Source organism: Saccopteryx bilineata, chromosome 1 (assembly GCF_036850765.1).
Source record: "Saccopteryx bilineata isolate mSacBil1 chromosome 1, mSacBil1_pri_phased_curated, whole genome shotgun sequence".
NCBI lineage: Eukaryota > Metazoa > Chordata > Mammalia > Chiroptera > Emballonuridae > Saccopteryx > Saccopteryx bilineata.
Window position 1 is genome coordinate 241,654,601 of NC_089490.1, and position 71,744 is coordinate 241,726,344.

General features: G+C 41.5%; 2 protein-coding genes across 7 annotated transcripts; one reads left to right on the forward strand and one right to left on the reverse strand.

Annotated features, from left to right (window-relative positions):
- The first annotated feature begins 1,601 nt into the window (after positions 1-1,601).
- IL7R (interleukin 7 receptor) lies at positions 1,602-37,211 on the forward strand. Of its 4 annotated transcripts, none has more exons than XM_066239776.1 (8): positions 1,602-1,741; positions 5,848-6,008; positions 25,563-25,720; positions 31,196-31,353; positions 32,249-32,417; positions 33,777-33,870; positions 35,182-35,257; positions 35,679-37,211. In XM_066239776.1, the coding sequence occupies exons 1-8, from the start codon at positions 1,706-1,708 to the stop codon at positions 36,177-36,179; spliced, it is 1,353 nt and encodes a 450-aa protein (XP_066095873.1). In that variant the 5' UTR covers positions 1,602-1,705; the 3' UTR covers positions 36,180-37,211. The 4 variants fall into 4 exon arrangements, with proteins under 4 accessions (XP_066095873.1, XP_066095854.1, XP_066095862.1 ...); XM_066239757.1 differs by having other exon boundaries at positions 1,608-1,741; positions 5,870-6,008; XM_066239765.1 differs by having other exon boundaries at positions 1,608-1,741; positions 5,870-6,008; positions 33,780-33,870.
- An 8,319-nt stretch (positions 37,212-45,530) lies between these two features.
- On the reverse strand, positions 45,531-60,092 carry CAPSL (calcyphosine like). Of its 3 annotated transcripts, XM_066253540.1 has the most exons (5): positions 59,926-60,092; positions 58,172-58,349; positions 57,668-57,877; positions 53,392-53,414; positions 52,751-52,990 (listed from the first exon to the last, which is right to left on the reverse strand). In XM_066253540.1, exons 1-5 carry the CDS (start codon positions 60,060-60,062, stop codon positions 52,987-52,989), a joined length of 552 nt encoding a protein of 183 aa, XP_066109637.1. In that variant the 5' UTR covers positions 60,063-60,092; the 3' UTR covers positions 52,751-52,986. The 3 variants fall into 3 exon arrangements, with proteins under 3 accessions (XP_066109636.1, XP_066109637.1, XP_066109635.1); XM_066253539.1 differs by lacking the exons at positions 52,751-52,990; positions 53,392-53,414 and adding an exon at positions 45,531-45,860; XM_066253538.1 differs by lacking the exon at positions 53,392-53,414.
- Positions 60,093-71,744: the final 11,652 nt, after the last annotated feature.

Here is a 71,744-nt window from a genome sequence, read left to right on the forward strand (position 1 = left end):
AAGGCTATGTCCTTCAGAAAATGTCTCCATATCTTTATTTTTATTTTTATTTTTTTACAGAGACATAGAGAGTCAGAGAGAGGGATAGATAGGGACAGACAGGAACAGAGAGAGATGAGAAGCATCAATCATCAGTTTTTCGTTGCGACACCTTATTTGTTCGTTGATTGCTTTCTCATATGTGCCTTGACCGTGGGCCTTCAGCAGACCAAGTAATCCCTTGCTTGAGCCAGCGACCTTGGGTCCAACCTGGTGAGCTTTGCTCAAACCAGATGAGCCTGCTCTCAAGCTGGTGATCTCAGGGTCTCGAACCTGGGTCCTCCGCATCCCAGTCCGACGCCCCATCCACTGTGTCACCGCCTGGTCAGGCTCTTCGTCTCGTAATGACAGGATTGCTCTCAGCCTGTGTCTTTGAATGCTGATAATGGCTTAAAAAAATCCAGCAATTACCAAGAGGTCAGCCAGGCTTCACAAATACCACCATGTTATCCATGAGGCTGTGGTGGGAACAATTCTGATTGGCAGACAAGTGTAGAGAGAGTCTGAATCATCCCTGTCAATGTCTCTCGGGCTTCTGCCCTGCATATGTAGATACTAGTGAGGACTGAATGTTCCTGAAAAGTTGTGCAGCAGTCAGATTTCCAGAAAGAGAATCCTGTTTTAAATTCACAGGGAAAATAACTATTTTATCCAATAAACAAAGGGTCATACTTCTTCTATGAAGGGCCAAATGGTAAAAATTTTATACTTTGTGTGCCATATTTTTTGTCTCAGCTACTCAGTGCTGTTGCAGCATAAAACCATTCACGTTTCAATAAAACTTTATTTAAAGAAACAGATGGTAGGGCAAATTTGGCCCCCCAGTCATAGTTTGTCAACTCCTAAGTTAAACAAATAACTCTAGAATGCCTACTGTGATGGGTGAGGTATAAGTAACTATCAGAGCTTCCTAGAGAACAAAACAGAAAAACTGCTCTTCCTGTAAAACTCTGTGGGTTCAGAGATTTGAAGGTAAACCTTTTAACATATACCTACAATAAATTACTTCATTAAGTGCAGAATTTTTTTTTATAAATTTTTATTAATTTTAATGGGGTGACATTAATAAATCAGGGTACATATGTTCAAAGAAAACATGTTCAGGTTATCTTGTCATTCAATTATGTTGCATACCCATCACCCAAAGTCAGATTGTCCTCCGTCACCTTCTATCTAGTTTTCTTTGCAGAATCTTTCTTTACATCAAGACTCAACCCAACAATCAATCAATTAGCTTTATAAATTTAGTCCCATAATTCTTTTAACATGTACCCTCTTCACACTCTAGTCTGAAATAGTTTGAGTTTACATTTGAATCCACCACAATACTTTCAAATAAGCACAGTAATTTAGGGGCTTCCAGGAATGCCAGAGAAATACATTAATTTCAAATGCTCTGTCTCCTCATTTCCTTTACTTCTGCTTAGAGCAGCAATACTTTTACTCTGACTTCCTGTTTCTGGCACATGCCTTCTCTGTGCTGTGTTTATACTCCCCCCTGTCTGTGGGTAAGTGAGTATAAAGCCCTCAAGTCTCTGGCTCACTCCCGCGCGCGCTGTCTCATTCATTCCTGCATGTAGGCTCACATGCCGGCTCTCCTCTTTCTCTCTCTCTCTCAGAATGACAATTCTAGGTACAGCTTTTGGTATTATTTTCTATTTACTTCATGTCGTTTCTGGAGAAAGTGGCTATGCACAGAATGGTGAGTCATTTCTAACTTTTCTTTAGGATTCCAGATTATTTTGCGAATAAGCTTTAGGTTGCTCAGACCCCTAACAGACCTGAGCCAGGCACTGGGTTGAAATGGAGAACTTACCACGTATTCAGTCACTATGTATGTTCTAACCAGTAGGACAGAGGGTTGGGGGACAATCCTGAGGGCGGTTTACAAAGTCTTAGAATTGTTGAGAGAAATGCATTTGACTCTCCAGATGTGGATTTTAATGTTGGTCAATGCCTCTTCCCTTACAAAAAGACCACCCATATAGATGCCACAGTGGAGTTTGTTGGCTCTACCTCATTAAGAAGTTAACCTAAATTTGTTTCGCTTAGCTTTTTAAAAGGTTCCAAGAACAAATCTTTCATGATAAAATAATGTCTGGAAACAGCAGCTTTGTCTGCACTTACCATTGTGCACCCCCAGCACCTAAATGAGTGCAGGGGACATAGTAGGCATTTAATACATATTTGAAATTTTCTTCAAAATACTTAAGTTTTGATAGATTGATAACAAGAGAGATATATCTGAGGGAGTTGTCTCACTGAAATATATTAATTGTCTCTACATTGACAAACTTATTGTCCTATAATAAGTTCTCTTTGGGATTCTTGAAGTACTTAGTTCCTAGAAGCAGATGTTGTCTATTTAGTAAATACATTGTAATTACAACAAAACTGTAAACAAAAGTAAAGCAGGAGCAGCAGGGCTACCTGGGAATTTGGACCAATAACTTATTCCTGAAAATTAAACTCTTTCACTTCAAGAGCTAAAGACTATTTTTCTATCAAAGATATCAAACACATCAGCCTACTGACTCAGCTTAGATATTTCAAGTCACGTAACTACTAAGGATGGAAATTCCTAGAATATTTTCCAGAGAGTTGACATTTTTCAGTGTGACCTTGTGTGACTCACTTTGTGGGGGCTGATTATTATTCCATGGTAAACGTTGCCTTGTGTTTGGCACAGAAACGCTTGGCAAGTGACACAGAAATCTTCCTTTTTGGACTATAATGTACTTCCTCGATCTCTCCATGATGATCATACTATTTTTAAAAGAAATAAGAAGTCTAATTGAAAGCTGACTCTTTAACTTTTTATATTTCAGACATTTTTAGGAGATCTGTAACTACCCATTCACATGATCACATCAGAATACTTCCCTGTTTGATGTGTAAATTAATCAGCTGCTGTTTGCTGAGAGATAAGTTAGTTTTCTGATAACTGTAAGGATGATCAAGAAAAGAAATGACTACTTAAAAAAAACCAAACTGTTTACCCTTTGAATCAACTAATCTTTTTCAGTAGGAAGACTTCTAAAGCATACTACCTTATCTATAATATACATTCCAAAAAAAAAAAAAAAGAAATGTTCTTGAAAAAATATGCTTAGATAATGAGCATTTAAAAAAGAATAGGTTAACTCACTGTTGTTCAAAAGCTCTCTGCAATTTCAAAGCCATAGTAATAACACCTTTGACATAGAATTCTTTTTCAAAGAAGCCCCAAAGTTTCATGTTTATGTTCTCAGAACTAGAATTCTCATTTTACCTTTTTAGTATTTATTTCTCAAAAAAATATATGATGATCATCATAGCTAACCCTTCCTGAGTGCTCACTGTGTTCTAAGCTGTCTTTGTACTTGTTCCTTTGATAACATGAATTTACACATCAGAACGCTGACAGGTTGAGAAGCCTGTCAGAGGAGCACAATGACAGAGCAGAAGAGCCAGGATTTAAACCAGCACATGTCCAGCTTTGGTGCTGAGGACCTTACTCACTGTGTACATTGCTCTTACGCTAGAATTTTCCAGCTTAGGTCAGGTATAATATTCTCTCTGTAAAATGACATGCAATCTTGCAAGTCATCGAGGGGGATTTTTCTTGGTGACAAGGCAACTTTGTCCAGTAATATCTGACCAAGGGCCAATGAGCAACATCTCAAAATCTAGTCACTTTAATAGTATGACCAATGCTCTGTATATTGTATGAGAATATACAGCAAACTCACTTTTCCAGACTGTGTGGCTGAAGGTAGTGGGAGTGCTTTGTTCTGCCAATGCACAGCATCTCTTTGACGTTCTCTTCCTGGCTTGCTTTGTATGTTGAAGTATGTTGGCGACTAAGCTGATCCATGGATGTCTGAACCCAAATAGTAATGAAGGTTCTGTTGTATAGGATAGGTGGAAAGTGCAAAGAAGAGAACATGTCAAGACAGTGTGAAGACTGCCATGTAATAAGGGCAGGCTAAAACTACACAGAGTCTTTCTGTTGAGAAAGATATCCGCTCTTAGGAATCAAGCTCTAAGTCTTTAAGTTTAGGGATGAACATGCTTTCTTTGTGAGCCCTAAATGGTGGGCTGCCCCTGGTTATTTAAAACTGTGGTCAGGAGGAGGGTCATACCCTGCTGATATTATATAGAGAGCCTTTGTTGGGAGCAGATTTATGAGCTCAATAAATTCTAGCAATGTTCAGAGAGAACATTGCCCACAGCTTTTGTCTAGATGTGGCTTTTCTCGATTTGATGCTTTGGCTGAATCAACCAGTCATTCAATTGATTGGTCCACTCACAACCGGCTTTACTAACTTCCCCACATAACTACTGAGTTATTTAAATAAAGAAGGTGCTGTCTGTACATCTCATAGCCTTTGGGACACTCAAGTAAGGTTTAATTTTAGTATATTTAAATCTGATTTAAAGCCATAGAAGCATTTAATCTCTAGTATGTATGGACCTACAAGCAATCATAAGCTCACATTCGAGCACTCTGAATGGCTTTGGTTTCTCTGAATTTTCTCATGTTCTGTCCTAAGTATATTTGCTGACATATTTTCTCTATTAAATATTGTGAAATATACATACAAAATGTGTATTTAAACTTAGGGACTTCAACCCAACTTAAATTAAATACTACCTGTGACAGATTATACTTTCCAAAGTAACTGCAAAAAGTTTCTGTTCTCGCCCTGGCTAGTGATGCAGTAGGTAGAGCATCGCTCTGGAGCTCCAAGGTCGTCAGTTCCATCCCAGGGTCACTAATTCAATCCCGAGGATACTGGCTTGACCTTGAGGATGCCAGTTCAAACCCTGATCATGGCTCAATCCTAAAAAGCACTGGCTCAATCCAGTGGCTCCTAGTCAGGTCACAAGAGGCAATCAATGGGTGCACAACAAAGTGGAACAAGTTGATGCTTCTCTTTGTGTGTCTTTCTCTCTTTCTTTCTTTCTTTCTTTCTTTCTTTCTTTCTTTCTTTCTTCTTTTCTCTTTCAAAAAAAAATTCTGGTTCCGCACTTATTTCCAGAATATGCTCATATCTATGAGATATACTATGTATAGGAGATCGATAAGCACAGAGGCAGTATCTATAACATTTATGGGAAGGTCCATGAGACCTATGTCCTGTTAGATCTAATTTTTTTCTAATCATGTGTGCCTTAGTAGCTTAAGACAAATTACCATAAATAAATATCCATACGATATAGATAATCAGTGGTACTTTCCGTCAGAATGCCTACTGAGGCAAGGAATTGCTACCACTTACACAAATGTACTTCTGACTGTAAGACTTCTACCATCTTCTTCATTCAAAAAAGTACTTGAGACAAAATAAATGAAGATTTGTAATAAAGTCAAGAAGTCAAGGCTAGATTAGGTAGCATGAAAATAACGGAGATAAAGTTTCTCTTACTTACAATGTACCAGTTAACAGAAGAAATCGCCTTTTAAATAAAAGAAAGACTGTGTGTAGTGCTTCATTCTAGATTTTTAAAGCACTAACCCATTGGCAGAAATATTTAGAAATATTTGGAGGTTATTTCTTAATTGTGGTGACTTTTTTTTTTTTCTATTAGAAAAACCTGTGCTTGTTAGGTTTTGTTTGGGTTTGGGTTTTTGGTGTGTGCGTGTGTTTTTGTTTGTTTGGTTGGTTCGTGGTTTTGGTTTTGAAAACTGTTTCTCTTCTTTGCCTTTGGGCTTTTCTTCTTTAGATAAACTGAAATCTCTTCTTTATGTCTGCCCACCAAGGCTGCCGTTTTATTGATGTCACTGTAGATGTTAAAGCACACACTTATTTGCCTCATTCACAGCTGCAGGTTTGTTCCTCCCCAGGAGACTTGGAAGACGCAGAACCAGATGACTACTCATTCTCCTGCTATAGTCAGTTGGAAGCGATTGGAAGCCCGCACTTGCTAAACTGTACCTTTGATGACCCAGAGGTCAATAGCACCAATCTGGAATTTGAAATATGGTGAGAAATGGTGGCCTCGTTAGGTGCTTAAAAATCTTTCTTTCTTTTCATATGCTGTGCAGCAACAGTGACAAAGAAAAGAGTATGAGGACTAATTATCAAATATCACAGTTGAATGAATTCCAAAAGCTTTCTCTTTCTGGAACTCCTTGTCCTCTACCAGAAAACTCATGCAAAGAAACTCATGAATTTATCATTCACATCTGGCTGCTACAGCCAAATGATGGTGTAGGTCTTGAAGATCCCATATCCTTCCTGACTTCACAGCTGAATTTAAATTCTGGTTTGTCTAGGACATTCCTAAAAAATCTCTTGACCTGACATGAGAAACCCTCATGCCTACAAGTTGCAGTCTGGTGCCTGGTTTCTAATCCTAACATTGGCACTTAGCAAGAGTTATGGTAGTTATGTAACTTATCTATGCCTATTTCCTCACCTGTTAAACGAACTCTACTACCTCACAGGGAGATTGTGATGACCAAATAATTAATGCTTTAGTAATTTGATTAGAAGACACGTCCAGTAGGTAATAAGTCACAAAAAAGAGGAATTAAGTTAAAAAATCTATGAAAATGGACTGAATATCCACCTTCTTGATACAGTTAACTTTTGATAATACTCTCAATATCAATTTTCAAAAAACCCACAGGAATAAATTGGCTCTGGTTTCATGAGGCCTCAGAGAAAAGGCCAAGAAAATGAGACTGCCTCTGTTTTGAAAGTTTGGTAAAGAGCTCAGAGAGCTTTATCTAATTCCTCCTCCACAAATCAGCTCATGCTGTGAAATGTTACTTTCTCTGGTGACTTAAAAAAAATACTCTAACATGAAATTCTGGCTAGTGGCTATCTCAAAATTCCTATTAGATCACCTAGTTGTAGTTAGTTTCCTCGTAAAGAAAGTGGGTCAACGTCTGCCAGTAGTAACAGCGTGCTTCTCAAATTCCATCGACATTCAGCCAGCCCCCATGATTGACTTTCAGGAGCAGTGATCCCTGCTGCAGGCACTGGATAGTCATGGCCTTGGACTTGAACTCCATAGCGTGTTCTCCAACTACCTGTCAGTTTACTTCTGTAACACACTTTCCAGGAATAAAATATGTAGAGAGGACAGGAACCTACGATATCCAGTGTCTACGCTGCAACTAGACCACACAAAAACAACTGAACAACTCATTCAAACATTGCTCTCATTTTTATAGGCAAAACATCCTCCAACATAGAGGTTTGACTTTGGGTTCTCAAACCCACTAGTTGGTGGACTTCAGTGATCACTGTGGTTTCTCTTAGAAAGTCTGAGGCTGACCTTCTTGTTCACTTTCACTCACACGGCACCTGACCGCTTCCTTGCCCACTTGAACAAACTTGCATGCTTCCTTTAAGAAGCCTCTTCATATTTCCTGCCATATTTTAACCTATCCATAGCCTCCATTTGGGTTTTTCAATTGGATTCAGATATTTCCATTCCGAAGGAATTACCTTAAGACATGTTTCAGTGCAAAACAATGCGTATGAACTCCTTAGTAGGTCATGGTGCTAATTTCATAAAGGAATCTACACCTTGAGAGGTGATTGGTGGAACCCCTAGGTTCAGAGCAGGCAATGTTTCTCAAATTAAACTCACTTAAACGAAGTGCTGCATTCACTGCTTAAGTTGGAGTTTTTTCCCACACTGAAACTAGCTTTATGGAACTTTTTTTTTTGTATTTTTCTAAAGTGAGAAAGGGGAGGCACAGAGACAGACTCCTGCATGCCCCCGACCAGGATCCACCCAGAAAGCCCACTAGGGGGTGATGCTCTGCCCATCTGGGCTATTGCTCTGTAACAACCGGAGCCATTCTAGCACCTGAGGCAGAGGCCATGGAGTCATCCTCAGTGCCTGGGCAAACTTTGCTCCAATGGAGCCTTGGCTGCGGGAGGTGAAGAGAAAGATAAAGAGAAAGGAAAGGGTAAGGGTAGAGAAGCAGATAGGCGCTTCTCCTGTGTACCCTGGCAGGGAATCGAATCCAGGACTTCCACATACTGAGCCGACACTCCACCGCTGAGCCTACCGGCCAGGGCTTGGAGCTTTTTTATCCCTGTTAATATAAATATATAAAGAAGAACCCAGAAATCACTGGAAACTGTGCTTTCTGCTAAAGTCATTACACAGGTGGGATAGTTGCTGGAAACCAGGTGCTGTTTCCCAGAAGGCATTTTTCTAGGTAAATTTACCATCTGCCTGATCTGGCTGTCAGTCTCTTAGGTTTAGAAACCTAGTTGCTTAGTGTTCAACATGCAGATCCATCTCTCAGGGATGAACTTGAATTAACCGAAATCACAGAACTGTATTACCAGCATATCAAAAGATTACTTCACACTGACAGATACGACTAACATTGAGAGCCAGATAAGTCAGGCTCAGGATGGTGTTTGGGGGAGGAAGGACAGAGAGGCCAGTAGGTTGCATATCAGTACAAAGGAAAGACCTGAAAATATTTCATTTACCAGAACTCTAACCAGCTGTCAGGTACCTGGAGTGGCAAAGCAGAGGTGCGAGGAAGAGGCACCTTGGCTGGAATTCAAAACTAGCTCTGTGAGTCCAGGAGTTCTTGCAGCTCTCTGATCCCTAACACCTGTCTGACACTGGGCTAGAAACATTAGTGTCTGATACATGATCAGTGCCTGAAAATGGTTCTTAGTTCTCTCAGTCTGATTTTCATTTAAAATTGGATCAAAAGGTTGTTCAGGAAATATAGAAGCAAACAAAGGAAATTTGTATGTTGATTTTAAGACTGAAGTATTTTGGTTCAGATCTCAAAGTGGCCAAATTTTTAAAACAAGTTGCTAGCATTTAAATATCTAGGTAATCTCTTTTAAAATCAGGTTTCTTGATACTGGTAACGTACAGCAAAAAATAGACGAACAGTGTTCTAGCTACTTCTCTAGGTGGGGGTTTAATTCTCAGCCCTGAAGTGAGGTCCACTTTTTTCATTATTATTACCTGCATAGGAACTTGAATAGGGGACCCTGCAGTTTAGATGTTTACGTAATTTTTATAGTCAGCTCTCGGAAGGCAATCGTATTTCCTTTATGTCCACATTCTGGGGGGCGCCACAGTCACTCCCATGCACCGCCTACAGATACCACTTCAAATAGGTCACTTTTTGTTTTCCTCAATTACCGCCTGTGTGACAGGCTATACCCTGACAAGCCTACCTCACCCTCGACACACTTCACTAGTAATATCTGTCAAGTGTCTTTAGTGTAGTCCTTTCTACAGCAAACTACACTAACTTGCAAAGTTGTTCTATATTTTTGAGATAGCTTTTGTTTTTCAGGGCCAAAGAAAGAATAAAAACTATAGTTTTCTTTAATTTTTAATATTTCCATGTAAATATCACTGTCACACCAAACTATCTACGATTGCAGGAAATAGGACTGTGAAGGTGGGGTAAAGAAACAGATGCTGTGGTCCCCAACCATCTCTCCCTATTTTCATAGCAGGGGGATTTGTGTGAGTGTCTTAGGGTGGATATCCCCAGGGAAGGTCCTACAGGGCCAAATTTGTTAATCTGTAGTCCCACTCAGATACCTTTTTAAAAATACCCTGGAATGGTTTTATCCAAAAGAAATACAATGCAATTCACAAATGTGTGAGCCAGAAAATGAAATTTAAAATTTTCCAGCAGCCACATTACAAAAAAGAAGAAAAAAAAAAGCCTGACCTGACGGTAGGTGCAGTGGATACTACTGCATCAATCTGGGATGCAAAGGACCCAGATCTGAAACCCTGAGGTCATCAGCTTGAGCATGGGGTTGCTGGCTTGAGCCCAAAGGCTGCTGGCTTGAGCCTAAGGTCGCCGCCTTGAGCCCAAGGTCACTGGCTGGGCTGGAGCCCCCCCCCCCTCCGTCAAGGCACATATGAGAAAGCAATCAGTAAACAACTAAGGTGCTGCAACTATGATTTGATACTTCTCATCTTTCTGCCTTTCTGTCTATCTGTCCCTGTCTGTGCCTCTATCTCTCTCTAAAAAAAAGAAGTGGGGGAAATTAATAATATATTTTATTTAACCTAATATACCCCAAATGTTGTCAACATGTAATCAATATGAACAAAAAATGTTAGTGAGGTAGTTTACATTCTTTTTTGCATACTAAACCTTCAAAATCTGATGTGTATTTCATATTAAGAGCATTTCTTGATTTGGACTAGCCGTATTTCAAGTATTCAATAAGCGTGTGGGAGAGTGGCTATTGGGTTAGACTGTGTAGTTCCAGAACATTCCTAACCTTAGCAATGCTTAATTAGCAACCAAGTGAATTGTTTTAATTTAATTAAGTAAATTGAAATGAATTAAATTGAATTTGAGTTGAACCACTCATGGGAGTACATTAAGTTTTCTCCCATCAGCCGAAACCAAAGTCAGCGGCATGACGCAAGGCCATCTGCTCCATGCCACAGTTTTCCTTAGTCTCTTGGCCACCTCCATTCCCTTCCCATAAAGCAGCTCCTGGAACTCAGAGCCCTCCAAAGGATGTCCAAGCTCACAAGACAACCATATGATGATCTTCATTTTTTTGTTGTTGCTCATTAATCTCATTTTCCCCAAAAGTGGGAATGAACTGAGAATACCATTTTAGATTCTTCTTAAACTTCCAACAGTACCAGGAATATGCTACATGTTATGGATCTATGGCTGACTATTCCACACATTTAATACTTACCAGTATATTCTATACTCAAGGATTGAACTAAATGCCAATATCCTTCTAATTTCTCCACATCACGTGCTTACATACAATCCAGAAATGGGATTCTGTCCCAATTTACTCCTTCTATCCTTATTCATGAAATCATGACAATGTTGCCATTTTCAAAACTTTCTAACGCTCTTCTTAAGGAGTATTCTCTGAAATCCATAGAGCTTACCTTAAATACTGGCTTTTTACTTCCTCTCTATTTCAAGTGGGAAAACCCATCTTGCCCAAAATAGAACACACCCTTAAGAAACTCTGACACACACACACACACACACACACACACACACACACACACTCTCTCTCTCTCTCTCTCTCTCTCTCTCTCAACCAGAACAACTGCATACCCTTAAAAGATAAGTTAACTAAATAACTACATTTAGGAGAAAAGATAATTTTAAGGAATGTCCCGCAAAGAGTAAATATAGTTAGCCAATTAATAAACTTAAAAGGAGCTTATCCACTCACTCAAAGATCACAGCAGCCCAAAGGTGATTCTGCACCTGAAGTTAAGTTAAGGGGTTCTCCTTAGGTTTTAACCCCATGCCCAACTCACCTCAAGCCACATAGCGTCCAGGAATGAATGTGTAAAGGACTCACTTAAGCACATGCAGAGAAAAGTGTACACACATCTAATTCATTGAAGAAAACCAACATGTATTCAGACTGAATGTAGTAAAGGACTTTGTAGAACCTGTTCCCCATGATCAAAAATATATATATATGATTAATGGGAAGGATTTCTTTTATGTAAACAAACTTATACATAGATAGATACTTCTTTCTTCTACAATCCCCATTTCCTGTGTGACCCAGTTATACCTCTTTTTAGTGCTATTTGGCTGGGTTTAAAGAGCATGTAGGAAATCAAACTGGTAACCATGGTTATCACAAGAGAGGGAAATGAAGGGTTGAGGAAGGAAAAGAAATGAATAATTTCACTTTTTTGTTTGTTTGTTTGTTTGTTTGTTTGTTTACAGAGACAGAGTCAGAGAGAGGGATAGACAGGGACAAACAGACAGGAACGGAGAGAGATGAGAAGCATCAATCATTAGTTTTTCATTGCTCATTGCAACACCTTAGTTGTTCATTGATTGCTTTCTCATACATGCCTTGACCGCGGGCATTCAGCAGACTAATAATCCCTTGCTGGGGCCAGCGACCTTGGGTCCAAGCCGGTGAGCTCTGCTCAAACCAGATGAGCCCACGCTCAAGCCGGCAACGTCTGGGTCTCGAACCTGGGTCCTCGGCATCCCAGTTCGACGCTCTGTCCACTGCGCCACCACCTGGTCAGGCATAATTTCACTTTTCTCTGCATTGTTTAATTTCTTTTGCAGTGAGAATCTATACTTTGCATTGTTTTTTTAATGTTTATGTGCTTCATTAATTTATGTGGTTTACTTTCTTTTTTGCTGGTAATTCATTTTGGGAGTAACAATTACCTACCATGAAGTGTACGGATCTTAAGTGAGTTCTGAGAAACAAGTCTGATATGTAGCCAGTGCCTCGGTCAAGATACAGAAAAGTTGGTTCAACCCAGAAGGGCACTCAGGTCTTCGTTCACCCCCCATGATCACAATTCTGATTTCTATACTGTTTCCTCTTTTCTTTCTCTCTCCTTTCACACAATACAGTGTTTTTGAGATTTATCCATGAGGACTCATGTCTCCTAACTCATCTTTTCAATTGCTTGGGTATTAATTCCACTGTATGAATAGATCACAAATCTTCATCCTTTCTCCTCTTTATGGACATTGTGAGTTTTTGCAAGTTTGAGACTATTATTTTTGTAACTTGTTAACATTTTTGTACCAATCAGTTTGTCAATACACATTTTTGTTTCTCTGTGATGGAAACCTCAGTGGAATTGCTATATCATGGAGTAGGTGCGTAGTTCACTCATAAGAAACTGTGAAACTGCCCAACAGGTTTCCAAATTGGTTGTACCATTCTACCTCCTACCAATAATGTATGAGCTACAGTCATTTCTAACATGTGGTCTTGAAATAATATCTAGCGCCGACCTGTGGTGGCGCAGTGGATAAAGCATGGACCTGGAACGCTGAGGTCGCCGGTTCGAAACCCTGCACTTGTCTGGTTAAGGCACATGTGAGAGTTGATGCTTCCTGCTCCTCTCTCTCTCTCTCTCTCACTCTCTCTCCTCTCTAAAATGAATAAATAGGCCTGACCTGTGGTGGTGCAGTGGATAAAGCGTCGACCTGGAATGCTGAGGTCGCTGGTTCAAAACCCTGGGCTTGCCTGGTCAAGGCACATATGGGAGTTGATGCTTCCAGCTCCTCCCCCTTTCTCTCTCTCTCTCTACCTCCCTCTCTCTCTCTCTCCCCCCTCTCTCTCTAATAAAAGTAAATAAATAAAATCTTAAAAAAAAGTAAATAAATAAAATGAATAAATAAAATATTTTAAAAAAAGAAATAATATCTAGCAATTTTTATTTACATTTCTCAAATAACAAATCATGTTGACAACCTTTTGGTGTACTTGTTGGCCTTTTATATGTCTCTTTTTTTTGGCAAATCTTTTGTCTTTTTATTGAGTTATTTGTCCTTTTATTATTGATAGGATAAATTCTTTATATGTTCTAGGTACAATTTGTATGTCCGATACGTGCGTTACAATAATTTTCTTTCCATCTGTAGCTTGCCATTTTATTCTACTAATGAAATATTTTAATATGCTGAAGGTTTTCATTTTGATGAAGTCCAATATAATCTATTTTTTCTCTTTTATGTTTCTTTTTTTTCATCATTATTATGTCTAGTGTTAAAGTTAGGAAGATATTTTCCTGTTTCCTTCTAAATATCTTACAGTTTTAGCCTTTTTCTTTAAGTCCATACTCCTTATCTAATTAATTTTGTGTAGGATTGAAACTTACATTTCCTATACATTTGTTCATTTGTTCTAGGAAAGGTTTTCTATTTCCCATTGAATTGTTTGCATGACTGTATTTAAAATAAATTGACCTTATATGTATGAGTCTATTTCCAAACTCTCTGTACTTTCTATTAATCAATTTATCTATCCTTACTCCAGAGCTAAATTGTCCTGATTATCATGGCTCTATAATATGCTTGAAATCAAGCACTCTGAATCATATTGTTCTACTCTATCAATGTTTTTTTGGCTACTCTTTGAATTTCCACATAAATTTTAGAATCAGCTTGTCAACTTATTTTAAATCTTGCTGAGATTTTAATTAATGTTATATATGTTAATCTGAGAATTTTCCATCTCTTTATTACTGTCTTTGCTAATCCATGAATGTAGCTCTCCATTTATTTAGATTCTCTTTAATAGCTCTCAGAAATGTTTTGTAATTTTCATTGCAAGGGCTTTAAACATCTTTTATTAAGTTTATTTCTATGCATTTTATGTTTCTATTGCATAAATTCAGCTGCTATTTTTAAAATTATTTCTCTAATTGTTTGATACTATCCTATAGAAATTTAACTGACTTTTTGTATGATGACCTTGATGAATTCACTTTATTAGGTCCTGTAACTGTATTGGAGAATATGACTTTCCATGTAAACAAAAATGTTGCCTGCAGATAAAAAAAAAGTCTTTTCTTTCTTCCTTTGCAATCTGGGTGCTTTTTATTTGTTTCTGTTCCCTAGCACTGGCTAGAGCCTCCAGCACACTGTTAAATATAAGTGGTGAGATATTCCTGTCTTGTCCTTATCTTTGGGAAAATATTCACAATTTCACCATTAAGTATATTAACTAGACCTTTTAAAATGCCCTTTATCAGGTTAAGGAAATGTCTTTTTATCAAGTATCTTCTGAGAATGATCATAAGTGGATGCTGAATTTTTCAAATGCTTCATCTGCATCATTTGAGATGACCAGATTGCTTATATCTTTATTCTGTTAGTGTGAAACATATTGATCGATCTTTGCTGAACCTATCTTGATATTCTGGGATACATCCTACATTTTAATTAAGTACTAACATCAATGTGTTAATCTATTTACAAGGAATTTTACATATACATTCTTAAGGAATGTTTATCTATCAGTTTCTTTTCTGTAATATTCTTTGCCAGCTTTTGGTACCAGGGTTGAGCTAACTTAATAAACTAAGTTGAGGATGGTCTATTTTTTCTGTTTTCTGGAATAATTTGTGAAGGTTTGGCAGTTTTTCTTATATATTTGGCAGAATTTACAAGCACATAACTATGTGTGGGAGAGTGTTCTTTGTAGGAAAGTTTCTTAATAATAAATTGAACTTCTTTGAAAGAAATGGAACTATTGAGATATTAAATTTCTTCCTCTATTTCACTTTTGGGCAATATCTCTTTTTAGTAATTGATCTAAGTATTGCACTCTTCAACCAATCTTATCAGTATTTATTTAGAATTAATATTGTACTATTTCATTAAAATATAAAAAATTCTCAACAATATAGTTTCACTTATGATACCCTATCCTTTGCACTGCTTTTTTTAATTTTAATTTTTTGTATTTTTTCTTTATGATTTTAATTTGTTTACATAGATTCAAGTGTCCCACTGAATATATCTCCCACCGCCCCCTTATTCGCTCTCAGCCCCCCCCCCCATGCCCTCTTCTCCCAATGCCTTCCCCTCTTCCCTCCAGGATTTGCTGTCCAGTTCTCTATAATGCTGTGTTATGTATATATAATTTCATTAATCTCTTTCCCTTCTCTGATCCCATCTTCTCTTCTACTTTCCCTCTGACCGCTTTCCCTCTGGTCCCTTTGATCCCGCCTCTGCCTCTGTTCCGTTGCTCAGTTCACATTGTTTATTGGATTCTTCAAATGAGTGAGGTCATATGGTATTTTTCTTTCTCTGCCTGGCTTATTTCACTTAGCATAATAGTTCCCAGGTCCCTCCATGTTGTTGCAAAAGGTAAGATTTCCTTCTTCCTCATGGCCATGTAGTATTCCATTGTGTATATGTACCACAGCTTTTTAATCCACTCTTCTACTGACAGACACTTGGGCTGTTTCCAGATCTTGGCTATTGTAAACAATGCTGCAATAAACATGAGGATGCATTTCTTCTTTTGAATCAGTGATTTGATATTCATAGGATATATTCCTAAAAGTGGGATAGCTGAGTCAAAGGACAGTTCCATTTTTAATTTTTTTAGGAACCTCTGTACTGTTTTCCACAGTGGCTGTACCAGTCTGCATTTCCACCAGCAGTGCAGGAGGGTTCCCTTTCCTCTGCACCCTATCCAGCACTTATTATGTGTTGTTTTGTTAATAACCGCCTTTCTGATAGGTGTGAGGTGGTATCTCATTGTGGTTTTAATTTGCATTTCTCTAATGATTAGTGATGTTGAACATTTTTTCATATGCCCATTGGCCAGCTGTATGTCCTCTTTGGAGAAATGTCTATTCATTTCTTTTGCCCATTTTTTGATTGGATTGTTTATCTTCCTGGTGTTGAGATTTACAAGTTCTTTATAAATTTTGGTTATTAACCCCTTATCAGATGTATTGGTGAATATATTCTCCCATTGTGTGGGTAGTCTTTTTATTTTGCCACAGCAAAATAAAAATGGTGTCTTTTGCTGTGCAAAAGCTTTTCAATTTGATATAGTCCCATTTGTTCATCCTGTCCTTTATTTCATTTGCCTGTGAAATAAGATAAATAAGCAAAAATATTGCTACAAGAGATAACGGAGAGTTTACTTACTATGTTTTCTTCAAAGATGTTTATAATTTCATGACTTACCTTTAAGTCTTTTATCCATTTTGAGTTTTATTTTTGTGAATGGTGTAAGTTGGTGATCTAGTTTCATTTTTTTTTCAAGTACCTGTTCAATTTTCCCAACACTATTTCTTAAAGATACTGTCTCTACTCCATTGTATGCTCTTACCTCTTTTGTCAAATATCAATTGTCAATATAGGTTTGGGTTTATTTTTGGGTTCTCTGTTCTGTTCCGTTGATCTGTATGCCTGTTCTTATGCTAGTACCAGGCTGTTTTGAGTTGAATGGCCTTGTGGTATAACTTGATATCAGGAAGTGTGATACTTCCCACTTTATTCTTCTTTTTCAGGATTGCTGAGGCTATTCGTGTTCTTTTTTGGTTCCATATAAAATTTTGGAATATTTGTTCTATATCTTTAAAATATGTCATTGGTATTTTAATAGGAATTGCATTGAATTTATAGATTGTTTTGGGTAATATGGACATTCTAATGATGTTTATTCTTCCTATCCATGAACATGGTATATGCTTCCACTTGTTTGTATCTTTCTTGATTTCCTTTAACAATGTTTTATACTTCTCCAAGTACAAGTCTTTAACCTCTTTGGTTAAATTTACTCCTAGGTACTTTATTTTTTGTTGTTGTTGTTGCAACAGTAAAGGGGATTGTTTTCTTAATTTCTATTTTAGACAGTTCATTGTTTGTGTATAAAAATGCCACTGATTTCTGAATATTTATATTATATCCTGCCACCTTGCTGAATTCATTTTTTAGGTCCAGTAGTTTTTTTGACTGAGACTTTAGGGTTTTCTATATATAATATCATATCATCAGCAAATAATGATAGTTTTACTTCTTTTCTAGTTTGGATGCCTTTTATCCCTTCTTCTGGTCTGATTGCTGTGGCTAGGACTTCCAGAACTATGTTGAATAAGAGTGGTGAAAGGGGGCACCCCTGCCTTGTTCCTGATCTTAAGGGGGTTTCTTTTAATTTTTGCCCATTGAATATGATGTTGGCTTGGGGTTTGTCATAGATGGCTTTTATCATGATGAGGTATAATCTCTGTATTCCCACTTTGCTGAGAGTTTTGACCATAAGTGGGTGCTGGATTTTATCAAATGCTTTTTCTGCATCTATTGATATTCTCATGTGGTTTTTATTCTTTTTTTTGTTTATGTGTTGAATCACATTGATTGATTTGCAGATATTGTACTAGCCTTGTCTCTCTAGAATAAATCCTACCTGATCATGATGTATGATTTTTTTCATGTATTGATGGATCTGATTTGCTAATATTTTGTTGAGAATTTTATCATCTAAGTTCATCAGGGATATTGGTCTATAGTTTTCTTTCTTTGTAGTGTCTTTGCCTGGTTTTGGAAACAGTATTAGGCTTGCCTCATAAAAGGAGTTTGGAAGTCTTTCCTCCTCTTAAATTTTTTGAAATAGCTTGAGAAGGATAGGAGTTAGTTCTTCTTTGAATATTTGGTAAAATTCACCGGTGAAGCCATCAGACCCAGGACTTTTGTTTGTTAGGAGTTTTTTGATAACATTCAATCTCATTTGATGAAATCGGTCTGTTTAGGTTTTCTGATTCTTCTATATTGATTTTTAAAAGATTATATGTTTCGAGAAATATGTCCATTTCACCTAGGTTGTCTAATTTTATGGCATACAGTTCTACATAGTATTTTCTTACAATCCTTTGTATTTCTGCTGTGTCAGTTGTTACTTCTCCTCTCTCATTTCTAATTTTATTTATTTGATTCTTCTATTTTTTTTCTTGGTGAGTCTGGTTTAAGGTTTATCGATTTTGTTTACCTTTTCAAAGAACCAACTCTTGGTTTCATTGATTCTCTGTATTGTGTTTTTAGCCTCCATGTCATTTATTTCCGCTCTCATCTTTATTATTTTCTTCCTTCTACTTCCTCTGGGTTTTACTTGCTGTTCTTTTAGATGCTTAGTTAAATTGTTTATTTGAGCTTCTTCTAAGTTCTTAAGGTATTCCTGTACTGCTATGAACTTCTTTCTCTGGACTGCTTTAGCTGTGTCTCATAAATTTTGAGTGATTGTATGTTTGTTTTTATTTGTTTCAAGGAAATTTTTTATTTCTTCCTTGATGTCACTGTTAACCCATTTGTAACTTAATAACATGCTATTTAGTTTCCAAGTATTTGAGTGTTTTTCAGTTTTTCTATTGTAGTTGATTTCTAGTTTCATGCCATTGTGATCCTAGAAGATGCTTGATATGATTTCAATCTTCTTAAATTTGTTGAGACTCGTTTTGTGTTCTAGCATGTGGTCTATCTTAGAGAATGTATCATGAACATTTGAAAAGAATGTATAATCTGCTGCTTTAGGGTGAAAGGTTCTGAAGATATCTATTAAATCCAGTTGATCTAGTATGTCCTTTAAGTCTGCTGTTTCTTTGTTAATTTTCTTTCTTGAGGATTTATCCATTGATGTTAGTAGGGTATTAAAATCCCCTATTATTATAGTATTGCTTTTGATCTCACCCTTTATGCCCATCAAAGTCTGCTTTATATATTTAAGTGCTCCTATATTAGATGCATAGATATTTATTATGGTTATGTCTTCCTGTTGGATTGCTCCCTTTATCATTATGTAGTGACCTTCTTTATCCCTTACTATAGCCTTTGTTTTATTTATTTATTTTATTTTATTTTTTTTCTTTTTTCATTTTTCTGAAGCTGGAAACAGGGAGAGACAGTCAGACAGACTCCCGCATGCGCCCGACCGGGATCCACCCGGCACGCCCACCAGGGGCGACGCTCTGCCCACCAGGGGGCGATGCTCTGCCCATCCTGGGCGTCGCCATGTTGCGACCAGAGCCACTGTAGCGCCTGGGGCAGAGGCCACAGAGCCATCCCCAGTGCCCGGGCCATCTTTGCTCCAATGGAGCCTTGGCTGCGGGAGGGGAAGAGAGAGACAGAGAGGAAAGCGCAGCGGAGGGGTGGAGAAGCAAATGGGCGCTTCTCCTGTGTGCCCTGGCCGGGAATCGAACCCGGGTCCTCCGCACGCTAGGCCGACGCTCTACTGCTGAGCCAACCCAGCCAGGGCTAGCCTTTGTTTTAAAGTTTATTTTGTCTGATATAAGTATTGCTACCTCAGATTTTCTTTTCATTTCCATTTGTATGAAATATTTTTTTCCATCCCTTTACTTTCAGTCAATGTGTACTTTTTGTTTTGAGGTGTGTCTCTTGTAGACAGCATATGTATGGGTCTTATTTTCTTATCCATACAGCTGCCCTTTGTCTTTTGATTGGATCATTTAATCTATTTACATTTAAGGTTATTATTGATTTGTAGTTGTTTATTGCCATTTTATTCTTTTAATCTACATTCCTCTTTTACTAGATTTTTTTTTTCCTTTTTCTTTCTGAAGCTGGAAACGGGGAGAGACAGCCAGACAGACTCCCGCATGCACCCGACCGGGATCCACCCAGCACGCCCACCAGGGGCGACGCTCTGCCCACCAGGGGGCGATGCTCTGCCCCTCCGGGGCGTCGCTCTGCTGCGACCAGAGCCACTCCAGCGCCTGGGGCAGAGGCCAAAGAGCCATCCCCAGTGCCCGGGCCATCCCTGCTCCAACGGAGCCTCGCTGCAGGAGGGGAAGAGAGAGACAGAGAGGAAGGAGGGGGGCGGGGGCGGGGGTGGAGAAGCAAATGGGCGCTTCTCCTATGTGCCCTGGCCGGGAATCGAACCCGGGTCCCCTGCACGCCAGGCCGACGGTCTACCGCTGAGCCAACTGGCCAGGGCTTTTACTAGATTTTTTTCCTCCTTTGTTCTGTTTACAGCAGGCCCATTAACACTTCTTGTAGCATTGGTTTGGTTGTAATGCATTTCTTGAGGGTTTTTTTGTCTGGGAAGCTTTTCATTTCTTCTTCAACTCTAAGTGATAGCCTTGTTGAATAGAGAAGTCTTGGTTGTAGGCTCTTGTTTTGCATTACTTTGAATATTTCTTACCATTCCCTTCTGGCCTCTAATGTTTCTGTTGATAAGTCAGATGCCATCCTTATGGGGGCTCCTCTGTAGGTAATAGACTGCTTTTTCTTTTACACCTTTTAGTATACTTTCTTTTTCTCTTAATTTTTGTATTTTAATTATGATTTGGCTAGTTGTTGGCCTTTTTGGGTTCATCCTTAATAGAACTCTCTGTGCTTCTTGAACTTGTGTGACTTTTTCCTTCATCAATTTAGGAAAGTTTTCAGCTATGATTTCTTTAATCAGATTCTCTATCCCTTGTTGTTTCTCTTCTCCTTCAGAAATCTCTATGATGCAGATATTATTTTTCTTCATGTTGTCACAGAGCTCTCTTAGAGTTTCCTCAGACTTTTTGAGCCTCTTTTATTTTTGCTGTTTGCTTCTGTGCTTTCATTTATCTTGTCCTCTAATTCGCTGATTTGATCCTCAGCTTTATCTATCCTGCTTTTAATTCCTTCCAGTGTGGTCTCCATTTCTGATATTGTATTTGTCATTTCTGATTGATTCATTTTTATTATTTCAATGTCCTGTTTTATACTTGCTATCTCTTTATTTAGGTGCTGATTATGTCCATTCATTGTTGCTCTAAGATCTTTGAGCATCTTTTTTTTTTTTTTTTTTCATTTTTCTGAAGCTGGAAACTGGGAGAGACAGTCAGACAGACTCCCGCATGCGCCAGACCGGGATCCACCTGGCACGCCCACCAGAGGCGATGCTCTGCCCACCAGGGGGCGATGCTCTGCCCACCCTGGGCATCGCCATGTTGCGACCAGAGCCACTCTAGTGCCTGAGGCAGAGGCCACAGAGCCATCCCCAGCGCCCGGGCCATCTTTGCTCCAATGGAGCCTTGGCTGCAGGAGGGGAAGAGAGAGACAGAGAGAAAAGTGTGGTGGAGGGGTGGAGAAGCAAATGGGCGCTTCTCCTGTGTGCCCTGGCCGGGAATCAAACCCGGGTCCTCTGCATGCTAGGCCGATGCTCTACCACTGAGCCAACCGGCCAGGGCTCTTTAAGCATCTTAACAATCATTATTTTAAACTCTGCGTTCGGTAATTTGGTTATTTCCGACTCATTCAAGTCTTTTTCTGGGGATTTCTCTTGATTCACATGTGTTGCATTTCTCTGCCTTCCCATTTTGTCTGTGTATAAGAAGGGTGTAGCCACAGGAGTCTGATGGGTGTGGCTCTGTGTTCCCTAGGTGTGGTCTGTCTGCAGGCCCACTACCCCATCTGCTGCCACCTCAGGTGTTGGGGCACGGGTGTTGCTGGTGCTGCAGTTTCCACCTTGCCTCTGCAGCCAGGACTGTGTTTGTGTGCTAGGGCTGCAAGCCTTGGCTGGCTGGGCCTCTGCACCTCCTCCGAGGGCAGGACTGCACTCCTACATCTGGGCTACAAGCCTTGGCTGACCTCCACCTTTGCCCTGCCCTCGCGGACGGGACTGCGCTCCTGCACTCAGCTGCAGGTCTCGCCTGGTTCCCTGACTTTCGCCTTGCCCTACAGGCAGGACTGCAGGTGAGATCTCTCTCGCTAGCCCGGCCCACAGCTGCAGGTGGGACTGCTTTTGTGTGCCCCTTCTGCTGCCGTGGCTGCCTTCAGTCCCTGCCCCCACCAGGTGGGACTGAGCTTGTGCCAGGCCTCAGTGGCTGCCAGCCCCAGCTTCTGCCCCCACTGACAGGACTGCACTTCCACATCCTGCCACCACCTGCCCTCCAGTGAGCCCTCAGCATTGTGGGTGGGGGCAATGCAGCTCAAACATTAGCACTCAACACTGTATTTCTGAATGCTCCCTGCTTCTAAGTGACTCTGTTCTGGATGCAGCAGGAGAGCTTCTGTTTGACTGGTGACCTGCTTTCATTTGCTGGTATTGCAGGTTCCAGGAAAAATATTCACTTCAGATTTGGAGAGTGACTCAGCCCAGGGGTTAGGATGGCTGTCCCTCAAAGTGTTTCTCCCTGTGCATCCTAGATTACACTCTCTTCTTGCTACTTTGGTTCTCTTATCTCTCCCCGTCCCCCAGAGCCCCAGGTGAGTGGTTGTGAGAGTTTTTCTGTATGGTCCCTTTAAGAAGAATCCTGGGTCTGAGAAATCTGTCTCTTTCTTGCAAACAGTATCCTGGCTTGTTTCGCAGCTAAATACTGTCCATACGCCTCTTCTAAGCTCTGGTGCTGCAGGCTAGGGATTCTTTCCTGGGGCCCAGGACCCTCCCTTCTCTGCTAAATTCACTTCCTGCCATGCAAGTCCCTCCAGGCTGCTGTTCACTCCTTAGGAGTGGGGCATCCCTCTCTGCGTTTTCACTTTTCCTACCAGTCTCAGTGCGGCTTCTTCAGCGATCCTTGGTTAAAGAGTCCTCTTAGTTTAGTCCAAAGTTGGTTTTTCCAGATGATTGTTCTTAAAATTAAGTTGTAATCCACTTTGGTTCTGGGACATGGAAGTTGGTATGTCCGCCCACTCCATCACCATCTTGCCGCCTCCATTTTTTTGTATTTTTCTGAAGTGAGAAGTGAGGAGGCAGAGAGACAGACTCCTGCATGCTCCATACCAGGATCCACCCAGAAAGCCCACTAGGGGATGATGCTAGGCCCATCTTGGTGTTTCTCGATTGCAACCAGAGCCATTCTAGCATCTGAGGCAGAGGCCATGGAGCCATCTTCAACACCAGGGCCAACTTTGCTGCAATGGAACCTTGGCTGTGGGAAGGGATGAGAGAGATAGGGAGGAAGGAAAGGAGGAAGAATGGAGAAACAGATGGATGCTTCTCCCGTGTGCCCTGGCCTGGAATTGAACCAGGGACTTCCACACGCTGGGCCAATGCTCTAACAATGAGCCAGCCAGCCAGCCAGGGCCTTTGCATTGTTTTTGTCATGTATTTTACTTCTACATACCTTATAAAAGTAACAACAATGTCAGAATATTTGCTTTAAGCAGGCTATTATCTTTAAAGAATTTAAGAGAAAATGTATATTGTCTTTTATATTTACCAAAGTGAACCATTTCTGGTACTCCTAATTCTTTTCTGTAAATCTGAAATATCATCATTTCTCTTTGATCTAAAGAACTTTCTAAAACTTCCTAAAACTAAATCTTTGGACTTTCTGAGTTCTTAAACCTAAACACTGGTTAATTTTTTTTTTTTGCCACATCTGGAAAATTTGGAGTCATTATTTCTTTAAACATGTTTTCAGCAATTCTTTCTCTCTTCTTCTTCTGGAACTCTAATTACATATTTATCTCTTTGATGTTGATTTACAGGCCATCAAGACCTTTTTCTTTATTCTAGACTGAATAATGTCTATTGATCTATCTTCATGTTTACTGACTGACCCTTTTTGTGCCATCCTCAATCTACTGTTAAACTTATCTATTCAGTACATTTTTAAAAAGTTCTAGATATATACTTGTTATACTACTTTTATTTTGTTCTCTTTTAGCTTTTTCACTCTCATTAAGAATAAACATCTGTTCAATAATCATGACAATGCTTTATGTTTGGTCCTAGGACATATTTATAAAAGTTGCTTTAAGTTTCTTCTATTAGTTCCAACATCTGGATCATTTAAGGGTCAGTTTTTATTGATTGCTTTTTTCCTTGACTATAGGTCACATTTTTCTTTTTCTGGTTATTTGTAGTAGCTTTTGAATGTAGGAAGAACTCTATTGATAATGGGGGAGAGATTCTGTTATTCTCTGGCGAGTGTTAATTTTAGTTATCTTGCTTAGATTAATCTACAAATTCATCTTTTGAGGCAACATCTAAAATTTATGTTAGTTCTTTCTGGAGCATTGTAGCTATCGCTATCCCATGGTTTCTGTGAAATCTCCTCAACACAGGGATAGTTAAGAGGTCAAATAATAATTTGAGCAGAGTTTATATGTTGACTTAGTGTTTCCATGTCTATATTTTTCTCATTTCTAGGCATTTTCCCCATAAAAATAGCCAGCCACTTGGAGAACCCGAAATTCTTTCTTTTAATTCCATAAAACAAAACTGTAGCTTTTTAGTATATCTTAGATGCTTATCACAATGTAACCCAAGAAGAGTCATCAGATAAAGTAAAAAGAAAAGAAAGGAATAAAAAAGAAAAAAGAATCTCATCTACCCTTTTCGAAAGTATAAAATTCCCTTTAATTTCTGCCTGTTACTTTCTAATGTTTTTAAATAGGATTTTCAAAAATATATTTCCTAAGATTATAGAAATTTTATATTAAAGGGTTAGTGTGGTTTAAATTACTCTGCCATTACTGGAACTAAACCTTATATTTTTTTAAATAGGGATTTTTGAAAGAGTACAATTTTGAGCTTTTGATGTTAATTGCATGGTAAACAATGTTCTCTCTTCTTCAGCTTTCTGAGAGCCTGATCTTATTGGAAATAAGAAGTTACAGAGGTGACAGAATTATTCCTAGAGCATTGCTGTTGCATGCTAAGTAGGGAACATAGGGAGGAGGGTTGGATAAATTTTTTTTGTTGAGTTAAAATTACCTATAAAAAACCCTAAATTATCCATTAAATAAATATATATATATATGTTTTATGTGTACAATCCTTTTAGAATATTTTATCATTTCCTTTAAGTGTTTTTTGGTCACTGTTTCTTTACAGGTCTTATTTATTCCATTTATTCCTGTAAGACATTAAAAAAATGCAATTACTAACCGGACAGAAGGTGACAGAAGACAATTTAACTTTGCGGGAGGGGTATACAGCACAATCAAATGTCAAAATAATCTAGAGATATTTTCTCTCAACATATGTACCCTGATTTATCAATGCCACTGCATTAAATTTAATAAAAAAAAACTTTAAAAAAATGCAATTACTTTCTTACCTAAGCAGAGTATTTTTTTTCAATGGTCAATTATTAAAAGTAGAAATTTTCTATTATTTTCATAAACATGTTTTGGCTATTTCAAGTCTAATTGCATCTAAGTCCTGAGTAATCACTAATGGTTATAGCAGCAAAAAGCTACATCATTTCAAATCTTACTCTCTCTTTAACACCCACATACCAACAAACAGAGTTGAAATCACACAACTGAAGCACACCTGTGATACATTTCTACTGCACACAAACACTCCTACTTGAATTAAGACATCTCTTTTTTGTTTCTACAGTGGGGCTCTTGTGGATGTAAATTGCCTCAATTTCAGTAAACTGCAAGGGATATATTTCATCAAGACAAAGAATTTCTTACTGATCGGAGAAAGTAAAATTTGTGTGAAGCTTGAAGGAAAGACTTTAACTTGCAGAAAAATGAATATAGCCAACATAGGTAAGAAGATTGTGGGGGATGGTTGCCATTTTTCAGATTCTCTTAAGATATTGCTAGTGTCCAAATTTTGGGTATTTTAAAAGCAGACAGATCATGAAAGCTATTAACAATTTCTCTCATACAAATAATTTTTATTTATTTTTTGTTTAATTTATTTTATTTTTCAATCACAGTTTAAGTTCAATACCATTCTGTACCAGTTTTGAATGTATAGTAAAGTGGCCAGAAAACCATGCATTTTACAGAGTGGTCCCTCCTACTGCCCCAGGCACCCACCTGGAGCCATACCCAGTTATTTCAACATTATTTACTATGTTTCCTATGCTGCAAACCACATCTCTGTGGTTATTCTGCAAATACCAATTTATACCGCTGATCTCTTTACCTTTTTCACCCAGCCCCTCTTACTCTCTCTCCCCTTTGACAGCTTTCTATATCTATGAGTCAAATAATTTTTAAGCTTGACCAGGCAGTGGTGCTGTGGATAGCATCCCCAAACTACGGCCTAGGGGCCGCAATGCGGCCCCGAGGCAATTTATCCGGCCCCCGCCGCATTTCTGGAAGGGCATCTCTTTGATTGGTGGTCAGTGAGAGGAGCAATGTATGTGGCAGCCCTTCAACTGGCCCCCTGTGTAAAAAGTTTGGAGACCCTTGGCAGAACATCAGCCTAAGGCACTGAGAACCCAGGTTCGAAGCCCCAAGGTCATCGGCTTGAGCCCAGGTTCACCAGCTTGAGCATGGGGTTGCCAGCTTGAGTATGGGATCATAGACATGACCCCATGCTCACTGGCTTGAGTGTGGGGTCATAGACATGACCCTATGGTCACTGGCTTGAGCGCAAAGGTTGCTGGCTTGAGCCCAAGGTCACTCACTTGAACAAGGGGTCACTGGCTCAACTGGAGCCTCCTGGTCAAGGCACATATGAGAAACCAATCTATGAACAGCTAAGGTACCGCAACCATTAGTTGAACCTTCTCATCTCTCTCCCTTCCTGTCTTGCTGTCTCTCTCTTTCTTTCTCTCTCTAAAAAATTAAAAATAAATATAAACAATAGTTTTTAAAAGAAATGAAAGTTTTGAAACTTATGCTATTAATTCTTGCTGTGAAAACTATCTGGATTTTCACCCTCAGTGAATGAGGAGGGTGAGTGGCGCTTACAGACTGAAAGAAGATTTCGTCTATATAAAGTGTCTAACTGGATAGAACTGGGTGTCCTGTCATCCACTCACCTATATCCTTTCCTTCCTCACTTTACCTTGTTCTAAATTTCTTGTAGTCTTTTTCCTCTATACTTCCATGTTCTGAGGGTGCTTAACTAAATAATCAAGTTATTTTAAAAAGTAAATATGCTTTCTGTATTTAAGTTCTCCAGAAGAAAGAGAACCAATGAGGGAGATATATACACATATATATGGTTCACATGATCGTGAGGCTGGCAAAACTGCACTTTGTAAGGCTAGCTAGAAGGTTAGAAATTGAGGTTAGAGTAGACATGTAGTCTTGAGTCCCAATTACACAGGGCAGGACAAGCAGTCTGAAAACTCAAGCAGGGGTTTTATGCTGCATTCTTGATATAGAATTGCTTCTTCTCCAGGAAAGTGCAGTCTTTGCTTTTAAGGTCTTCATCTGATTGGATGAAGCCTACCTCATTAGGGAGGTAATCTGTTTTACTCAAATGCTTTAAATGTAGTTATGTCTTTAAAAAAATATCTTTAGACTAGTGTATGACCAAACAAATGAGCACCATGTTGACAAATAAAGTTACCACCACACCTTGTAAGAGACCTATTACTGAGAATTGATGCCAAATCTAATTTGGCTTAGAATACATATATTAATTATACTTTACTAAAAAGTAATAATTATATATATGTATCAAAGTTGTGATTATAATTAAAATTACTAAACTCACCTACATGTTTTCTTTGTCTCTATACAATAACCATATGCATGATAATACAAATTAGTAAATCCATTCAATTATCTGGTTATAAGTCAATATTCATTGTCAATTTATCATTTGGTTACCAGGTAAGTAAATCAAGACAGTCAGAAAGATTGGAAATTTAGACCCAAAAAATTTCTTGCATTACTTACAGATTTATGACCCTGAGTGAACAAAGTTCTTTCTCAAAACCTCAGTGATACCCTGGTATAAGAGAATGTCTAAACCAGGGGTCCCCAAACTACAGCCCACGGGCCGCATGCGGCCCCCTGAGGCCATTTATCTGGCCCCCGCCACACTTCCAGAAGGGGCACCTCTTTCATTGGTGGTCAGTGAGAGGAGCACATTGACCATCTCATTAGCCAAAAGCAGGCCCATAGTTCTCATTGAAATATTGGTCAGTTTGTTGATTTAAATTTACTTGTTCTTTATTTTAAATATTGTATTTGTTCCCGTTTTGTTTTTTTTACTTTAAAATAAGATATGTGCAGTGTGCATAGGGATTTGTTCATAGTTTTTTTTTATAATGCAGCCCTCCAACGGTCTGAGGGACAGTGAACTGGCCCCCTGTGTAAAAAGTTTGGGGACCCCTGGTCTAAACCAATTATAATATATTAGTGCTACAAAATACTAACTACTTGTACATTTCTATCTATGAAGATTTCATACACATAGACAAAACAACAACAAAAGAAAACCCTGTTAAAATGATTAAAGAAATGATTTTTTCTGCTGGTTTTAAATATAATACTATGGCTCTGTCTCTCCATATTCTCAACCTTGCCCCCTTTACTCTAAAAAAATGTAAGAAAACAATAATCATTAGAGAAAACAACAAGAAACCTGAAATCTAGTTTCAGCTTGGTTCACAAAGGTGGTAACATAAAGAACAAAAGCAAAAGTTCCTTATGTGAACATTGTCTTGTAAAACAGCAGAGGTGGTGGGAAATAAAACTAGACACAGCGTGAGTGCTGTCCAGGTGGGCTGATGGTCACAGGTATCTCTGAGCATGTGACACAAGCAAGCTAGGTCTTGCTCAGTGGAGACTGGGCTGCTTTGGATAGGAAGTCAGTGTGTGCACTGCACCGTCTGTGAAGGTTTGCTATTTCTTTGCACTTATATACTCACTCTCTGCAAGAAGGCAAGGAAGGCAAAGATTCTCAATCCTCCGAAAGAGTCTGGGAGCATCAGAGGACAGCCCCTTCCTTCAGAAACCTGCATGGCACACAGGGCCTGCATGCATGTCATAGAGTGAGCGTGTGAAGGCTCACAGCATGCTCATAGAATCTGGGTGGCACCCTGCCCCATTTGAATACCAGATCTCACATGCCCAGAGCTTGTAGGGGCCCACATTCTGTACCCCCCAGCCAACTACAAACCTGACATGCCTCATTTGAGGGGCCAGAGGGAGAGACGAGGTGTGCACACTGCTGGTAGCATGGACCTCTGCAACAGGCTTGGGGGCAGCACTTAGGGCTTTGGAAAGCACGCCTGGGTCAGGAGGATGAGAAGTGGGGAAGGCGTGTCTCACTGCAGCATCCTCTCCTCATTCCTACTGTGACATGACATTAATAGAACTGTCATTGAATTAAACCTAAATTGGACGCTCCTGGTTGAATCACAGAGCCAGTGCCCCTGTAGCCACCTGCCTCCTCCCTGCTTTCCAGTCTTTAGGTTCAGAGGGGCAGGGAAAATTCATATCATTGTTCAGGTTGTGCAAGAATAAATACACTTTTAAAAAAAATGCTGCTTGAGGAATGAGCTTCTTTTTTGAATTGTTCAAAGACAATGTTTAGCTGAGAAGTGGACATATGAGGAGAGAGCCTGAGCCACTAGTGGGAGGTGACAGAGTCTAGAAACAAAGCTAGACCAAGAGTCATGAGCCTTAGAGCAGATAGAATTGAATTACAACCCTCTTATACCATCCTACAGGAGTCTGAACAAAAATTCATCAACCTCTCTGAGACTCAGTTTCCCCATCAGGGTAGTGGAGATAAGTGATTGTTGATGGAAGTTGGCCTCAGTAGGTGCTTGGCACTTAGTAAGTACACAATCAATATTAGTCTTCCTTTATCTCCCTTGGGAGATGGGGATGGAGTGAGGAACTCAGTTCCAGAGGTTTTGTTGAGAATGTGATTTTAATTGTTTCCTTGAATCAAGGTAGGAACTGGCTGGCAGGTGTCACAAGGTTGGCAGTGCTTTCTGTTTGGTCTGTTTCTCTCCACCCACGTCCTTTCCTCCTGCTTCCCTTTCAGGCATCTAAAGGTAAAAGAGGATCAGCTTCCCCTTTCACAAGACACTCGGTGGTAGAGAAGGAGCCATTTCCTCTTTTGTAGTAAGTCTAGAGTAATGCAGGGAAAACGTGGGCAGTCGCCACTGTGAGAAACTTATGGTAATGTGTGGGTCAAACTCCACCGCACCAGTTTATTTTACTGAGTCAGCAAGTCAGTCTTAACGTCCAGCTCAGACTGCCCAGAACCCGGCTCAGTCCTCTCAGCACAGGTGTGATGAACACACACTCTCTTGTTAACAACAGGTTTAAGTTTGTCTTTACCCTCCGTGTCCCTTCACCTCTGTCTGAGATCAGCCATGCAGAAAAGTTTCTTCCCCATCCCTGGATAACTAAGTTGCCAGGCTTTGATGGAAGAACAGCTGAGAAGCCAAGACAGGGAAGCCTCCAGTCCGTGACGAGGAGGCACCCTGACACATGCTCTTCTAGGAATTCAGTACCTTTCTCAGGGTTTATTCTGCCTGGAAGGATACCCACCTCCCTCCAGTAGCATTTCATACACGGGGCATGTGATCCTAACAGCCACCCTGTGAGGCAGGCAACTAGAGGGAAGAGGCCAGAGAGGGGTTTAGAACAAATGCCAACGAGAAGGGGCCCACAGCCTGGAGTCACATGGGAAGTTCCACACCAGGGCCAGGATGCAGACCTTCAGCTTCCACATAGCTGAACTGAGTACAAGCTTATCCCCTGATCTTGTGTGAATAATGAAGACTCAAAGTTTAAATACTCTGCCCTGGGGCTAGTTAATAACAAGTATTCAAAAAGAAAAAAAAAAGAAAAAAAAGAATGTGTTTTAGTGTAAAATTAATACTAGCCACTGTAACAACAAAACTCTAAAACATAGGATCACTCAAACACCACTAAGTTTATTTCTTAAGCTCCTAAGAACCAAATGGGTATTTCTAACCTGTGGGAAGGGGTCCTCCAAGCAACATTCAGGGCTCCTTCATCTTGTGGCTTCACTGTCTTCAGTATATGGCTCCAAGAGGTGGAAAGTGAAACAAGCAAGGGCTGACACATGTGGGGTTTCTAGGCCAAGATAGGAAATAGTGTGCTCCTTCTCATTCACACTGTTCACTAGGCCCCACATAGCTGCAAGGGAGGCTGAGAAATATGGTCAGCCTTTGAACCAGGAGAAGAAGAAATAGTCTTCTGAACAGGTAAGTGATTTTTAGAGTAGGTGAACTTTAAAAATTGTATCTGTCCTATGGGCTGACCTCATTGCTTTTTCCTTTCCAGTTAAACCTGAGGCTCCTTTTGATGTGAGAGTCATCTATCGTGAGGAAGCAAATGAGTTTGTGCTGACATTTAATACATCGCACTTGAAAGACGATTACCTGAAAACTTTAGTCCATGAGGTAGCCTACCGCAGGGAAAACAATGAAGATGATTGGATGGTAAGGGGATCAACCACATTTACAGACTTTGAAATTTATAAAGGTGTACATATAAATGTACTTAATAAATAAATCACACATATAAGTTAAAATATATAAAGGTATAATACTATAAAATACAAACTTCTTAGTGTTACATATTTTACTGTTCCAGAGGTACATTTGCCTGGGAGGAATTTTGTGCTCCGAATGTACCTTTTACTGAAAGGAGTTCTAAGAGTAGAAGTTTCCAGTTTCACAAAATCTGGGTCTCCTCTGACCCATTACTCTTGTAACTGCTTGTCTTCTTGCTCTATTATTTTTTTTGTCTTTATAATGTTTCTAAGTTAGGTTGTTGGACTAACACTATAGGTCAACACCAAACCAATCCTCTTTATTTGGGGACCTCAAAATCTATCACATTTAGCACAACTTTCACAGGCAAGTCAGGCAAAAACTTTACCAAGTCATAGCCACATTGATTACTGGAGGTTGTGAGAGCAATAGACGGAGGAAAAGGAAAGAGGAAAGTGGAATGAGGGCTTCCGGGAAGGACATGATTTCTGCTCACTAGCCTTATCATTTTCTCTCATCTCCTCTTGGGATGCGAAGGGAAAGAGAAAGAAAAAGAAGAGACTGAAATGTTGAAGGAAAGGGTGGGAGCCATCCTTCCAAAGCAGAAGAGTCCCACTCACCTCCCTTTCACCACTTCTAACATCATTTATGAGCTCATAGTCTCTGCCTCAAATTTGGCTGCTGGACCCTGCATATCTCGGAGTTCTTTCTTCTAACAAATATGGAAGAACTCTGGGTGAATGTCCACAAGACTAATGATGCTCAACTTGAGTGACTTGGGAGATTTGGGCAGCACTTCTGTTTTCATCCTCAAAATGTCATGACACTTTTTGCTCTTCAGAGCGTGAATGTATCCACTACAAAGCTGACGCTCCTACAGAGAAATCTACAACGTGATGCAATGTATGAGGTTAAAGTTCGATCCCTCCCTGATTTCATATATTTTAAAGGCTTCTGGAGTGAATGGAGTCCAAGTTTCCACTTCAAAACGCCAGACACCAATAGCCTAGGTGAGAAGTGACTGTTGTCAGTCCCCTGCAGAGCCCAAGTGTGAGAGTGAGAGTGAGTAAAAGTGGGTGAGAGTAAGAGTGAGTGAGAGTGAGGGGGAGTGAGAGTGAATGAATGGGTGAGAGTGAGAGTGGGTGAGGATGAGTGAGAGTGGTTGAGAGTGAGTGAGAATGCTAGTGGGTGAGAGTAAGTGAGAATGGGTGAGAGTGAGAGTGAGTGAGAGTGAAAGTGAATGAGAGTGAGAGTGAATGAGAGTAGGTGAGACTGGGAGTGAGTGAGAGTGACAGTGGGTGAGTGGTGAGAGTGAGACAGTGGGTGAGAGTAAGTGTGAGTGAAAGTGAGAATGAGGGAGAGTGAGAGGGAAAAGTGGATGAGAGTGGGTGAGATTGGGTGAGTGAAAGTGAGTGAGAGTGGGTGAGAGTGAAAGTGAGAGTGAGAGTGGGTGAGAGTGAGAGTGGGTGAGAGTGAAGGAGAGTTAGAGTGAGTGAGAGTGAATGAAAGTGGATGAGAGTGAGTGAGAGTGGGACTGAGTGAGAGTGAGAGTGGGAGTGAGTGAGAATGGGTGAGAGTGGATAAGAGTGGGTGAGAGTGAGTAAGAGTGGGTGAGAGTGAGTGAGCATGGGTGAGAGTGGGGAAGAGTGAGAGTGAGTGAGAGTGATTGAAAGTGGATAAGAGTGAGTGAGAGTGGGTGAACATGAGAGTGGGGGGAGAGTAAGTGAGTGAGAGTGAGTGAGAGTGAGAGTGGGTGAGAGTGAGTGTGAGTGAGAGTGAATGAAAGTGAGTGAGTGATATTCTGCCCCCGAAGAATTTCACACACTTTCTAGGAGGAGATCTGCCATCTTTGCCCTTTACGCGAAAAACCGGGAAGCTGTGGGCATCAGGCACTCAGTTGCTGAACAGCTGATGGACGCTGTCTGGACTCTACTGTCCTGGGTGCTTCTGGAAACTGCTAATAGCTCTGACCACAATCCCCACCCGCCACCTCCAGCTTACCAATCAGACTGGGCTCCCAATGGCTAGTGTCTCGAAGGCCCCTCTAGAGAACACTTTAGTTGATGGCAGATGGGCAGACTCCTGTGGCTGCCCTGTGCCCCGTTTTCTAGGGGCAAAATTCCCCCATAAGCTATGACATCATCCTGTTCTTTAAAGAGCATTTCTTTGTTCTGAGCCTGGCTGCCTAAGTCAGTGCCACTTACTGAAAGCAAAATTCCCCCATAAAGCTATGACATCATCCTGTTCTTTAAAGAGCATTTTCAAGAAATAATAAATGAACCCAAGTTACTAAATAAACTCAAATCATCCTAAATCTCCTCCACTGCCTGCTTAATGACTGTTAACCTAGAACTACCCTTGCATTCCAGAAGGGATGGATCCTGTTCTACTAATAGTCACCTTTCTGAGCTTCCTCTCTGCATCTCTGATGGTCGTCTTGGCCTTTGTGTTATGGAAAAAGAGGTAAATTTCTTTCATCAAGAGGGTGGTTACATGGGATCCCAGATAGTCCGAGCTCTACCCTTATATACTGATGAGAAAACTGCAAAGAAGAATAAGCATTTCAGGAATTAGAGTGCTCAACATCCCGCCTCAGCCTCAGTCACTCATACTTTTTCATAATTAGTTTCCAAAGAGGTGAAACTATTATATATAAACTTGATGTTAGATGAATGCTCCTCCCCCCAACTTTTCCTCCTAGAGGAGTAGGAGTCATGCCTCCACAATACTTGGGCTAGAAGAGACACCCATGGAGAATGCAGAATCTTTTCGAAGTCTTGACTTGTAGCACACATTCATAGGACTTTTGCATTCTACCTTATGATAAGGCCATGTTTGTTTCATTATAAAAATGATGTTTTAAGCCTTGGCCAGTGGGCTCAGGGGTAGAGCATTGGCCTGGCATGTGCAAGTCCCGGGTTCGATTCACAGCCAGGGCACACAGGAGAAGGCCCATCTGCTTCTCCACCCTTCCCCTCTCCTTCCTTTCTCTTCCCCTCCCACAGCCAAGGCTCCATTAGAGCAAAGTTGGCCCAGGCACTGAGGACAGCTCCATGGCCTCTGCCTCAGGCACTAAAATGGCTCCAGTTGCAGTGGAGCAATGACCCAGATGGGCAGAGCATCGCTCCCTGGTGGGCATGCCGGATGGATCCGATCGGAGTCTGTCTGTCTGCTTCCCCACTTCTCACTTCAAAAAAATTCAAACAAAAAGATGTTTTAGATTTAGATACATACCAGACAAGTTATCATATTAATGCCTTCTGCACAAGGCTACATATCTCAGCCTTTGCAAGTACTCCCATTTGATAAAGTACCATCTTAGAGCAATTTCTCTGGGTAACATAGAAACTATTCCACACTTCTGCAAAAAAATGAGAGAGAAAGGGTTGCTGCCAGCAAAGAGAAAGAATAAGATGACAACATATATATGTATTGGGAGTAGACGAGTAGGTTCGATTGCAGCTTCATTACTGCACCAAACCACATCATTGCCAGGCCTCATTGTCCCTCTTCTCCAGGGCTCTTTCCTGGAGGTGCACCTTTATTATGTCTTGTTCACAGAGCAGGTCACAGAAAACAGTCTCTGGTCCAACTCTTCCGTGGATTGTCAGGACACTGAGGCCTGGAAGAAGCAAGTCACCTGCCCAAGCTGACCCACTTAACTGTGCCAGAGCCAAGACTAGAAATCCATTCTTCTGATTTCTGGCTCAGAATAAGTTGTTGTGTGTGTTCCTTCTGCCATTATTTTCATTTATAAATGTCTTCTTATTTCAGAATTAAGCCCATAGTGTGGCCCAATCTCCCCGATCATAAGAAGACTCTGGAGCAATTGTGCAAGAAACCAAAAAAGGTGAATGCTTCTGATGCTCTTCTGTCACTATTGAAGCCATCCCAATAGCCAAGAATGATATTGCAGGAAAAGAAATAGTTGAACCTCAAGTAGTTGCTGCCTTTTGAGCTTTCCCCAAACCAGGGTCCCTCTTAAGATTCTATTGTAACTGCAGTTTCTGAAGGTAGGAAGTTAAAATGGGATATAAGTTTCAGAATATTCCAGGTCTCCCCAAGGCTGGAGGGCACAGCCAGTGGTCATTTCAGACCCTGAGCTGTCACAACACCTCCAAAACCAGAGAGTCAACCACAATACGTGGGTTCATCTCTGACATTCCCTGGTAAGCCCCCGTCAGAAGTTCTTCAGATCTTCTCCTGAACAGAACACTCAGCGCTGCATGTCCCTGGAGCGCTCTTCACGCTTTCTCTCTTTTCTGGTGCAGAATCTGAATGTGAGTTTCAATCCTGAAAGTTTCCTGGACTGCCAGATTCACAAGGTGGATGGCATCCAAGCGCGAGACGAGGTGGAAGGCTTTCTGCAGGACACCTTCCCCACGCAGCCGGTGGAGCCCGAGAAGCACAGCCTTGGAGGGGGTGTGCAGGGCCCCAGTGGGCCATCCGAGCACACGCTCACCCCGAAAGCTTTGAGAGGAGATGCACCCCTCAGGTGCCTGGCTGTGAATGTTAGCGTGTGTGATACCCCCATGCTCCCCTCATCCAGGTCCCCAGATTGCCAGGACGGTGGCAGGAAGGGACCTCACGTGTGCCAGGGCTTGCTGCTTGGTTCTGGAAATACAAATGTCACCCTGCCTCCTCTGTTTTCTTTCCCATCGGAAATCCTGACCTGGAACCCAGCTTCCCAGGGTCAGTCCCTCCTCACCTCCTTGGGGTCAAGTCAAGAAGAAGCATATGTCACCATGTCCAGCTTCTACCAAAACCAATGAACTATAAAACATCCAGGACTGGGATCCTGTGACTAACAAAGATACTGAGCATCTGCCCCCCCTCCTCCACACTCCCCCACCCTTCAGCACGAAGAAGACAAAACTAAGGCAACCCTCTCCATAACCAACAGGACTCTGAAGCACCGCTTTCCCCGCTCCTCCCACGCTCAACCGAGCGTTCTGCATCAGGCGCTGCAAACAATCCAATTATTTCAGAAAGTACAAACAACAGAAAAGAGCGAAAGAAAGGATGGAGATGGGGATGGGGGCAAAGAAGGCAGGTGGGAGCAGGAAGGGAGAAGGAAGGAGGGGCGGACAAGAATGAGATCCACGTTATCAGGATCTCGCTCTGCATCCAATGCCAGGTCAGAGCTCAGCGTGCCTCCCTGCACCCTCACAACAACCCAGGCGATGGCAGCAATTATTATTATTAATTATTATTCTCTTTGTTAGAGATGATGAAACTAGGGCTTAAAGTAACTCGTGCATGTTTCCCACTCGGCAAGGGGTGGGACCATGATTTCATGCCCAAGAGTCTACCCTTTGGATTTTACTAAGGAAGAACTTTCTGATCAGAGATGTTTAAATCAGAGATGAAAACTGCTAGTTCTGTGTAGTACGAACTGAAAAAAAAACTGCTAAAGTTGGTCATTTAAACAACTGTGTCTGGACCTAGAAAGCCCTGGCTTATCCTGGTTTGACCTTCTGCCAGACTTTGCCTCTCCTGTCATTCATCCTGGTTGCCATGGGAATTTGTTTCGAAAAGCCAAGTGTGGGCTGTTTCAGATGCATGTCCTTGTGTTTTCCTAGCATTGCTAGAGGGGCTTCAAGACAGAACTAGCCAAGACAACGATACATGGATGGACAATTGGAATGGTACAGATCAAGTGGCATTCCTGCCAGCTCCGTGGTTTTCTTTAAAAATATTCATTGCTCACTACAGTAAATATTTCTGATTTTACTTTCCACATGCATTACATTCTCCAGAGCTGCTATCTAAGTATACAATATATGTTATCATCTCATATTTAATTCAATGCTATGAAACGCTCTACGTCTGTACTTATCTTCTGTGAGAAATATGGAGGGAGGGAAATGCACAGTGGGCCCCAGGTCTCCTCAGCGACTGGAAACATTCTGGTATCATTTGCTGTCATTAGGGGTTTGATTTTCAAGGGAAATTTTCTCATCAATTAAGTGATTAGTTCACAAATGAATGAATTCACAGAAATTTGTTGAGGACCTGCCTTGTGTTACTTTACACTGTGCTGGGCACTGGGCTCACAGAGATGAAACAGTTGGTCCCAGCTCACAATCACATGGGGGGCAAAGACACACAGGAACAGTTACACTGCCATATCATTACTTTAAGGCAAAGTAGTCATCAGGGTTCTTAGCTTTTAAGCAATGAAAATCAACTTGGTTAATTTGAGAAAAAAAAAAAAGAATTGACTCAAGGCTAGGAAACTATAGAGGCCTCGCAGGATCTCTGGGAGGGTCAGAGAACCAAACATGGAGACCACAGAGCCACCCCTTACCTCTACCACCGGCACCTCCAAAAATGGAACGGCCACCTCCACTGCTGCCACCAGCCCCAGAGCAGACTTGCAGCAGCACCTGGTGATTTCACATCTCTGGCTGCTGCTTGGTTTAAAGACAGAACTGAGACCTGGCCAGACAGCTTGATTGGTTAGCGCATCATTCCAAAGCGCAGAGGCTGCCAGTTTGATCCCTGGTCAGAGCATGTACAGGAACAGATCGACGTTCCTGTCTCTCTCTCTCTCTCTCTCTCTCTCTCTCTCTCTCTCGTCAATAAAGTAAACATCAAAAAGAATAAAGACAGCAGAAGCCTGTGGTCAGGTGCAGCTATGTGGTCAGGTGCCTGGGAGCTAGCAGTGGGGAGCCTCTTCCACAGCAAGAGGCAGGCTCTGTCTCCTGGAGTGGGGTGTTTTCCAAGTAAAGGAAGGAGAATCTGCTGCTGGTTGGGAAACACACACACACACACACACACACACACACACACACACACGCACACATGCCCACACGTGCTCATGCCTTAGGCGAGAAGCTCTGAGCAGGGTAACATGAAGAAAGCCACACTAAATGCAGTAGCTCAGAATCAGTAGGTGTGTGCCAGATCAAGGAGCCCAGAGTACAAAGAGGAAACAGCATGGTCAAAGTCATGGAGCTGTGGCAGAGTATGGAACCTTTGGGGAGCTACAAATACACTGGGTGATGTCTTCTTACCTGTCTCAGTTGGAAAGAGTAGAGTGCCCGTGTTTACTCCTGAAAGTTAGACACAGGGCACTTTCATAAGAAAATGATATGTATCTGCCTGTAACATTTTTTTTATAAATAAATTTTTATTAATGTTAATGGGGTGACATCAATAAATCAGGGTACATATATTCAAAGAAAACATGTCCAGGTTATCTTGTCATTCAATTATGTTGCATACCCATCACCCAAAGTCAGACTGTCCTCTGTCACCTTCTATCTAGTTTTCTTTGTGCCCCTCCCCCTCTCCCTCGCCCTCCTTACCTCCCCTTTCCTGCCTGTAACATTTTATTTTAATTAAAAACATATGTCTGTACATCCATTCATTATTCTCGTTACAAGCCCAAGGATGTTTGTTCAAGTGAGGGGTTATTGATTGTAGTTTCTTGCTGTCTTTCTTAGGTGACATGTACCATGACACATCATCTACTCTTTCTAATTCCACTTTCTTTAAAATGGACAAGATCTTTCAAAAAAAATCTAAATGCAGTTGCCTACATTTTGCCATTATTTTTCCAACCCTGTGAGCTCTGAATTCTTTCAACATGCCTTGACCAAGTCTTTCAAACCATTTAAGGTCATTCTCAAAGATCAGAATCAGTCTTCCTCTGCACGCTCATATTTCATCAGCTTACATAATATAATTTCAATAACAAATAAAGCTGACCTGCATAAGTTTGGAAAAATACACAGGTGCCTTGGGTGGGTTTATGGCTCCTTTGTTAGGTACAGGGTACGCTAGAGGACAGCCTTCCAGCAGCCAAGTCTCAATGTAGCTGTCTGTGTATCTCACCGAGGACATGGACATACTCCTGGGTCAGTTGGCGGGGTGCTCAGTGGAAACCATCTACAATCATCCATTTATTTTAACCTTCCTAGTTTAGAAAGTCCACCAAACAGCAGCTGAGATGACACTTAGCAGAATTGGTAGGTGCCAATGGTTAAGCATTTGATATGCCAGTCTAAGAAGTTTTGATTTAGTCTGAAGGGGCTAGGGTACAATGGAGGATTTTAATCAGGAGCGTAGTGTAATAAAATTTAGGCATTTATGGAGGAATCCTAATGCATACCCCTAAATATCCCCACACTGATTTGTAATGACCTAATTTGTCTAATTCCTCTATGGGCTTCTAAGCACTCTGGCAGAGAGGACAACGACTTATTAAGGTTTATGCTAGTTTCTAAACACAGTACGTATCTAAAATCTAGAAAACACATGATCATAAACATGCAGTGAATGAATCAACATGTTAGTGAATGGAGTTTTATTTGTTAACATGCTTTCTCCTGGCCATTCAGGATAGAATGCCAGGCTAGGATGCTCTAATGGTGACAGGCGCTGTGTCCCTGAGAGACTGGCACATGTGCGCCCTTGTGGAAGGAGTCAGTTGTCCTCCCCATCCACAGTTACCTCCCCAGCTGCACCCTCAACCACTGTAACCACAGAAGTGGGCAAACAGTAGGGTGGGGTGGGGAGAGAACTTTCCAAAGTTTCATTTCTCTGATGAATACCTACATTTAATTTTGTGTGTTCACTTGTTTACTTTATTCTTGATCAACTTTTACTTCTACATATTAATTTTAATGGCTAGGGGCATTTGTGTGCAGTGTGTGCCTAGCTTTCAGGAAGGCAGCTAGCTGTTCAAAGAAAATAAAGTGTACCTGGTCCAAGGAATACACTCACACTCTGCAAGACACCAGACACCAGTAAAAACCAAATGCAAACAACACGCAAAGCCCCTGAGGCATGAAAAATAACAACTCAGTGCTGACTTCTGCAGAAAGACTTGCATTAATCTGGTGGGCGCTCACCTGGAAACCTTAGGGGCCAATGCTTTTTCTACTCTGCTAAAGTTTTCTCATCAAGGAGAAGAACTTTCAGAGGCTGAAGACTTTTTCTTTTCTTTTCTTTTTTTTTATTACAAAGTACTTGCTGCAAAGTATAAACTGTGCTTGTCATTAGATAAAAATGCAAGATAATTAGGAAACATTTTACTATTAAGCTAAAGATACTGTTATCCACAGATAACAGTGAAATAGTAACTGGATAACCTAAGGAAGACTTTGTTTAATTAGACAGTTCAATAAATGCTATAGCCTAAGGATTGATGAATATGCTTTAAAATTCTTTTTAACATATTAATAAACTTTCATGAATTTAAGGGGCAACTGCTAATGTAGATTTGAGTGATGCTTAAATTCATTTTTGAACATAAAAGTTGAGTAAAAAAGTATAAACCATTAGCCAGAGTAATGCTCATTGTTTAAATTTATTTAAAGTACTCCCTTAAATTTAAAATAAAACAAACGATAAAATTCCACTGTAACCAATTTAACATTGTTCTAGAAATGCTAAGAAATGCAATTAGACAAGAAAACAAGGTAAAAAGCATAAATATTAAACAGGAAGAAACCAAATGAGTATTATTAGCAGATGAAATGATTGCATATCTGGAAATACAAGTGAGTAAAGTGAAAAAAAATACAGAAAAATATACAAAGACTTTATTAAGGTCTTTCATTATAATAATTTTATATGTTATTTCTTTAAATCTTCATTGAATCTTTATTACTAAAATAGTACTTGCTTGTTCTCAAAAATTCAAGAAATACCAACATATATGATGCAACAGGAAAGACCTCATTCCCTAATCTCACGCCTCAGAAATAATCATATCCAATAACTGACATGCAGCTTTCCACATCATATACACGCACACGTATGTATTCTTCAAAGTGCTGTGTGAAAAAATATAAATTCAAGAAAAGCCCAACAATTCTGGAGACTCAAAGAATTGAGAAGAAACTATATGAATAATTTTAACATTTTATTCATTTTTTAAAGTGTTATAAATTACTTTCACTTAGAAGTGACAAAATAATAATTATTATCAATGCAAAAAGACACAAAACTACCCTAGAAATTAAAGATATCTCTGGTTATATTTTCTTTATATCTTTTGCTTTTTCACAGAGAAATCAAAGGAGTAGAATGGAGAACCTGTGTGTCTAGATCCGTGGTTCATATAATTATAATTCTGAGGGCTGACAAGCCTTGAAATCTATGTTGCAGTCTTGGGCCTGAATTCTACAGGGCCAGCCAGGCAGGCTTGACATTCAGGCAAAGTTTATATATCAAAGTCTTGAATTTATAACCAGTTAGTTAAAAATGCAGGTCCCTGTGACATTCTTGGTTTCAATAATTTACTAGAATGACTCACAGAACTCAGGAAAGCTATAACTTGCAAGTACGGTTTTATTTGAAGGATACAAATCAGGAGGACCAGCCAGATGAAACACTTAGGGTAAAGTCTGAGAAAATATGCAGAGTGCTCTCTTCTCTTCTCCTAGAATCAAGACCTGTCGCCCTCCCAACACATCAACATGTTCACCAACCAAGAAGCACCATTGAGTCTCAGTGTTCACAGTTTTTATTGAGGCACATTATGTAGATGTGCTTGATTAAATCATTGTTGATGTGACTGAACTCAGTCTCCAATACCGCCTCTCTTCCTCAGGAGTCTGGCTAGCCCAAACTTCCAAGACTCTAACCATATGCTTAGTCTCACTGGTGACCAGACCATCCTGAAACTTTCTAGGTGCTCACCCTAAGTCACCTCCTCATGATTTATTAAACCATGTTGATTGGGTATATCATATTCTGATTTAATTTTCCCTTCTAATATAAAACAAGAAAGTATCTAGTTTCTGTGGTCAGTTCACTGGAACGATAGTAAGGTACACTCCAAATAACAAGAAAATAATATATCCCTTGAAGAAACACTAAAATTACTGTGATAGTATATACACAATGAATGAACAGAGATATATAAAAGTACACTAAAGAAACACATATCACCCCCAGGCAGGAAAGGCAGGCCTGATCTGGAGTGATTTCATTGACAAGTCTAAAAAACATATCTAGAGTGAAGAGTGTGTCCTTTCTATAGGTTGTTAGTCAGCTATGAAGAGGGAGGAGAGACAGGTAATCTTTGTTAGTCCTCTTCAGGGACTATTGGGAAAATAGTATTATGGTCTCATTGGCAAGATGAATACAATCAAATGTCACCCTCCATTAAACAGTCTAATATTCCTGCCCTTTGTTCTGATTCCAATTGCCCAATAACCTCATAATTATAAACAAGTTTTCAATAAGAGGTCTGACTATATGGCAAAAATTTTCTCACTTACCAACATGAATAACTTGTTCCAGTATATGCAATAGGACATAGCTACAAGGCTCCACAGAAAGCCCCAATGTAGACACAGATGGAAAATCCTAGACCTTGTATCATAGAGGCAGATAAAGAATGAATTACCACAGTGTTGTGGCAGCACAAATTTTAAGGGAGTGAAATAAGAGCATGAGGTCCAAGTGACAGGACTTACTAATTAAAGAATTATTACTTTGAATAGTTGTAGAACTTGGCCCTAAATGGTTGGTTCACTGGTAAAATGTTGGCCTGGCATGTATAAGTTCTGTGTGCCCAGTCAGGGTACATAGGAAAAGTGACCATCTGCTGCTCTACCCCACCCCCTCTCCCTTCTCTTTTTCTCTCTCTCTCTTCTCCTCCCACAGCCATGGCTCAAATGGTTTGAACAAGTTAGGTCCAGGCACTGAGGATGGCTCCATGGCCTCACCTATGGCACTGAAATAACTCAGTTGATGAGCAATGGAGCAGCAGCCCCAGATGAACAGAGCATCACCCCATAAGGAGTTTGCCGGGTGAATCCTGGTTGGGGTGCATGTGGGAATCTGTCTCTCTGCTTCTCTACCTTCCTGCTTCTCACTTCATTTAAAATAAATAAAGAAATAAATAAATAGTTGTAGAACTTGTTTCCTTGATTGCTAACAGGGTTAAAAATAAAGAGACCTCAGATCTACACTTCTCCAACCCAGCAAATATCTCGCTCCATTTTAGCTACCAAGACTACCAAGCATACTTTGTGAAAAATTTTTTTAAAAGTAGAAGGCAGTGGGGACTGCTATTTTAAGTGGCAGAGAAAGCTAGTTGTCTAGAAAATTTTTTACTCTCCTGACATTAGATATATTTTCAGTGGCAATAAGACTTCATGCCTGGAACTATACCTCCCAGCCTCCTTCGAATTTAGATGTAAATTTGATGACTAGTTATCATCAAATGGAATGCAAGCAGAAATGATGGGTGTCCCTTCCTGGCCAAAAATATTCAGGAAGCTCTTCAGTCTTCTCTGCACCCTCTTCCCCTTCAGGCACATGGATAGCATTGATTATAAATCCCTAGAGAACAGCAGAACCACAAAATGTAGGAATCCCACAAACTAGAATCACTACATGGAGGAAACCGGTTCACTGATGATGAATAGTAGATACACAATAGTGTTTCATGAGTGAAAAACAGACACAATGTTATCTTGTCCAATACCATTTCATTAATACGTTGATGAGATTCTGTAGGAACAGAAGTCTTGTTTCTATCAATTCGTCTACGGTAAAATTGGTTTTATTATACATCATTTCACTTAAAGTCACAGAACCTAACATCAAGTGGGGACTTATGTATTGTGTTTGAACTTTTATAAATGTGAAGATTTATTTGTTACAACAGGTAGCATTACCCTAACATACCACATGTAGATTGTCTTGCACTGCTTGACAGTATCTAAGAATAATCGGCTAAAAGCCACCCTGACCTGAATGCTAGCTACACTGTCACTCTCTCATATCCCCAAGCCCAGGGGGGACTTCTGTGACCTGGTCTCAGCAAACCTGAGCACTGTATTTCCCTGTGGTGGATTCATGACTCAGCATTTCAGTTTTAGGGCCAGCTGTTAGGAGCTTGCTCGCTCTAGGTCTCTTTCAGATTATGAACCCCCTGTCTCTGGGCTGACACACGGATCCGTGAGTCTGGAAAGCGGTAGGACTCAGTCGGACTCTGGGAGATTTCTCAGTGTCACCACTTGGAAGTCGTAGTTCTCTCCTAGATGTAGTAGCTGGGAGGCACATACATTTTCTTGATGCTTCCTCCATACTTTTCTGATTGTTAAGACAAGGTGGATATGGCTCACCTGTCCCAAATCATAAATGATGCTGGCCGACCAACAGGAGGCAAATAATAAGCCAAAGGCACTGGGAATGTGCAAGCTGGTATAGCTCTACCACTTGCTACTCAAAATGTTAGTTGCAGAACAGAGGCATTAAAGTGTAGAGGAGCTTGTTAGAAAGGCTGAAGTTCGAATCCCACCTTAGACTTTTGATTCAGAATTAGCATTTTAGCAAGACTTCCACCCCCACTGATGATCTGTGGGCTCCTTACAGTTTAAGGGGTACAGCTTTTTTTCTCCCGTTCCCTGTCCCACCCTTTTCCTCCCTGCCTCCCCGCTTTTCCAAGACAAAGGGCCTGTGGGTATGTGTGTAATAAATTCACTGACGTTTCTGTTTCCTGAGAAGCAGTTGCTAGAGGAACAGAAGTGAGTGAGAAGACCTGACACCATCTGCCTCATGGAGAAACCTAGAAGTAGGCTCAAAAGATGAGTTCCTGAAACTAGCTTCAGTGCCCTCCTCCCTGGTTTACTCTACAGCCCAGAAAGCCTTTGAGGGCTCCAGCAGGTACCTCCCTCATTCCCAGGAAGTGTGCCCATGCCACGAGAGCCCAGCTTTCCAGCTGGTGGGCCAGCTGGGCTTGCTCACCTTTCTATTATTGTCGGGGACATTTATGTCCCTGTTCACGCAAGTGTGGGAGTTGGCTGAGTTTAAATCTCTGGATGAAAATACTAAAACAGCCCCACTCAAAATCATTAAATTTCAGAATAAAATCTATTTTACTTATAAAGTATTCACCAAGAAAAACATTAAAATAAGTAAGCTCAGAAAATTTTACAGTCAGATATTCTTCCAATTCTTTTATTATCACTTCCTACAACAGACTCCAAAGACAGTAAATAGAATGAAAGTGTGAGCAAACACATGTGTGTACTCCCATAAGAGGAACAGCTATAACCAGAGGTATATTATTTCACCTAGAACTACATCCCAGTCTCACGTCTTTGTTTACACCTCCCCTCCCTCCCTCCTTCCCTCCCTTCCTTCCTTTCTTCCTTATTTTCCTCCTTTCTTTATGATCTAAAAATATATCCTCAGGCCTTTAAGGAAGTGAACATGGTCCAGGTAATTAAAATGACTGAAGACCTATTATTTTTACAATTCCAGGTCTCCCAAAAGCTGTAGTTTACACCTTACTAAGATCTACGGTATTGGACTGCTCTCAAACTCATCCCACTTTCCGAGGGTCCCTAATTTCCAAAGGAACTAACAGACAGAAGTCATAATCTCCAGGATTTTGTCATCATTAAAATGAAATAGGCGTCGGTGTCAATAGAAGCACTAACCGCAGCATAATAGTTCAAAAAGTCTTCTTTTGAGACCTGAGAGGGATAAAAGGCAAGGGAAAAAGAAGGAAATAGGGTCAAAATATGTGAGTCGTAGTAGAGCATTTTACATTCTTCCTGAGGTATTTTCTATTGAGCTTGATTTGCCACCAGAAGTTAAGCTGGGTCTGGTGAGTTGGGGGGCCTGGCTTGCCTTTCCCCTCTGCGGTGGCTCTGTGAGACGGGGCATTTGCAAGGGCCACAAAAGACCTGCCTGCCACTGGCCATTACAGCTCCCCCATAGCCATCATTTTTAAGATGCAGATCTGCAGAGCTGCACTAACCAATGCGATAACCATTAGTCACATGTGGCTCTTTAAATTTAAATTAATTACAATGAAATATAATGAAACATTGAGTTCCACATTCACACTTGCAGACACTCAATAGCCATTATGTGGCCAGTGGCTCACATCTTGGAGAACACAAACATAGAACATCTTCATCTTCATGGAAAGTTCTGCAGGACAGCACTGCTCTAGAGAATACTTGGTATGATCATACTTGTGCTTATTATTAATGCTTTAGGGTAGAGAAGTTAATAGCTAAATGAAGAGATAAAAACTCTTTAGGGAAAGGGAGTTTAGACCAAACACATAGGTAGGAATAGAACAAGAGAATAGGGCACCTCCCAGAATCCTCGGCACCCAGGAGTACATGACGCCTGGCATTCAACAGCAGGGTGCAGGAACTAGCCATATGGGAGTTGCTGGAAGGCAAACTCTCCCAACTTCTCAGTTTGGTTGGCATATGTGTTAGTGCTTCCTGGTGGGCCCTGTGCTTCCTGTAATGGGCAGTGAAGTTAAAAATAGAGACACAAAGAGCAAGCCCTGGGCTCCATCTCTCTCTCCTTTCTCTTAAAGTCCCCTGTTGCTTAACACCAGCCCATAGAGTACCAAGTAGTACTATTCTTCACAGTTCTAGAAGCCCTACTCAGAAGCTGGGCATTCTGGGAACTCTCAGAAAAAGGAATATTAACATCAAATTTTCAAACTCTCATTTTTGGCTGTCAAAATAGTGCTTTTGTGGGCAATTTGAACCAGGACCTGGTCATTTTCAAAGAACTTTTATCACCGGTTAGTGAAAAATCTCACGAGTAACATTGTTAAATTGTCCAAAAGCCCCATCTGGGAAGTAAACTTACAAAAGAAATGTGACATTTTAATGTTGTTTCATACAAACCTAGAAGAACTTTTTTATTACAAGAGCAGTTCATGTTTCAAGACATAAATTAAGGAAATTCTCTTAAATCAGAACCACATTAATGACAAGGCACAGTCTGATAATGTGAAAAAATGACAAGGTTGGTATTATAAATTGAACTTTGTAGCTTAAAAACTTCCCAATCTCTGCTTCCTAGAAATGATATCCTTGATCTTGCCATTAGAGACAAGTGTTTGAAATGCTTGTGTAGCTTACCACTAAGAGCCATGCATAGCTTTTCAAACAAAATACTTTTAAATCTTTACGATATATATCTTGGAAATTCTGCTTTAATGCTGTTTTTGAGCATAATTTCAAAATTAAAACCTGTCAAGATAAGATTTGCATATATAGTAGAAGTACCTCTCTATCCAGAAAATAGCTTGTGTTACAGTTTTCGTGCAAATAAAGCATTGTCAACTAACAGCGTGGCCTGGGACTGTTTTAAAGGGTATGTGGGGAATTTCAATGACTAGCATACCTATTATATTTATATGCAAATAAATATCTCCATGCATCAGCCCTGGCCGGTTGGCTCAGTGGTAGAGCGTCGGCCTGGCGTGCAGGAGTTCTGGGTTTGATTCCCAGCCAGAGCACACAGGAGAAGCACCCATCTGCTTATCCACCCCTCCCCCTCTCCTTCCTCTCTGTCTCTCTCTTCCCCTCCTGCAGCCAAGGCTCCATTGGAGCAAGGATGGCCCAAGCGCTGAGGATGGCTCCGTGGCCTCTGCCTCAGGCACTAGAATGGCTCTGGTTGCAACAGAGCGACGCCCCAGATGGGCAGAGCATTGCTCCCTGGTGGGCATACTGGGTGGATCCTGGTAGGGCGCATGCGGGAGTCTGTCTGACTGCCTCCCCATTTCCAGCTTCAGAAAAATACAAAAAAAAAAAAAATCTCCATGCATCTGTAAAAGACATATGAATGTAGTTGGGCACAGCCCTTACCATTCTCTCTAACTTAGTGACAACCTTCCTTCTTTTAAACTTTTTTTTAGTATAGATGAAACAAAAGTAAAATGTCATTCAAACTCTATCTAAATGAGCTCAATTAGGGGAGTATGAATTAATGGTAATTTACTATATTCAGTTTCCATGATATTGTTCAATGAGATTCCAGGCATGACTAAGTATGAAACTTACAGAACGATGTTTTTTTTCCCCAGTTTCCTTGGAGAGTAACAGCATGATCTGGGTTTCTTAAGGTAATGCTTGATGTTTGATAATGGCCTGCGATCACGCAGCCCTTGGCCCCGTGGAGGTGGAAACACCCGGAAGCTCACCATTTCCCTGGAGAAGGCAGCCACTCTGCTACCACCTGTCATCTGCTCTCACTTGCAGGTCCCCACTCTGTTGGAAGGCTCTCTCAGAGCCCAGATTATCATCAGTCCTGCAGGTGGCCTGAATGTTTCTAGGAGACTGGCAACTCAACCTTTCAAGTTCAATGTCAAAATGTTCCCAGAATCAATAACAGTGTCTGAGTGCCAAGCGTTAAAGTCAGTAATGGAAAAGCGACTCGAGCCTTGGATGGCAGGCTTACAAACTAGATATTTAAATCTTGCTTCATTTTTCCAGGTGCCTAAGCTCTGGGTCCCTCATGAATTAACTGTGGGGTTAGACCGAAGGAAATAGGAGATGAATGACAGTTACTGGGAAGCAGCCTTATGCAAAGCTGGGTGTGGCCCTCGGCGCATTTGCAGTGCTCACAACTGGTCCAGTGCTGGAAGCCAGAATAGCGGCTAGAAACCCACGGCACTCACAAGAACTTTGGTGCAACAGAGATTGCTGTTAGGATTTGTATAATACTCCAGAGAAATAATAAATCATTAAATTCTATTCATGATGAACTGGGAGAAGAATCTAGAATAAAAGAAATAAGCCACAGCATGCTGAGATTTTTCTTTCCCTGATGCAATATGCCTTTCTGATGGTCGCTAGGTCCCTTACCTGAACCTCAGCTATGGATTGGCTGTTCAAATTCTCAGTGAATTTCACTCCTGGAGAACACCTTCCTCTCTATTTCGCTGAGGGGCAACACTGGCTTTGGCAAAGCAGGTGTGAGAATGCGACAAGAAGCAGCCACGCTCTTCTCAGAGAGGAAGGAGCAGTTTCACCACAACCTCTCACCGCACCACTGGGAGGGCAGAAAGAAGGCTTCTCACACAGCCGTGTTGTCAGAACCCCCATCAATCATTGTTTAGGTTTCTTTCAACAGATTTCACTCGGCATCTGTTTTAGAACACTTACTTTTAAGGGACTGACTTAGTGGGGTACTTTGTATTACAATAAAAGGACTAGCAATCTCCACCAACATTTTGTAGAATAGCAACTTGGAGAATAAAACAGTGCTTAGAAATGCTGGCTTTCGAAAGGGTCAATTACATATAAACAACATCATAGGACCATCTATCAGACCCTTGACACCTTCGTTTTTCCTTGAATTACAAACATTTCTAAAATTTGAAAAGTTTTTGCTTCTTTAAACAAGGTCTTAATTTGAAAGAACAGCCTACATATTCCAGGAAAGCAAGTGTGCTGACTAATCTCAAAAACTAGGATTTGTGAGGTTTTTTATTCTATATCCAAAAGAGAGAGGCATAAATCCAAGAAGGTATGTAACTCAGAGGGTGCCAGCAGAATTTCATAAAGCAGGAGGGGCTGGCGCCCACACAGCACCCAAGAATACATTGGTTAATTTCACTCTCCACATGATTAAGCATCAGTGCAAAAGACTGCATCCTCGATGGTATGGTCTGATAAGGGTTGAACCATTACCCACTTGTAGTTTGTGGCTCAGTGAAGCATCAGCATTGGTCAAGAGAAGTCAAAGGCCAATTAATTGTCTGCCTTTAAGAATAGAGGGGACTTTCCTTGCCTTGTCTTGATGGATTGTCTACATTCAACAAACTTATTACATAGTTCCCCAACACATTGTCATAGGAAGTTCCCCCAAATGCCCTGGCTCCAGAAGCTGGGTGACACTCAGAGAGGAGAATTTAAGTAGCCATGCTTTCTTGCCTCTCTGATGGCTTAACAAGTATGTCTGTTAGTTTGGTTTGAAAGACAGTTTGTTTGCATTCATTCCAGCTCATTGCTCTAGCCCTATAGCCTAGATTAGAACACAGCACATAGCAGTGGCTCAATAAATATTTATTTTCAACCTAAAACAATGCTATGTCCAGCCCTGCCTTCAAAGCTGCTATTAGAGTATGAAACATGCCCTCATCTGTGCCATCAAACTACGAAGAGCCACACACCAAAGTGCCAGCTGAGTCTGGGAAGAAATCCTATCAAGGTGTGAATGTCTGTGAAAACTGGCCCCACAGATTGGATGGAAGAATTCTGCCTCAGTCTATAAGTCAATTCAGCTGGTCTTAGACTTCTCATTTGCATTCTGAATGAAATTCAAGCAAGAAGTGAACCACTCTGTTCTCAACTACGGTTTGCCTTTGGGGGATTTAGAAGCCAGATTCAGTACTGGTCTTGGTGGCTTTTTCTGATCAAATCTGACTCAGAATTTTTACATACATTGTTCCTCTTTCATAAAAAGCTGCTAATTCCATCTTTTTTTCTTTATTCTTTTTTGTTTGTTTGTTTACTTCGCATTTGGGGTCCAGGCCCAAAAGGTAAACTGTGCCCAAGGGTTGTTTTGGAAACTTTTAATTGCATTTTATCTTCTGACCCAAGCAGCTTACTTTTTATATTGCAAATTGAATAATGTTCAAATTGTGTGAGTTAGGTAAACAGAAAAGTCCTAACAAATGACTTCTAATGACCTCTGTCTGTTCCTCCCACGAGGCAGAAATCACAACTAAGACTCAGAATAGGACTGCAGTGATCATTGACCATAAGGCTGTCCTATCTGGCTTGACAGCGGAGGGTGAGAGCCTTGGTGGAGTCCTTGTTTGTGGACCCAGATCAAATTTGCTAGAAAGGGGTGACTGAAGGTGATCAACTATTCTGTGAGGCACGGGTTATCTGCAATCTGATAGCTGTGCCCTGTGCCCCAATTAGACAGGAAGCAAAGTACAAGTGGGGAAGACAAAGTTGATAGCTGCAACCTAGCCCTTGTTCGGAGTTACATGCTCACTCGACGGCCGCAGTTAAGCAGAGGCGTGAGTCATACCCAGAATCAAAGACACAAATCTATCTAGAGCAGCTAGCTGGCTTGAAGGAAACCAGGTACCTGTCTTTAGCCAGTCTGTAAGGTGCAGGCTGCAGAAAGCATATTTCCTCTACACATTTATTCAGAATTTCTTCAGGATTTTGACATCATTTCTATATATTTCTTCATAACACTTGACATCCTTTGGCCTACCTACCTCTACAGACACCTAGAAAATAAATCCAATGGAAAACCAGACTTGTGTAATTAACTTCCAAACTAGCTAGCTTCTTTGAGGAGGCCGCAAGAAAAATGTTCCTTTTCCTGCCTGTTTCCAGGGTGAGAGGGCTCAACAACAAACAAAGCAAGGTGTCCTGTTTAATGACTGCTCTAATTCACATCTGAAAACATCCATTCTCACTATTTTTAAGTCAATGTATATCCTAATCTCAACTTCCAAGTCTGAAAAATAAAAAATAAACAAGTTAATTGCTATAAAACATAGCAGGCATGTTGAGGTCCTCAATCCAGTCACAAATATATACAATCTTAAAGGATACCATTATCCCAATTCATGTCCCCCAAGTAGAGGGTGAGCGCAGCCAGGGGCAGAGGGGACAAGAAGGAGCTCCACCCCTGAGGAACAAGCAGAGTGGTCCCTATGTCTGGGGCCATAGCCAAAGGGCTGCTTAGTCTCTGTGTTTGTCTCTGGCCCCCGACACAGAACACAGAGGAGAGGGCTGTAGTTTCAACATCTATTGTCCAATACTGGGGCTGCCTTTGAGCAGAGGACTTTCCTAGGGAGTTTCTTACACATTAACAACATGAAGCCAAGGCTTATAACTGGGAGGAAAGAGAATGCTTTAAGCCATAAAGTGTCAAGAGAGACAGTCTTCTTGGGAATATGCTTGTGATTCTAGTCTATGTCACATCACCCTCCTCATCTGGTGGGAACTTCAACATTGTTGTCCAACAGCAAGGAGAAGAGAGAGGAACATTCCACCAGGAGAAGGTTCTCTGGTACAGTCTGCCCACTCACAGGGCAAGATGTCCCACATAAAATTGGGAATGGAGCCGAGCCTCAGACTTCAACCACAGGAACACTTGGAACAGTCCTGGCCCTGCTGCTCAAGGAAATGACCTCCAGTCTCACATCAGCCTTTATCATGACCCCAAAACATCATTTTAAGTCTATTCACCAAACTGAGTCTTCTTTAAACTGCGGGGAAAGAAACACCTGATTTAATTATAGAAGTTGAACTCAACATGTGTTCTTTAGTCCCCCAATTGGGACTGAAACACTTAAACACTTACTGTCCCAAAGACAGATGAATTTTCCCACCTAGAAATGAACCATCCAAAAAGGAGGTGAAGAAAGATTGTGAGTGCATGTGTGGGGATTACAATGAAAATATCCCAATTTTTATTACTGGTCAAGGAAGACACCTAACATTTATCTGACACCTATATGAATTGGCTTGACTCTGGAAGCTTCACAGATCTTATCTCAATTAATTTCTAGCTTAGAACTAAAGAAACAGGCTCAGAGAGATGAAAGCACAGTTAGCTACTTGGCATCTTTATTTCTTCCCTAGAAAGTGCTGTTGACATGGAAGAGGCCCTGGGATGAACATGAACTCAGATAGAATCCTGGCTCTGAGCTGATGTTTAACTAGAGCCATGTGGCTATACCCAAGGCCATGGTCCCCGGTTCATACACTTAAAGCTTCCAGGCTGTTCTCATCATGACAATGAAATACACGTCGGTGTCGATGGACGCGCTCACCCCTGCGTAGTAGTTCATAAACTCCTCGGGGGTCACCTGCAAATGAAAACAAGAATTTGCTTCTCCCCATTTCAGTGAGGGCCCATCTCCAGTACCTGGAAATGGAAGAGAAACTTCTTCAAGGGGAGCTTTTTAGTGACCACAGCTGGGGACAAGATCTAAACCAAGAAAAAGGCGAAGTTGAGGGTGGCGGTGACAGGTGGCCTAGGGGAAGAGAGGAAGAAAGTCTTGAAAATTTCCAAACTGGTAACCTAAATGGAAAGTGAGATTCAGGTTCTGTCTTTTTACAAGAGTAGAAATCCCATCTGGTCGGATAAGTGTGACTGAAACTCAGAATACAAATTGAGGCCTTTGACTGTATGAAGTTAATACTATCTTTCTGTGACACATCAGAAACAGCTTCTCAGGTCCTTGTTCCAAGGCGAGTAATGTTTTACCTTTCAAAACATGGAGATCTGTCCTGTGGATAAAGAAACATATTTCTGATTAATCATTCCATGGCTTCATGCTTTTTTAAGATACAAATTACTCATTCAAGGTTCAGAATGATCAAAAAAAAAAAAAGTGCCCCATGCTCCATGCCTCCCTAACCCTCTCTCCAGGGTTCTCTCTCAGCCCTATGCCTATAACTGCCTCTTTGGAATAGCAACTAATGTTTTTATCTGTGCTAGGATTTCATATTGCTTTTCCTTTCATGGGTGTAGGTGATACCTACACTCCAACCATACTGGCTGCATGTTTAGTTGATTCAGAAGAAAGAGCTGTCTTCCTCTCTAGTGTCTACAATTAGTCCATTCAGCCCAAGGTAGAGCCCTGCTTACCTGGGAGGACATAGACACAATAATTTATTGCTCTCTAATTAGCCCTTAATTTTAAGTGTCATGAGGGATTAGAAAGATCACAAGAAATGAAACCCATAACAAATTCAAAGCCCCTTTGTCGCCATGACAGCAAAGTCTTCTTCCACCAAGCACCCACCCACCTCTTCCAAGTATCCCATGAGCTGATTGCTCCACTTACCCTTTCTGCAGAAGTTATAAGTAAACAGAGGAAAACTTTAGAGTACCCACAGTTCTCTCTCTGTACCTTTACTCCCTCCCCCAAAAAGTGTAAAGGCACTGGATTGAATTAATAGCTAAGCTGTGTTATCAGTTGTCTAAAAGTAGAAATAGAAAATATATGTGCACAGCTTTTATTAAAATTGGAAGATTATTAATGTCCTTCTTTCTTGAATTTCTTTTATTTCTGTTCTTTTTACCCTCCATTGATACAGCATGAACCCCCCCCCACACACACACACACACATGTAAGCCAAACTCCATAAAACCCGAAGTCAGACCTAATACCTTGGATTATTTCAGGAAAGGCCATTGGTTATTCTTGGAGAAGGGCCTGCTTGTTCCCTGAGACAACTTATTCCACAAATTCTAGGATTTGCCCATAAGTTTGCTCTCATCATGGTAACGTACTTTCCAGCAAGTAATTAATTACTTCGTTTGGAACTAGAAAAGATGAGAGAAGGGACACCCCTACTTCCAGCAGGCCTCTCCCTGCGCTACCAAGACTTGACAGAGTACATGTGGTCTGCAGGCGAAGGTCCTGGGTGGGCAATAGAAACAGCTGAGTCATAATACAGAGGACAGTCCCTTTCTCTCAGCCCCAGCCTGAGTAGAAAAATCATAATATAAGTTTGGGTTATCTACATACACTCAGTAATATACTTAAAGTATTTTTAATTACTAAAAAATTTCTATATGAGATAGACTTATATTCCCTCAAATGCATCCTAAGAAGATGTTTTGAATATTTACAATTAGAATGTAACATACAGACATGAAAACTTCAAAACCTAGACATTTAAAAAAAATAAGTGAGAGCCCCCTCCCCCCCATCAAGGTGAGGTTTAGGGACAGAATCAGAGTGAGGACGGTGCTTCACACACTATCTGGTTGCTGTCACACCTCCATCCAGGCGGCTGCTGGAGCACAGGCTGCTTTGAGAGCCCCATGTGGGTGCGAGTGCAGGACTTCTGGCACCGAGTCCTGGGACTGTTGCAAACCCCCACAACTGTATGCCACTCAGAGCTAAGCCTAAATTACTAGAAGTTCACAAATTTGAGTATCAATCTTGGCTGAAGAGTATGCAAACTTCCTTGTCTTATTCTAAGTTCTGTCTTGTTTGGATACCAACTATGTTTTTTAAGCATATGAGAGCACTGGTTTCAAGTATAGCTATAATGTCACCATAAGAAGTCTCAATGTATAAAACAACTCCATCGGAACAAGATAAATTAGGGGCTAATTATTCTCCTTATAAAAGAATGTCCTTTACATCAACAGGTTCTTGTATATTTAAAATATGATTCAACATGCAAAAGTTTACATCACACATCACTTTTCAGAAACATTTCCATTGCCCCTGTAAAACCCTTAACATGATGTCTAGTAAAAAAGTAGTCAATACACAGTGCTCAGATCCATAATTATGCTAAATAAGGTTAATGTGTATATTATGTTTAGTGATTAAATCAGACACTTCAGAATCTTTTAGAGGCAAGACTCTCAAATATGAATGTGAATAAGAGTCATCTGGGGCACTTATTAAAATTGTAAATCTTTCAGTTCCACCTCTCCCTAAATCAGACTCTGGTTGTGTGGTGCAGCCAGAAATTAGCATTATTCATACAAACGCCAAATGATGATCACACAGTCAGAATTGGGTATCAACACCTAGTCTGTGATAGTCAGGTGACAGTCAATGCTGAAACTGCTAAAAACCCCCATGACCTTTATGAGCTTACCATGGATGTTATTAAGATAAATAAATGTCAAAAGGGATGGGTGGGAACTCTAAGTCAGCTGACTCACAACCACTGGCTACACTGACTTGGGTTAGAGTCAAGGGCAGCTGAGGTTTCCCCTGGCAATGGGGAGGAACCACCTGCAGAAAGGAGGCAAGCACACCCTGGGACCCCGTGTAGAGTTAGGCTAATTTGGGGAAATGACAGTTGACTATTTTTCCACTGCCATCTCACCGGTCAAAGACACCAGTGATGTTAGAAGAAAACAGAGCTCTGTTATTTCTGTGCCTAACCATTCGGCTGTCTACAGAATCTGCCTCCCCTTTTTTTAATCTACCTCTGTAATTCCTTCAGTCTAAAGTGGAGGGTATTTCTCTGTCCCTGGCAGGAAAATGTCAATAGAAAGAAAAGAAAGTTCTCCTTCCTGTCCCGCTCACCCTTTGCAAATCGGGCTCACCATGAAGTTTTGTGGGAAAAGTGGGGAGAAATTCTCTCCTGAAGAGAATGCTTGTTTCTCCTTCTGTCACCACCATCTCTTCTTCCCACTCACTGTCCTACTAATCCTTCTGGTGTGGCACCAGGCTTAGGAGAAGCCTCCCCAGGGTTCTGCTGCTGCTGACTACCACCCAGGAGAGAACTCTCTTCCCATCACCATAGCCTTCAGGAAACCTAAGAGCAGAACTGGTTCCAGGTCCAACAGTCCACCTACGGCTGTGGATAAGACACGTGACATTTTGGACTCAGCCTAAACATAACTATGGAGAGATATAATCCCCAACCTTACCAATCTATGCATTTGTAACTTGGAGGTAACAGTTACTGGAGAGAGGGTGATAGCTTCTGTCTTTTACTTTTTGTTCTATTTCTTTTTTATTTTTCATTGAATTAATTGGAGCAACACTGGTTAATAAAATTATACAGGTTGCAGGTGCATAATTCAATAATACATCATCTGTGTATTGTATTGTGTGTTCACCACCCCAAGTCAAGTCTCCTTCCATCACCATTTATCCCCTTTACCCTCTTCTACCTCTGCCTACCCTTCTTTCTCTCTGGTAACCACCATACTGTTGTCTGTGTCAATGAGTTTTTGTTTTGTTTTTGCTTAATCCCTTCACCTTTCTCACTCAGCACCCTAACCCCTCCCTCTGACAGCTGTCAGTCTGTTCTCTGTATCTATGAGTCCGTTTCTTATTTATTTGTTAGTTTATTCAGTTCCTTAGATTCCACATGTAAGTGAATCAGATACTACTTGTCTCTCTCTGATTGGCTTAGTTCACTTACTTTTATGTTTACTGCACTTTAGAAATGCAAGTTAATCTCAGAACCTGCTAAAGATTAAACCATGTTAAATTCTGCAACCTGGCATTCCCTTCACTGAAAGCATCCCTTAAATGGCATGTCCACAGGGCAAAGTGTAATGACAAATGAGAATGTGTGTAAAAGGCACAGCGATGTCCTGAAATGTCTTGTAAATTGTGTTCCAAAAATTGAACCATGGTTTCATTTTGAAGTCAAATATGTTTCATTATAGTCTAATTTGTTGGAAAGTAGCTAGCTGTATATGGTAAATAGGATAACCACAAAGTGGGGTGTTTTACCAAAATACCACATTCTCCAGGTAATGGGTATTGAGCGGCATGTGGATCCCCTACTGGTATGTGTGTGGAGGTTCCCGGAGCAATGAAAGGCAGAGAACTGGAGACTCGAGGCCCAGGCTGAGTGGAGCACACACACAAATTTTTTACTACTTTAGTTTCCAACTTTCTAAGTAGTTACTAAGGAAATATTTTACTTCTATTTATAACTGTAATATAAGTATTTTTAAGGCATTGGACCTATCCTCTATTTATATGTTTACAATTACATATTGGACAGAAGAAATTTCACCTGGACTAGGCTCTTTTACTTACCAACCCATCTTTGTCATAAGGCGAATCAAAGTTATCCAGAAACTTCCTGAATACTTGTTCCTCAGTCCATTCTCCATTCTGGTACTTTGGGTGGTGCTTTGCATTGTACACCTCACGGAGATCTTCAATTGTTATAACACCATCTCCAGTCTTGTCCAACTTTCTAAAGGCTTGCATAATTACCTCTTTCCTGGCTCTGGACATTGGAGGCTAGATAAATAGAAAACACACACACACACACACGCAGACATACACAAGCAAATGAGCTGTTTTACATCAGATGTGATAAGGTCCCTTTTTCCTCTCAATGATGTGCACTTGTTCGTGTGCCATGAAATGATAGGCATTATGACTGCTCCCCAGACCCCTAAATCTGTTCTCCATCTCCTGCCCTATCATCTTCACAGTATACTAACAACTTCTGAGAATAAAACCTCAAGATAGCCAATCCAAACCACGTGGAAGCTAAGCTCAACAGAGGCACTAATTTGAGGGGCCACTTACTCTTAATGTGAGAAGAAACTCATTGAAGTCTATTGTTCCGTTTCCGTCCTTATCAAACCTCCGGAAAAGCTCTTCAGCCTCTTCCTTTTCCATGACCACAGCATAATCATTTAACCCTTTCACGAATTCTTTGAAATCAAGAGTTCGGTTATTATTGTCATCCATGATGCGAAACACTCTGAAGAAAACAGACACACACACAAAGAAAAAAAACCCACAAAGAACAAAGTTGAGCAGAGAGGTTTAGAAAAAAAACCACCCCTCAGGGTTTTTTTCAAAGTAAAATACAAAAATCTTCAATTCTTCTCTGAACCCTCCTCCTGAAACTGGACAGCCTCTTCCCAGCATCTCAAAAAAAGAAAAGAAACCTTTTTGAAAAAAAAAAGTACTGTGTGATTCCAGTGAAATGACATTTTGGCAAAGCTATAAAAACAGTAGAAAGATGGGGAGAGGCGAGAAAATAGGTGAAGGTGAGGGAATTTCTAGGGCAGCGAAACTATTCTGTATGATACTCGAGCGGCGGGTTCATGACATTAAGCATTTGCTCAAGTCCATAAAAATTTACAGTACAGAGAAATCAGTAATATATACAATATTTAAAAAATTATTTAGGAGGTCAGGGATCCCAAAAAGGAAGACAGGCAGTGACGAGTGACTAACTGTATTACAAACGCTGGGGGTGGTATCACTGAAGGGAGGGGTGGGGGAAGGTGCTGACCTAAGTTACTTTGGAAACAGTAGAGTCGGTAAAACTAAAGGTGAAAGGAACTGCACAGAAGCACTGCACACTGGTTGATAAAGCGATATCCCAGGGAGATGAGTTAGCTATTCTGATACTGCTCTTCAGGTAGACAGGAACCGAACAACAAAGTAAATGGATGGCAGGGGGTGGGAGCCAGGCTTCTCACTATTGGAATGGGAATTTATAGACACACTAAGGGAGGAGGCTAGAATGATGAGATTCATGTGGCAATGGATTAGAGTTGGAGACATCAGTGTGAACTCGAGTTTAGCTTAATATGAACACAGATGATTTTATATAAAAACATTTACAGATACGTGTGTGTGTGTGTGTGTGCGCGCACGCAGGTTAAGATACACTCATTCCCAATGCTCAGAACCTTCTTGGAAGTGAAGCCTTCCACAGCCTCCAGAAGTGAGGTTGGATTTCCCTGTCAGCAATCAGAGGAAACTACCACCTCTTTCTTTCCCCTTAGGCTTCTCAGTCCTGAGGACTGCTCATGTGGTCAGAAGGCCAGAGACCAGGACCTGCAGAGCTGGGGGCGGGAGGGGAGGGGCTGTTAATTTTCTGACAGGCAACTCCAGTGCCCCTGGAAGTGAGTGAGGCATGACTACCTAACAGGGACAGGACACTTGCAATTCTACAATTGCATCTAAATCATTGGTTCTTCTCCCATCCTCCAAGTCCCTATGTCACAGCCTCATGGAATGTCTCTCTCCTTGTCCTGCTAGGTGGCTCCAGTTCCAGGACAAGCATCTCCCTTCACCTCAAGTTTTCCCAGTAGTTGCACTTTCTTGTAGCAAACATGGACTCTGATGAACCTGGGACTAAGAACCAAGAATGGTCATGAGGGATGTCAGGGATCAACTGGCCCAAATGCTGCATAGGTGATTAAGGAACTGAAAGCCCAGGAGGAAGTGACTTGCTCAAGGTCACATTAATATTAGCCTCCCCCTGGCTGTGTCCTGCCTTTCTCCTCCATGTCCTCGCCACCTGAGGGCCTGGCTCCTACCTGCCAAGTCCTTTGATGCCCGCAGAGCCCCTGGCCAGACACTGCAGTCGGAGTCTCTCAATAGGGTCGGTGGCCGTGATGAGCTTTTTGTTGGCCTGGATCGCCATCTCTCGGTCATGGCGCGCTGTCCCCGCCATCTGACAGGAAATCCACAGCACATTAGCAGAGCTCAGGCCTTGTCACCTGTCTGGCTGGGCAGGGGGACAGCAGCCTTGATGAGAAGGACATGTATAGCATGCTCTCTCATTCACCTCCTGAGGACAATCTCAAACCTCCCAGAATTTCCCATTTTTAGGTCTACTAACTGTGTCCCTGCCATACTTCTTACTTACTCCTCCTCTAGTCCTGAAGACGTCTGATTTCTTCAGCCTGGACAATAGTTTTAAAAACACAGCCATTCCTCAGCATGCTGTCATCTTTCCAAAGCCCTCCTGATGCCATAACAAAGTAGTTTCATTTCTCTGAATGGTATGCTTTATTCCTTTATTCAGAATGCTCCATTTTTCCTTTGACTCCACATTTAATAGCCTCCTTTTTGGTCCAGCCATTAAGTTTGGTTTGATCTGTCTTCACTGAGATTCTCAACACTTGGGCTTTAATGATACCTACCAGTAACTGGTACATTTTCTTTGATTAATAGGCTAGTGTCTGTGTAACTCCTAACTAGGTCTCTAAAAGTGGTGAGTGTACCTCAGAGAACCTCCGCTTTCAGCAAGGGGGCTCCACGTTAACTTTAGGCAGAGCAAAGCAGCTGGAACCTGACAGGCAAAGGCCTCCTCCTTGCCTGCTGCCCTAGAGAATGGAGAACACTTCGGTCTTCAACTATAGGATGGAAATGTCACTCGGTTTTTGGGAGGTGCTTTACGAAATGAGGCAGTTAAGTATGTGCAAACCTGAATGATCTATTCTTGTGTCTTCTGTCTGAGATTCCTTATCTCAGGTTAAATAATGAGAACGTTGCAGGGAGAACTTATGGGTTGTATTGGAGAGGAACAGCCCTAGAAGGCACAAGACAGAATCTTTTCCTAATGTGCCCGGAAAGTGCCAGCTTTTGGCCGGCTGGGGGAGCCCTTGAGTCAAAGGCAGGTTCATTTTACCATTTTTCTGCACCCTGAACTCTGTTCCTTGTACAGTATATCCATCAAGCTCCTGCTCTTTTCATTCACAACACACTCTAAAGAAGAATTTCTACAATGCTCCATGTGCTGGGGCAGCAGGCTCATATGAAGATTGGTGATTTGGGGAGCAGGAATGGAACTTAAATATCAGCTCATCTGTCTTTCCTATTTAACAGAGAAGGGGGAATCAGAGGGCCTGAGATTTGTGACTGGGAGCGTTCTGATGAGACAGGACTAGGACCTGGGCCTCCAGGATCTCAGCCCCCTTTCCACTACTGTACGGATTCTCAGGACTCAGGCCCACGTGCAGGAGTCTGTACATCGCTCATGGACCCCCCAAGAGCTGGGGCTTCACCACACCCACTCTCCTATTTCTGAGTATTTAAAACACACAAGACAAACTGTAGTAAAAAAAAGATAAGCCTATTTGTCAGGAGAGTGATAATGTCACCTGCAGCTCTGGTTGGTGCCTTCCTGGCAATATTAACTTTCTTAAAACCTGATCCCACACTGACAATTTTCAGAGTTTGTCCCCGACTTCCGTAGAATCTCCTGGACACCACCAGAATCCCACATTCTTGTACACAACCCTCCTTTTATTCACGTCACCCTCTCCCCACTCCTGTTCCCTCCTGATGGTCACCATTCTGTTGTCTCTATCTCTGAGTTTGTTTTTTTGTCTGTTTTGTTAGCTCATTTGTTATTTTTGGTTTTATATTTCACATATGAATGAAATCAGTTTTTGTCCTTTTTCATCTTTAGTGACTCAGTTCATTGACAGATAGCTAATATTTATTGCATATTGTATTCAGGCACAGCATGAAATAGATTGCTCTGAGAAGCAAGCCCTTGAATAGCTAAGAGTCTTAAATCTGCACACTGAAGTCCCGCACTTAAGCAGCACAGGAAACGCGCAGTTTCCTAAGAACTGGGGGCTTCTGAAGAAGTCGTAATAGCTCAAGTAGGGTGATATTCAGAGCTTCTGAAGTTTGCACGAAGACACCAGGGCAAGAGTCTGTCCCCAGACATGTGTCACCGAAATCAGCACTGCACAGAGCATTCCTGACTTTAGAAGCCCCTGTCCTAGCTTCCAGGTGTCCGCATGGTCACCAAGAGCCCATCCAGCCAGGCCAGTGCAAGGCCTGGAATAGGCTGCCCTCTTGATGCACATGGCTGCAGGGCCACCTCGTGTTAGCATCGCGTCTGCGCCTTTCCCCGGTCAGGCGTGCTTTGAGTCCACTCTTTCAACAAAGGTCTACAAAGGGCTCAGTCAGGACTGCGCGCTGTGCCAGAGACAGAAAAGACGCAGTGAGACAGACCCCGCTAACAGATCAGAGGACAGGCAGGTGCAAATCCCAGGCTTAGCTGCAACAGATCGAAAACGGGCAGCTCCCTCAGCCTTGGAGTGGGGCTTTCTGAAGACTTCTCCCAGGAGGAGGTGATGTTCAAGTTTTAATCCTAAAGGAAAGTGGTAGTTATTCAAGCTAGGGTCCTGGGGGTAGAAGAAGGAAGGGCAATGTATTTTTTTCTAGTACTGAGGTCAAATGAAAGAGAAAATAGTATAAGTGGGGGAAATCCAAGTATTTTAGTATGATTGGAATATCAGGGGTGTGAGTACTGGCTGAGATGAAGAGTGTGGATGGAGTTGGGATAGAACGTGGAAGGGGAACTTAGGGGGAAGTGATAAGGCTCAGATCACAAAGAAGTGGGACACATGGGAGGGAGTTCAGAGTATGTACTGAGAGCAACAGGAGACCGCAGTAGGTTCAAATGAGGAAGTGACAGATGGTTTTGTAAAAGAGCCATATGGATGCGGAGGACAGACCTGAAGGTGGGAGGCTGACCCGCAGGAGATGAGAGGCCACACTAATGACCCTTGGGTGAGAGGTCCAGATGCCTGGAGAGAGGTGTGGCAGTGTGGAGAGAGAGGATAAAGCGACCTGAGAGGGAGAGTCACTCAGTGTGCTGCCTGAGGGAGAGGGAGCACCCTGGGGCGGCATCCAGAGCTCCTGCCTGTGGCCCCCATCAATGAAAGGCAGAGAACTGGAGACTCGAGGCCCAGGCTGAGTGGAGGCACCAGCTGCAAAGCCATAGGAGACTCTGTGGCAATGGTCATCAGGTCTCCTGGGTTAGGTCTCCTTCACCCCACTGCCCTGGTGCAGAGCGCCCTGCTGCTGCCAAAGCTTCCTGTCTGCCTGGACTTCCAGAATCGTTGTGGGATCACTGTGGGACAGGATATAGAAATCTGATTTTTCACCAAAGCCTGTCTCTTCGTGATTCTCAGCGGAGTTCATGGGAGTTTTCCTGCTGAACTCAGGGACAGATATAAACTGACTCTGGAACTAGAGAGGAAAAAAATCCTCAAGCCCCAGACAGCACTTTATTGGGTTGTCTTTGGTGCCTTCTAGTGGCAATGAACTAAATTACACATTCTAATCTTTCAACCTCCCCCCCCACACACACACACTCTTTCTCCCCTCTGGCCCTCAATGCTAAATTAAGTCTATAGCCAACAACTTGCAACACAAAGAGTGATTTTAGATTCAAAGAGGGACCCCAAACATCCATAAAGAAAAGCACCAAGGGCTTGCACATGCTCTTTTACACAAAATCCAAAGGAAATTTCTCACTCACTCCGCTCTCTAAACTAGAACTCCCCACTTCGGTTTCTATGACACTACCTTCCAGTTTTCCTCTTTCAGGATAAACGATGAAGGAGCTGAGGCAGGTTTGGTGAGCCCTACTGAACTTTAGACGAGAGTTAGCTTGTGTAAGAGCAGGGGGGGAGAGAACAGAATTAGACACCAGAAAGGCACTGCAATCATGTGGATGCAGAGGGGAGACGGGCGAATCCTGTCCCACCCAACCTCTGCCCCCCCACCCCTCCCCTACCGAGGAGGGAACGCACGCTCACCTGGCTGGACAGCATGTACCTAAACTGTCCTTTGCACCCACTGCCTGGGGGTACTCAGGCTAGACAGGGGACAGCTTGCACTATGAGTAAACGGTCCTTATTGAGCAGATGACATAGCCCAGCCTGAGAGAACTTCCTGCAGAGAAGCCTAATCTTTCCAGAGGCCTCTCCAACCTCTGCAAGCCATCAAGAGTCAAGATCATTTTCCCACAGTCAGGCCATGCAATGACCTTCACCTAGACGTTCTTAGGCATCCCTGTAATTTAAATACCTGTACCATTACATGGACCAATTCAGTAGCAAGAGGCCTGGAGTTGCTATAACAGTTCGGTGTGATTTTAGAAAACATCCTGCTTTTAGCGAGAAGACAAGAGTGAGCCGATATAAAGAGCAGACAGCTATTGATTAAACTTGTGGGGCTTCACACTCATTCCCAGGAAGTGGGAACATATTTGCCTTCTACCAAGTTCATATCCAAGTCAAAACTATTCCCATCTCTGCTAGCTCAGTCTTGAGCCTGCGTATAGAGACCACTCACCAAGGAAGCGGCTGACACGGGTGATTTTACTCTTTCTCTCTCTATTTGGGAAGCGGGTGTAAGACTGAAACTTTGATTTAGACTCAGTGGACCTTTTTATACTGGAAATGTCACACAACAGACCATGTTTGAAGGAATGCTTACCATCTCTTCTGACTCCAGTCCGTTCAATAAACTAGTTATTACTACATGGTAGATGACAAAAACGTGAGGTTCCTTCAGAAGTTTCCCCTTCGATCCCAGTGCTCAGAGTAGCCGAGCAGGTGGTTGGGAGGTCCCTCCCTTGAGTGTAAAATGAAAGGCTCAGACAAACTGAGGGAGGCGTGGCTCCTGTTGTAGAACATGGGGCAACCCCCAAACAAATGCAACGACGGGTGTGTCAGTGTTGTTGAAGTCATGAAAGTTTCTTCATTAAACTCCTCTGAGCTCAGTTCAGCTGAACAGACCCTTAGCACCTCGAGCTCCACGGAAGACTGTGCTAATCTTCCAGGTGACAGTGTAGAGTGTTGGGTCCAAATGGGTATGATTTTGAACCCGGGGAATATTTGACAATGTTTGGAGACACAGCGGGTTGTCACAACAGGAGTGAGGGGTGCTGTTGCATCTAGTGTGCAGAAGCCAAAGTTGCTGCTAAACGAGCTCAGAGAGCCCTTGACATTGACAATAAAAAGCTGTCCAAAGGAGTGACATCATAGAAATGGCGCTGTGAGGAGCACGACCGAAAAATCTCCCCAAAATTTCAATAAGTTCATCAACCAGAGACAGAAAAAATCTATCCTTGGAGCATCCGGAAGTTCCACACCCTGAAGACAAAGGTAGGGTTGAGCGAAAAATTGACTAAATATATGATCAACCCTGAAGGAAATAAGTCGGACGGAGAAACACTCTGCCTTCCTCACTAACCTGAGCAAAGGCTGCTTTCACTTGGAACTGAGAGGCGGGAGGAGCTAGGGGTGTGGAGGTAGCTAGGCTGCAGCATGGACTTTCGTTCAAGCCGAGGAAAGAGTGTGCCTGTGGTGAATCAATCCTCGCAGGCAAGCGCCCGCACGCGAGCAACCTGGCCACCCGCACGCCCCGCCAGGAGCGGCCCAACCTCCCGCTCTCAGGAGAGCAGCCCAACAGCCCGCACACGTGGAGAGCAGCCACCCGCGCGCGTGCAACTGCCCACGCCACAAACAGCAGCTAGCTGCCAGCGGCATGGCGCTCGGAGAGTGCGCCAAGGTAAACTTCCCTACACCGGAGCTTCACCCAGGCCCAGACAGTTTATACTAGTGAATTCTATCAAACATTCAAAGAAGACTTGGTTCCTATTCTACTCAAAGTCTTCCAAAAAACTGAAGAAGAAGCAACACTTCCAAACACATTTTATGAGGCCAACATAACCCTCATACCGAAACCTGGCAAGGACGGCACAAAAAACGAAAAACTACAGACCAATATCTCTAATGAATACAGATGCTAAAATACTAAACAAAATACTGGCAAATCGAATACAATAACATATTAAAAAAATAATACATCATGATCAAGTGGGATTCATCCCAGAATCTCAAAGATGGTTCAACATACGTAAAACGGTTAACGTAATACACCATATCAACAAAACAAAGAACAAAAACCACATGCTCTTATCAATAGATGCAGAAAAGGCATTCGATAAAATACAACACAACTTTATGTTTAAGACACTCAACAAAATGGGTATAGAAGGAAAATATCTCAACATGATAAAGGACATATATGATAAATCATCAGCTGACATCATATTAAATGGCATAAAACTAAGGACTTTCCCCCTTAAATCAGGAACAAGACAGGGTTGTCCACTCTCTCCACTCTCATTTAACGTGGTGTTAGAAGTTCTGGCCAGAGCAATCAGAGAAGAGAAAGAAATAAAAGGCATCCATATCGGAAAAGAAGAAGTAAAGGTATTACTTTTTGCAGATGACATGATCCTATACGTCGAAAACCCCAAAGACTCCACCAAAAGATTACTAGAAACAATAAACCAATACAGCAAGGTCGCAGGATACAAAATTAACATACAGAAGTCAATAGCCTTTCTATATGCCAATAATAAAATATTAGAAAACGAACTCAAAAAAATAATCCCCTTCACGATTGCAACATAAAAAATAAAATACCTAGGAATAAACATAACAAAGAATGTAAAGGACCTATATAACGAAAACTACAAAGCATTGTTAAGGGAAATTGAAAAAGATACAATGAGATAGAAAAATATTCCTTGTTCGTGGATAGGAAGAATAAATATAATCAAAATGGCCATATTACCCAAAGCAATTTATAAATTTAATGCAATTCCCACCAAAATTCCTATGATGTTCTTTAAAGAAATGGAAAAATCATCAGATTTATATGGAACTATAAAAAACCCCGATTAGCCAAAGCAATCCTAAGGAGAAAGAATGAAGCTGGGGGCATTACAATACCTGACTTCAAACTATATTATAGGGCCACGACAATCAAAATAGCATGGTATTGGCAGAAAAATAGACACTCAACCCAATGGAACAGAATAGAAAGTCCAGAAATAAAACCACATATATATGGCCAACAACACACAATGGAGAAAAGAAAGCCTCTTCAATAAATGGTGCTAGGAATATTGGAAAGCCACATGCAAAAGAATGAAACTTGACTACAGCTTGTCCCCTTGTACTAAAATTAATTCAAAATGGATCAAAGACCTAAATATAAGACCTGAAACAATAAAGTACATAGAAGAAGACATAGGTACTAAACTCAAGGACCTGGATTTTAAAGAGCATTTTATGAATTTGACTCCAAAGGCAAGAGAAGTGAAGGCAAAGATAAACAAATGGGACTACATCAGACTAAAAAGTTTTTGCTCAGCAAGAGAAGCTGACAACAAAATAAACAGACAGCCAACTAAATGGGAAATGATATTTTCAAACAACAGCTCAGATAAGGGCCTAATATCCAAAATTTACCAAGAACTCATAAAACTCAACAACAAACAAACAAACAATCCAATAAAAAGAATGGGAAGAGGACATGAACATACACTTCTCCCAAGAAAATACAAATGGCCAACAGATATATGAAAAGATGTTCATCTTCATTAGTTATTAGAGAAATGCAAATAAAAACTACAGTGAGATACCACCTCACACCTGTTAGATTAGCTATTATCAATATTAACAAGACAGGTAATAGCAAATGCTGGAGAGGCTGTTGAAAAAGGAACCCTCATTCACTGTTGGTGGGAATGTAAAGTAGTACAACCATTATGGAAGAAAGTATGGTGGTTCCTCAAAAAACTGAAAATAGATCTACCTTATTACCCAGCAATCCCTCTACTGGGTATATACCCCAAAAACTCAGAAACATTGATACGTAAAGACACATATAGCCCCATGTTCATTGCAGCATTGTTCACAGTGGCCAAGGCATGGAAACAACCAAAAAGCCCCTCAATAGAAGACTGGATAAAGAAGATGTGGCACACATACACTATGGAATACTACTCAGCCATAAGAAATGATGACATCGGATCATTTACAACAAAATGGTGAGATCTTGATAACATTATACGGAGTGAAATTAGTAAATCAGAAAAAACCAAGAACTACATGATTCCATACATTGGTGGGACATAAAAACGAGACTAAGAGAGATGGACAAGAGTGTGGTGGTTACCAGGGGTGGGGGCGAGTAGGGGTGCGAGAGAGAAGGAGGAGAGGGGAAGGGGGTGGGGGAGGGGCACAAAGAAAACTAGATAGAGGGTGGTGGAGGACAATCTGACTTTGGGTGATGGGTATGCAACATAATTGAATGACAAGATAACCTGGACATGTTCTCTTTGAATATATGTACCCTGATTTATTGATGTCACCCCATTAACATTAATAAAAATTTATCTATAAAAAAAAAAGCTGCCCAGTCCAAAATGGTGGTAGTATTAAAGATGAGAGGCCCCCTACAGGGAAAGACCTGGGAACCCCAAGGATGCTGAGACCTCCAGAGATGCTGTTGGAAAGCGAAGATGCCCACTCTCCACCCCAAACACAGCAAACGGCATCGGCAGGTGTGAGGGCTGGGGATCTGCGTGTTAATGTTTCCAGGTGGCTTTTGCGTACACCTGAGTTTGAGCATTTAAATTATGAGATACCAACTAACCCCATGTAGCAGAAATAAGACCTTGTGGGAAGAGGCTAGAGGAAAGGTTGTGGCACAACCCAGGGTCACATACAGGCATGGAGAGGAGTGATAGTAGTAACAATTATGACCACACCATCGCCTCCAGGGGTGGGTTCTAGCGGAAACCGCCACCCTATTACAGGGTGTCAACAGGGACTCTGAGAACCTGGCTCACTTGCCTGAGAACATGCCAGGAGGCAGTGGCATAGCTGGGACTGACATCCAGCTCTAAGTGGCTGCATTCAACAGTCACGCCAGGGCACTGATAAGCTGCTGTGGAAATTCAGAGGAGGGCCACGAAATAAGAAGGGAAGGAAGAGCTGCAAGGAAGAGGCTGCCGTGGCAGGCTCAAAGGATTTCACTGCGGAGCAGGGTGGGGGACATCAGTGCGCAGCAAAGGCAGCACACTGGCAGGTCCCAAATGAGCCTCACCTCTTTCACCTTGGGGTCCTTGCTCAAGTTCTCAAAACTTTAAGGCTCAGTATAAACTCCTTATTTGCCTGGACATTTTCACTTAGCCTCTTCCTCTTGGAGCTGTAGTTTTTTGTTTTTTGTTTTTGAGAGAGAGAGAGAGACAGACAGACAGACAGGCAGGAAGGGAGAGAGATGAGAAGCATCAATTCTTTGTTGCTGCACCTTAGTTCATTGATTGCTTTCTCATATGTGCCTTGATCGGGGGGACTACAGCAGAGCGAGTGATTTCTTGCTCAAGCCAGTGGTGACCTTGGGCTCAAGCCAGCAACCATGGGGTCATGTCTATGATCCCACACTCAAGCCAGCGACCCTGCGCTCCAGCTGGTGAGCCCATGCTCAAGCTGTATGAACTCAAGCCGGATGGGCCCACGATCAAGTCGGTGATCTCAGGGTTTTGAACCTGGGTCCTCTGCATCCCAGTCCAACGCTCTAACCTCTGCGCCACTGCCTGGTCAGGCTGTTTGTCTGTTTTAATATGGTGATGTGACAGATGTTTGGTTTTTTGTTTTTTTTTTTGAAACCTAAATTCAAAACTATTGTGCTGATCATCTGTAACATGTTCTTTTCCCCAAAATCACTTTTTAAAATATTTTTGCAGTGTATAAATATATGTAACATTTGGTTTTTGTTTGGATTGCCAATTTGCACATCAGATTTAAAGTATGATGATATTTAATCTATACTAACCACATAAGTAAGTATACTATGAAAATAAGATATCACTGAAGTCTGGGATCTTACCATATTTCCTCTTCACCAAAATGCATTTTCTTAAAATGTGTAAAATGCATGTTTTGGCTGCTGTCAATCTGCTAAATATTCACAAATAGCCCATCTGTCTTGTAGTCTTTCTATTGATCTTTTAAATGTAAATTAAGACTGTATTTTAATGTTTATGATATGCCCCAATTTAAGGATGGTTTGTAAATATCACTGTTGTAAAGTACATGTTCTTAAAATTTTATATTATTCATTCAACAAGGGTTGGGATTAGAGCTAGGTCAGATAGGTGCCTAAACTACATGTTTAAGGAGTCCCTCAATCTCAAGATTGTGCAAATGTCACCTTGGCACTTGCCTAAGCCTCCTTAAATAGTTTGCCCCAGGTGTCGACTTTGCCTCACGCGAGTCCTGGTACTAAACTCAACATAGGTTTACTGAATACTTGTTACATGCCACACAATAACAATGAGTGAGAAAGCCCAGTTCCTTTTTAGGCGTTTGCCTTCTTCAGAGTAGTTTTAATTTTGTTGAATTTGAATTACAGATGAATTTCCAGAGATTGCCAAGTGGCTGATTTAAAGGTCATTTCAATATTCTTTCTGTGATACATCCCAATTCTAGTTAGAAGCCATGTGAAACAAGTTCTAGCCAAAATGATCCAACTGAAAGTTCTGAGGGCTCTGGGAGAGCTCTCTCATCTCTCTGCCTCCTCCTGCCTTGAACAAAAATGCAATGCCTGGGCCTGTGGCAGCCTTTACGCAATCATGAGGGAAGGGCCAAGGGAATCACAGAGATACCAAATTAGAGCCCTAACATCCCTGAGCTGCTGGGTCAGTGCAACCAGCTGCCTAACTTCATATTCCTGTCATGTGAGAAACATAAGCTTCTATTAGTTTAGTCCATCAGTGGTCAGATATTCGCTGTTATTTGCAACCAAAAATCTTCCTAACTGTTACAACGGGCAAAGCTTATTCCTGCAGTGTTTGGGTTGGCTCTCGTTATTGACCTTCACCGGGGTAAAATAACTAGCAATCCAGTGTGAGGAGAGGCTCAGCTCTCCCTGAGAACTGGGAGGAGAGATCTCCACTATAACCTCTTCTCTTGGTAACATTTTATCAACATTTAGCAGCCTCTCAGCACCTTTGGCTATGAAAGAGAGTGAGAGAAAATGCTTAGCTGATAGTCTCATGTAACTAACACAATGTGCTATAAACCCAGGCTTCACAGAACCTGGAGGCCCCAGGGGGACAGCCTCCCTGGCATAATGAACTACCCCCCAGGAATCCTCAGAGGCAGGCGCTATCTCAACAGCATTTTCCCTGCTGTCTCTGCCTTCGCTCTTCCCCTCTGCTCTGCCCTGAGTTTCCGGGGCTTTCACCGAGAAATTACTTGCAATCTCTTCTGAGTCAGGCAGCCTGTCAGGTGGAAGGTCTTCAGGAAGCAAAGTAAGAAAATATCTAAACTACACAAAGGTAAATAAAGGTTTGGCTGGATTTGTTTTCCAAAAAGAAAGAAAGAAAGAAGCAAAACTTGTCCTCCAAACTCCCTGGTTTCAGTGACTATATTCTTAGAACCAACCAACCAAGTAACTTTCCAATATCTCATGTTTTTAGGCTCCATGAGGCCTTGGCCTGAGGGATTTCAAACCTACAGAGGGGATAAACCTCACTGTGCATCTGTCCCCGCTTTTAGCTGGGACCAAAGCTAGGGCTCTGACCACCATTTGCCCTTTTGCAACAATAGTCACCAAAATCACTTATTTAATAACTATTTTACAGTCACTTAAAATGCTTCTATTGGAGTCATCATCTATTGAATGTTTATTTTATAGCCACTTATAAATCCAGCCAATTATTTGCATCCTTCAT

What these genes read in the sequence shown, in the direction of transcription:
- IL7R (XM_066239757.1), top strand. Translation starts at nt 1,660, where the DNA reads ATGACAATTCTAGGTACAGCTTTTGGTATTATTTTCTATTTACTTCAT. An exon ending in AATGAATATAGCCAACATAG is followed by an intron (nt 25,721 to 31,195) that starts GTAAGAAGATTG and finishes TTTCCTTTCCAG; the next exon opens with TTAAACCTGAGGCTCCTTTT. An exon ending in GCCAGACACCAATAGCCTAG is followed by an intron (nt 32,418 to 33,776) that starts GTGAGAAGTGAC and finishes CTTGCATTCCAG; the next exon opens with AAGGGATGGATCCTGTTCTA.
- CAPSL (XM_066253539.1), bottom strand. Translation starts at nt 60,062, where the DNA reads ATGGCGGGGACAGCGCGCCATGACCGAGAGATGGCGATCCAGGCCAAC. An exon ending in GGCATCAAAGGACTTGGCAG is followed by an intron (nt 58,350 to 59,925) that starts GTAGGAGCCAGG and finishes TGTTTTCTTCAG; the next exon opens with AGTGTTTCGCATCATGGATG. An exon ending in AGTTTCTTCTCACATTAAGA is followed by an intron (nt 57,878 to 58,171) that starts GTAAGTGGCCCC and finishes CTATTTATCTAG; the next exon opens with CCTCCAATGTCCAGAGCCAG.